The sequence below is a fragment of the Pseudonaja textilis genome, chromosome 3, assembly GCF_049901715.1.
Source record: "Pseudonaja textilis isolate UNSWEBS1 chromosome 3, rPseTex1.2, whole genome shotgun sequence".
Classification (NCBI taxonomy): domain Eukaryota; kingdom Metazoa; phylum Chordata; class Lepidosauria; order Squamata; family Elapidae; genus Pseudonaja; species Pseudonaja textilis.
Window position 1 is genome coordinate 3,165,262 of NC_141992.1, and position 71,548 is coordinate 3,236,809.

A 71,548-nucleotide genomic window follows, 5' to 3' on the forward strand; every position below is an offset into this window, starting at 1 on the left:
AAGGGGGGAGTGAGGGGCTCTGGGCCGGAGGAGTTTTAAAGCCTGAGGGTTTTTATTAGTCTGGATTTAATCTCGTACGATTTTATATGTTTATAATTGGTGTTGTATTTCTGGTTTTACTATATTGTAAGCTGCCCGGTCTTAAACACTGAGATGGGGGCATAGGGAGGGAAGGAAGGAAGGAAGGAAGGAAGAAGAAGGAAGGAAGGAAGGAAGGAAGGAAGGAAGGAAGGAAGGAAGGAAGGAAGGAAGGAAGGTGGGAGGGAGGAAGGATAAGAAGAAGGAAGAAGCCAATGAAGGAAGAAGGAATGCAGGGGCGAAGGAAGGAAGGAAGGAAGGAAGGAGGGTGGGAGGGAGGGAGGGAGGAAGGAAGGAAGAAAGGTGGGAGGGAGGAAGGATAAGAAGAAGGAAGAAGCCAATGAAGGAAGAAGGAATGCAGGGCGAAGGAAGGAAGGAAGGAAGGAAGGAGGGTGGGAGGGAGGGAGGGAGGGAGGGAGGAAGGAAGGAAGAAAGGTGGGGGAGGGAGGGAGGGAGGAAGGAAGGAAGGAAGGAAGGAAGGAAGGAAGGAAGGAAGGAAGGGATGCAGAGAAGAGAGAAGGGAAGAGAAAAAAGAAAGGTAGGAAGAGGAATGGAGAACAAAGAGGAGGAGAAGGGAGGGTAGAGGGGAAGGAAGGAAGGAAAGCTTTAATTCAGAAGGAAGGAAAATACTAATTTGTAGGGAGGAAGGAAGGGAAGTTTTAATGTAGGAAGGAAAAAATACTGAGGGAGGGAGAAGAAGGAAGGAAGGAAGGAAGGAAGGAAGGAAGGAAGGAAGGAAGGAAGGAAGGAAAGTTTTAATGCAGAAAGGAGGGAAAATACTGATTTTGAGGGAGGGAGGGAGGGAAGGGAAGGAAGGAAGGAAGGAAGGAAGGAAGGAAGGAAGGAAGGAAGGAAAGTTTTAATGCAGAAAGGAGGGAAAATACTGATTTTGAGGGAGGGAGGGGAGGGAGGAGGAAGGAAGGAAGGAATGCTTAATGTAAGAAGGAAGGAAAAAATATTGATTTTGAGGGAGGGAGAGAAGGAAGGAAGGAAAGTTTTAATGCAGAAGGAAGGAAAAAATACCGATGTTGAGGGAGGGAAGGAAGGAATGCTTTAATGTAGAAGGAAGGAAAACCCGATTTTGAGGGAAGGAAGGAAAGTTTTAATGCAGAAGGAAGGAAAAAATATTGATTTTGAGGGAAGGAGAGAAGGAAGGAAGGAAAGTTTTAATGCAGAAAGGAGGAAAAATACTGATTTTGAGGGAGGGAGGGTGGGAAGGAAGGAAGGAATGCTTAATGTAGAAGGAAGGGGGAAATATTGATTTTGAGGGAGGGAGAGAACGAAGGAAGGAAAGTTTTAATGCAGAAAGGAGGAAGAATACTGATTTTGAGGGAGGGAAGGAAAGAGAGAGAGAGAGAGAGAGACAGACACCAGGGGCTATGAAATCAGACCCCGGGGTGGGATCTTGGAAGGCTTCGGGAGGAAAGGCAGAAAATCCTGAGTGGGGGTGGGGGGCTTGGTCTGCCGCCCCACCCTCAGAAGGACAGAACCGGGCCCCCAAGGGCCCCACTCTTGCCTTGAACGAGAGCTGAAAGGAATCCCAACCGGCCCATTTTTAAGGTGGCGACCTGGACAGGTGTGAATCTAGCGGCAGGTTTGCTGTTTAGGTGAAAACCCTTTATTTATTTATTTTAATACTTTTGGCTGCCTGGGGCCCTTCAGCAGAACGGCTGACCGCTCCTTCCCCCCCAATGTCCAGCATGATTTTTTTTGAGGGGGGGGTTCTGGTTTTTTTTTGGTTTTTTTTAAATTAAAAAGAAAGTCCTTTTCCGTCCCTGCCAGACAGGAAACATGGCGTCCCTGCACAAATATATCCCCTTTATTAGGCGCTCCTGTCATCCAATCACCGGAGCTCTCTCTCTCTCTCTCTCTCTCTCTCTCTCTCTGGGTGACAGTCGAGATAAATTAAAAAACATAAAATACAAGCCGCAAAAACGATAAGGGGGGAAAAAGAAAAAAGAGAAAAGCAACAGCAGCAGCCCTGAAAAGCGAGCGAAATCCCCAAGAAAATTGAGCCTTTTGGTGAGGGGGGGCTGGCGGGAAGCCCAGCCGGATTCTCGGGCTGCTTTGAACCGACGGCAGGGATGTCGCTAGGCGAGGCTCTCCGGGGAGGCCCTGTCAGGATATGGAGCGTTGCTCCAGAAACGCCTCTTTCCTCCGGGACCTCCTGTCAGCTCGCGGCGTCGCTTGGCGGTTCTGGCACCAGGCGGAGAAACCAGGCGCCTGGGAGTTCTAGTCCCGCCTTGGCCCTGAAAGCCGGTTGGCTGACTTTGGGCCAATCCCCAGGAGACGGGGAGTCCTAATGCTCCCTTAGATATGAAAGCTGGTTGGGTGACTCTGGGCCAATCACCAGGCGATCAGTGAGTTCTAGTACCGCCTTAGGCATGAAAGTCGGCTGGCTGACTTTCAGCCAATCACCAGGAGACGGTGAGTTCTAGTCCCACCTCAGGCAGGAAAGCCAATTGGGGGACTTTGGGCCAATCACCAGGAGACGGGGAGGTCTAATCCCGCCTTTGGCCTGAAAGCCAATTGGGTGACTCTGGGACAATCACCAGGAGATGGTGAGTTCTAGTCCCACCTCAGGCAGGAAAGCCAATTGGGGGACTTTGGGCCAATCACCAGGAGACGGGGAGGTCTAATCCCGCCTTTGGCCTGAAAGCCAATTGGGTGACTCTGGGACAATCATCAGAAGATGTTGAGTTTTGAGTTCTACCTTAGCCATAAAAGCTGGCTGGGTGAATTTGAACCAATCACCAGGAGACGGTGACTTCTAGTCCCGCCTTAAGCATGACTCTGGGCCAATAATCAGGAGGCGGTGAGTTCTAGTCCCGCCTTAGCCATGCAAGCCAGCTGGATGACTTTGGGCCAATCATCAGGAGACTGGGAGTTCTAGTCCCGCCTTAGGCATGAAAGCCGGCCGGGTGACTTTGGGCCAATCCCCAGGAGACGGGGAGTTCTAGTCCCGCCTTAGGCATGAAAGCCAGCTGGGTGACTTTGGGCCAATCCCCAGGAGACGGGAGTTCTAGTCCCGCCTTTCTCAGCCTCGACAACCCAGGCTGGCTGGGGAATTCTGGGAGTTGAAGTCCGCGCTTCTGAAAGCTCCTGCGATTGGGAAGCTCGGAGGAAGCCGGAATGGAGGGCGGACCTCCCGCGTGGTCTGAATGATGCGTTTGAAGGTTCCCCAGTGAGATGCTTCGGTGTCCGTTCCTACACCGTTGGCTCGTGTGCGTGTGTGTGTGCGCGCGCGTGCCCCTGGGGTTGATCTAGAAGACCTCCAAGGTCCCTTCCCATAACCAACCCTGCTTATTCTCTCTCCCGTGTTTTAAGCGTCCGGCCTCACCTTCCTCTTCCTCTTCTTCCTCTTCCTCCTCGCAGGAGCGTTTTGTGGATCTCTACGGGAACGACGCGGCCGCCAAGAGCCGGAAGGGCCAGGAGCGCTTCAACAAGTGGCTGTGGACGGGGGCCACCGTGGCCGGCGTGGTCCTCCTGGGCTCCCTGCTGAGCCGCAAATAGCTAGAGACTGACCAGCTGACCGAACGACCGACCGAACGACCGACAGCACCCATCTCGGCCGCCCGGCCCCAGCACTCTTCGGCCTCGCGATCATTCCAGGGTGGGGGGAGGAGGAGTGGGGGGAACCTCTGGGTTGCAAGCCCCCGCCCCCACTCTGACCCCCAGGCAACTCACCCCCCTCCCTCCCTCCTCCCTCCCTCCAAGCAACTCACAGACCTCTTCCTGGTGCCTCCTGCCACCGCCATGCCTCCCCCACCCACCCACCCCCAGCCTTGCCCCCAGCCCCCCCCAAAAAAGGACCCACAGTCCCTGGCTGTCCCATGAGCAGACCCTTGGCTGGGGGGGGAACGGGGGGGGGGCTCCGATCCTACACACACACGCACACACACAAACATACGGATCCTCCGTTTCCATTGCAAACAAGAGTCACTTCTGCAAACGGTGCAAAATTAATGTCGTTAATAATCTCCTTGCCTGGGTTCCCCTGGGGAGAAAAATGGGGGGTTGCTTCGGGAGGGAGGGCTGCTCCACACACCCTTCCACACACACACACACACACACACACACACACCCTGGCGAGTTTGAGGAAACTTCCACCGTTCAAAAAGTGGACCTTGGATTTTCCCGCCCCGTCTCTCCTTTCTCACCTAGAACGCCCCGACGACTACATAGCCTATGCTCCTGAGACCGCAGCAGAGGGGTGTGTGTGGGGGGGGGAGGGTCTCCTTCCCACCTGTGGGTGCGTGCAGAGCTTTTGCTGGTGGTGGTGGGGCGGTAGAGGAAAAGAGAAGGGGTGCGAGGCACACACGGGTGCCAGAAGGCTGTGCGCCAATAGCCGGTCAATGGAGGGCGAAGGAAGGCTAGGCTGCCACCCCCCCCCTCTCAGCCTTGGCGTGGCCTGGGGGTTACCCAGGGGGGTGCCCCCTCCCCATTTCGGGGCATGTGTGTGTGTGTGTGTGTGTGTGTGGCTGTTGAGGAAAGGGTGCCGGCTTCTCCTTGCCCGGCAAACTTCGGCAAGGCTGCTCAGCCGATTCGGAGTTCTGCCCTCCTGGGCCCAAGATGGCCGCCGGGCACCCTCTCTTCTCAGAACGGGACCCCCCCTCTCTTAAAAGGAGACAATCCCACCCCCCCAAAAAATAGCCTCTTTGCCCTGGGAAGGAATCCTAGATTCTCCAGTGCTGGGGGGGGGGTCTTCCCCTCCCCATCTGGCTGGGGGAAGAGGAGGGTATGAGTGGGTCGGAGAGGGGGTGAGATGCAGTAGCCTCGGGGGCTACGGGAGCTTCCTGGCCGTTTGCCCAAAGATATTCCAGGAGGAGGGGCATCCGGCGGGGGGCTTTTTGGGCTTGGGGGTGCGGAGGAGAAGGGGAGGGGCGCCCCTGTGCCTGGGGCATGGAGGAGGCGAAAGCAACAGGGGGAAAACAGGAGGGGGTCAGGGTAGTTTGCTGGGGTTGGGTAAGGGGGCTGCGCTTTTGGGGGAGGTTTTGCCTGCAAGGGTTAGGGTGGGGGGGGACAGTGGGGGAGGGGCCTGAGGATTGGGGGAGGGGCTAGCAGGTGTCGTGGGAGGGGCAGGTGGAGCTACGGGGTGGGGGGCCGAGCTAGCTTGAGAGGCGTGACGTGGGGTCTGCCTCTCCCTTGGGCTCTGCAGCAGCCATGGGCCTTTTGGGGAGGGGGGGTCTTTCTTGGCGCCCCTATTTGGGTCTTTTGGGGAGGGGGGCGCGGCTCCGTTCCCACCAGGTAGCCCCCTTTCGGAGAGCCCAGCCTTCCTCCACAAGGGGCTCCATCCCACTCGCCCCCTTCCCGGGCGAGATTCAAATGACAGCCCCCCTCCTCCTCTCCCTCCCCAATAAAAAGCCCCCAGGGTGCCCTTGCAGGTGGCCTCCTTTCCCTTCCTCCCTCTCTCTCCCCCCAAGATATACAACGAGATCAGCTGTATATATTGAATACTAGTTTTTAATTCAGTTGTGAATACAATAATACTATTTTTGTTAACTGTATGTCTGTATTTATGTGTTTTGGCTGTGCTTGGCCCCTCCCCGCGGCCCCGTTTAAACCCACCCACCCACCCTTTACCCCTTCCGGTGGGGTGGGGGGTCCCAGCCTGGAAAGAGCTCAGCTTCTGCCCCCTCACCCCCACCCCTTCCCACCCCCCCCCAGCCTGCCGGTCCCTGGTGTCCAAGGCCTCCGACGACGATTCCCCGTATTAGAGAAGAGAAGCAAAATAAAAATTAAAAATATGAAGGTGGATTTGATGACCGATAATAATAAAAAAAAAAAAAAAAACTGTGGTGTTGGAGCTGAGCTTCCTGGTCTGGTTCTTTGGGTTTCCATTTCCTTCCTTTCTCCGGTGGGCTTCACGGGTTTAGAGAATGAACAGAGCGGGAAGGGACCTTTGGAGGTCGTCTAGTCCAACCCCCCTTGCCCAAGCGGGAGACCCTACACCGTTTCTGACAGGTGGGCCGTCGAGTCTCTTCTGGAAAGCCTCCAGGGATGAATCCCCCACAACTTCTGACTAACAGAATAGTAATAGAGTTGGAAGGGACCTTGGAGGTCATCTAGTCCAACCCCTTGCCCAAGCAGGAGACCCTACACCGTTTCTGAAAGATGGGCAGTCCAGTCTCTTCTGGAAAGCCTCCAGGGATGAAGCCCCCACAATTTCTGAATAACAGAATAGTAATAGAGTTGGAAGGGACCTTGGAGGTCATCTAGTCCAACCCCCTTGCCCAAGCAGGAGACCCTACCCCGTTTCTGACAGATGGGCGTCGAGTCTCTTCTTGAAAGCCTCCAGGGATGAAGCCCCCGCAATTTCTGAATAACAGAATAGTAATAGAGTTGGAAGGGACCTTGGAAGTCATCTAGTCCAACCCTCCCATCCAAACAGGAGACCCTACATCAGGGATGGGATTCAACCGGTGCTACTACTGGTTCGGTGACTGCGTTTTGCTGCACGCAGGTATAAAAAAAACATTAAACTCTGCCGCCCGGACAGCTGAAAAGCGCAGCGTTTGAAAAGCCTCTTTTTTTTCCTGCTTTTTCGACCTCAGCTGTGTCGCGCAAAGCGGCGGAGGTTGAAAAAGCAGGAAATAAAGGACAGGTAAGAGCCCAGGCGGGCGGGTGGGCCAAACTGCAGCAAACACAGAAGGTCTCTTGTCTCCTCTGGATTTTCTGCTATTGAAAATCTGGGCAGACACACTTGGTTGCTCACAATCTTCTCTGCAGCCGTTCCAGAATGATTGCAGGAATTAGATACGTCTAGTTTGATGAAAAGGAAGACTAGTGATAGAATAGAATAGAATAAGAAAGAACATAACAGAATAAGGAACAGAGTAGAATAGAACAGAACAGAAAATATAGAAATAGAATAAGAAAGGACAACAGAATAAGGAATAGAGTGGAATGGAATAGAATAGAATAAAATGGAATAGAATAGAACAGAACATAGAAATAGAATAAGAACAGAACAGAATAAGGAATAGAGTGTAGTGGAATAAAATGGAATAGAATAGAACAGAACATAGAAATAGAATAAGAACAGAACAGAATAAGGATTAGAGGAGTGGAGTGGAGTGGAATGGAATAGAATAAAACAATAGAATAAAATGGAATAGAATAGAACAGAACATAGAAATAGAATAAGAACAGAACAGAATAAGGATTAGAGGAGTGGAGTGGAGTGGAATGGAATAGAATAAAACAATAGAATAAAATGGAATAGAATAGAATAGAACAGAACATAGAAATAGAATAAGAACAGAACAGAATAAGGATTAGAGGAGGAGTGGAATGGAATAGAATAAAACAATAGAATAAAATGGAATAGAATAGAACAGAACATAGAAATAGAATAAGAACAGAACAGAATAAGGATTAGAGGAGTGGAGTGGAGTGGAATGGAATAGAATAAAACAATAGAATAAAATGGAATAGAATAGAACAGAACATAGAAATAGAATAAGAACAGAACAGAATAAGGATTAGAGTGGAGTGGAGTGGAATGGAATAGAATAAAACAATAGAATAAAATGGAATAGAATAGAATAGAACAGAACATAGAAATAGAATAAGAACAGAACAGAATAAGGATTAGAGGAGGAGTGGAATGGAATAGAATAAAACAATAGAATAAAATGGAATAGAATAGAACAGAACATAGAAATAGAATAAGAACAGAACAGAATAAGGATTAGAGTGGAGTGGAATGGAATGGAATAGAATAAAACAATTGAATAAAATGGAATAGAGTAAAACAGAACATAGAAATAGAATAAGAACAGAACAGAATAAGGATTAGAGTGGAGTGGAATGGAATAGAATTGGGATAGGATAGGATAGAATACAGGATAGAATAGAATAGAAATTCTTTATTGGCCAAGTGTGATTGGACACACAAGGAATTTGGTACATATGCTCTCAGTGTACATAATAAAAAAATAAACATACATTCATCAAGAATCATAAGATGCCACACTTAGTGATAGTCATAGGATACTAATAAGCAATCAAATCATACTAGGAAACAAGTAAAAACAATATAACTTGCAAAGATACAGGCAACGCGGTTATAGTCATAAGTGGGAAGAGATAGGGAATAGGAAGGACAAGAATAATAATAATAATAATAATATTCCAGTATCTAAGGGGCTGCCCCAAAGAAGAGGGGGGTCAACTTACTCTCCAAAGAACCTGAAGGCAGGAACAATGGATGGAAACAATGTGTGGAAACTAATCAAGGAGAGAAGCAACCTGGAATTAAGGAGAAATTTAATGACAGTGAGAACCATTAACCAGTGGAACTGCTCGCCACCAGAAGTTATGAATGCTCCATCGCTGGAGGTTTTTAAGAAGAGTCTAGACAGTCACTTATACTGAACAGGGTCTCCTGCTTGAGCAGGGGTTGGACTGGAAGACCTCTAAGGTCCCTTCCAACTCTTGTTACGTACTCCTTTATATCTAGATTCAGATCTGAATTCTGTCTTCATTCCGGGCAGAAGAGGCTCAACCTCGTACGTAGATCTTTGGTGGATGAAGGCCAAGCCACAACAAGGATTGGATCCAGGCTGAGCAAGAGGAGCCCAAAGGAAAGATCTGGAAGGTTGGGAAGAAGATCGTGTGCCGATTGTGGGAATTTTGCAAGTACAGGCGGCCCTCGGCTTCCGATAGCCCATTGAGTGACCGTTCAAAGTTACGACGGCCCTGAAGAAATGTGGCTTAGGACCCCTTTTTCACAGTTACGATCTTCGCAGCGCGCACACACACACCCCATGGTCACACCATCAAAATTCAGACACAGAATCACAAAATAACAAGAGTTGGAAGGGGCCCCCAGAGGTCTTCTAGTCCAGCCCGCTGCTCAAGCAGGAAGCCCTATATACCATTCTGGACAAAGGGGTTGTCCAGGCTCTTCTTAAAGACCTCCAGTTGTCCAGGCTCTTCTTAAAGACCTCCAGTGTTGGAGCAGCCACAACTTCTGGTGGCAAGCAGTTCCACTGGTTCATTGTTCTCACCGTTAGGAAGTTTCTTCTAAATCCCGGGTTGCTTCTCCTCCTTGATGAGTTTCCACCCATTGTTTCTCGTCCTACCTTCTGGGGCTTTGGAGAATAGCTTGACTCCCCTCTTCTTTGGGGCAACCCCTGAGATTTTGGGATATTGGTTATAAACCAGAATACAGAACATCAAGAATTGGACCTGGGAAGATCCAGGCAAGATCTCATTTGAAAAGCTGCAGCCGAATGGGAAAAGGTCTGGAATAGGAACATTAAGATCACGAAATCAGCAGCTTATAAAGAAAACTTATATAAAATGTTTTATAGATGGCACCTGCCCCCTTCGAGATTGGCGAAGATGCACCCCAACACGAGCCCCAAGTGTTGGAAATGTCAAAACATAGAAGGTACCTTCTTCCACATGTGGTGGTCATGCAAGGAAACCCAGAAGTATTGGCAAAAAATTAGGCACTGGCTAAAGGAAATAACCATGGAACAAATTGAGTACAAACCAGAGTCCTTCCTTCTAGGAATTTTTGATAAACGAATATCCAAAAAATCGAAGTATATTACAATCCATATCTTAACCGCGGCCAGACTGGCATTTGCCCAGTGCTGGAAACTACCTTCTATCCCCACTGATCTTATGGTTATTCAGAAAATTTTACAATGCGCAGAAATGGACAAAATAACCCAAGCATTAAAAAATAAAGAATCTTCAATCTATTCTAGCAATTGGAATCTTTTGTACATTTGGTTTAATCAAAGATAGATCACCGCTAAGAAAACTAAGGCCGAGGCCTCTGAGGCAGAGATAAAGAGAAGCACTGCCAACGATAGTTTTGAAGAAGTAAAGACCTTACAGATCCATTGACGGGAATATGACACGGATTTGCACCAACGAATCCAACCAGGGGTCCCTGCGGATCTAAAGTGATTATTTTGAATGCTGCAGCCTTGGTTGGAGATCCTTGATGGTGTGTGTGTGTGTGTGTGTAAACGACGCCTGTTTGCGTTAAAAACATTGCAAACCGGGATCCCAGCGGATGCAAAGGCCTGCTTCAACTAATCGCTTCGTGCCAGTTCGCCGTCCCCCTGGACCAGGGAGTCCACAAGTCGTAAAGTGGCCCGGGTTGGAGACCCCACCCCCAGATGATTTCAGAAGAGGAGACTTTTAATGGGCACCTGAAGCTACAAAACTGGAAAAGGACCATTATCAGCGGAGGGAGGTCTCGTGTTTCTTGTCCAGGCCCTCACCGGCGGCCTCTGGGCAGGCCTCTCAAGTGGCCGCGGTTGGAGAGAGATGGCATCACTCTGTAGGAGGCAGCAGTCGCTTTAACAGAGTAACAACAGAGCTGGAAGGGGGCCCTGGAGATCTTCTAGTCCAACCCCCTGCTCAAGCTAGAGACCCTAGACCATTTCAGACAAGGGCCTGTCCAGTCCCTTCTTTTAAAAAAAACCCTCCAGTGATGGAATCACCCCAGCATCTGGTGGCAAGTTGTTCCACTGGTTAATTGTCCTCCCTGTTAGGAAGTCACTGGAGGCATTCAAGAAGAGACTGGACTGCTCTCTTGTCAGAAATGGTCTCCTGCATGGGCAGGGGGTTGGACTAGATGACCTACAAGGTCCCTTCCAACTCAGATTATCTGTTCACGCTGCAATGATTCTACGTGCCACACCTTCAAAATGTAGTTAAAGATCATGAATACCAGAAGGAAAACCAAATCATTAAAGCCAAATATAAGGTACACAGGGTCCTCGACTTACAACAGTTCATTTAGTGACCATTCAAAGTAACAACGGCCCTGAAAAAAGCAACTTACGACCGTTTTTCACCCTTACGCCGTGGCAACATCCCCACAATCACGTGATCAAAATTTGGACGCTTGGCGACCAACTCCTATTTATGACAGGCCTGCGGGGGGTGTGCTGTCACGTGGTCCTCATTTTGTGACCTTCTGACAAGCCAAAGACAATGAGGAAACCCCATTCGCTTAACAGTGGTGTTACTCGCTTAACAACTGCAGTGATTCATTGAACAACGATGGCACGAAAAGTCATCAAATGGGAAGAAACTCACTTAAGAAATGTTTCGCTTAGCAAGATACATTTTGGGGCTGAACTATGGTTGTAAGCGGAGCACCACCTGTGGTTCCAATGTGGCTAGAAATCTCTCTGTGTGTGTGTGTGTGTGTGTGTGTGTATACACACACTTAGGTTAACACTGGCTTTTAAAATCCCAACCAAAATGTCCCCCTGTCCTTTCCTTCTATATATTTAATCATTCATTAGGAAATTTAAGAAGGTCAGCAAAAAACAGCAAACGCAGGTGAATAAGAATTAAATACGCTAAAAATGGTTAGCACAGTCAGATACATTGTGTGTAGTTGCATGAAGTAAGAACAGAGTCGTGATACAACAGTAGTGACTATGTATTTGTTGTAAGGGTTACAGCACAAGACATTTGTACCCAGAAGACACACTGTTTAAACGAAAGATGGAATGTTTGTATAAACTAAAATATAATTTAAAAAAGAAAAAAAAGCAAAAGAAATGTTGCATGTGGCCTCGTCAAACGCAGCCGACCCGCTTTCCCTCCCTGACGGTGACGTGAAAACAAATTATGATTAATGTTCCCCTGTTTGTTTCGGTCTCCGCTCCACCATATTTCAATCCCTGTTTATTAAAAAGGAAAGTTAGAGGCTGCGGAATCGGGGAGGTTTCTAACCTTGCGTGGTTTAAGCCCGGTTTGGGGAATCGGGCAGGAAATCAAGAAAATGTCATTTTCTCCCCCGTGTTTTTTTTTCTTTTTTCTTTTTTTGGGTCCTCTTCTCCCCTTTTAATTTTCAGCTCGGAGCTAAGCATGTGAAGGGGCTAAACAGGAAGGAGCAGCGATTTGGGGGTGAGTGGGGCAAGAGTCTGTTCTCTGGCATCCAAACATTCAAAGGCAGGTGGTCCTCAATTTGCAGCCATTTGTTTAGTAACTGTTCAAAATTACAATGGAAGTTATCACACTTTTTCACGCTTAACAACCATTGCAGGATCTCCAGGGTCTCTATCTATGTGTGTCTATCTATCTACCTACCTACCTACCTACCTATCTATCTATCTATCTATCTACCTTACCTATCTACCTACATATCTATCTATCTATCTATCTATCTACCTATCTATCTATCTACCTACCTATCTATCTATCTATCTATCTATCTACCTATCTATCTATCTACCTACTCTATCTATCTATCTATCTATCTACCTATCTATCTATCTATCTATCTATCTATCTATCTATCTACCTACTTACCTATCTATCTATCATCTATCTATCATCTATCTCTCTATCTCTCTATCTATCTATCTATCTATCATCTATCTATCATCTATCTATCTATCTATCTATCTATCTATCTATCTATCTACTCTATCTATCTATCTATCTATCTATCTATCTTTATCTCTCTTCTATATCTATTTTCTATCTATCTATTCTGTGTCTGTCTATTATCTATCTATCTCTATCTATTATATCTATCTATCTTTTTATGTCTTCTATCTATGTCTATTTTCTACCTATCTATCTTGTCTGTGTTTCTCTATTATCTATCATCTTTCTTTCTTTTTTCTGTCTTCTATAACTATTTTCTGTCTATCTATTTATTTATGTTCTATTTATTTTATTTGGTTTGTCAAATGCTTACAAGATAATAGGTATAAGTAAAAACATAGTTATGAATACAAGGATACAATAAGAAAAATAAAAGAAACAATAGGACAGGGACAGTAAGCACGTTGGTGCGCTTATGCACGCCCCCTACAGAACTCTTAGGAAAGGGGTGAGGTCTGTTCTGTATAGAAATCTACATACTTGAAATCCGGCAACCCGGATTGGCTAAAACGCACTGCCACCGGATTGGCTGAGTGCGCGGCACTGATTGGTCGCTCGGGATCGCCCGCGATTGGCTGAGCCGATCGCGGGCGATTCAAAACGACCCGATTGGCCGCAGCACTCAGCAGAAGGTCTTTTTAAGCCGCACTTCTTCCCCATTTTCCCCACTTGTGTTTTGACCCCAATAAACGAGCTGAACCAAGTCACTGACTCGCGTCATTTGTTCGTATGAGATATACGACACTGGCGACGAAGGTGGGATACTAGCAAATCCCACACCGCACGTGGCCCACGGAACCGCAACCGGCAACATGGCCAGCGGCAACGTGCCACCCGCCCCTTTCAACGCCGCTACTGAAGAATGGGAATCTTACATCGACCGATTCCTCATGTTTTTAGAGAGCAACAATCTCAAGGACGCGAACGGACAGAGGAAGCGGGCCGCTTTTCTCACGCACTGCGGCCCGCTGGTTTTCAAAATGGCAAAAGCCCTTGCCAAGCCGCTCGATGTGAAGGTCATGGACTGGGACGATCTCGAACCCCTGCTGAGGAGCCACTACGCACCCGCCGTGCCCACCCTCATTCGTCGGCACGAATTCTATCGCCGCGACCAGAAGCAGGGTGAGAGCGTCAGTAAGTTTGTGGCAGAGCTCAGGGACCTCGGAGGGCTATGCGGGTTTACCGATCTAGACGAGGCCCTGAGGGACCGCGTCGTCCTCGGCCTCCGGGATCCCGTCCTGCAAAGCCGGATCATGGCAAAGGGCGACATCTCCCTCGCTGATGCCCTCGCAGACGCCACAGCGGCAGAAGCGACCCGGAGATCCGCAGCCCAACTGAAGCAAACCGGCACCGCAGAACGGACCACCGCAGCCGCGACCGACGACAACTACCGAACAGCCACCTCCACGCACCACGGCGACCTCGAGTCCTCCTCAGGCTCAGAAGACGACGAGGAAGATGTCCATCGCATGCAGACGGGCGCGACCGGCGCGACCCACGGAACCGAAGATCAAAGTTCCAGTGTACCGGCTGCGGGGTGAGCATCCAAGGTCAGAATGCCGTTTTTAGACGCGATCTGCCGCCATTGCGACAAACGGGACACATCGCAAAGGTCTGCCGCCTAAAGAGGAACCACAGCCTCGCCACCGAGACACAACCCCCGAAGACGCGACACCACCAGGCGCAACAACACGCCACCAAGAAACGCGATCGGGACAGCGAGAGTCGCTGGAGCCGGGAAGCGAGGAACCGCCGTTTACACGAAGGCCGTCAGCGTGAGGAAACCCACCAAACGGTCATCGTCGGCCATTCCTCCAACTGGGACAGCCGGAAGGTCCACGTGGAGGTCGAGATCGAGGACCGCCCTGCAAAATGGAAGTCGACTCTGGGTCGTACCTGTCCATGGTCGCATGGCGGGAAATTAAGCGACTAGTACCTTCCATGAAGCGGCACGAGCTGGAGAGCCAAACACTCGTCCTCAAAGATTACCAGGGGAATCGCATCCCCGTGGTGGGGACCGGGCACTTCAAGGTCACCTTTAAAGGGCGCACCGAGATACTTCCGCTAACAGTCGCGAGAACGAGACCGCCCCAGCCTATTGGGACTACAATGGTTTGCGCCGCTGGGACTAGAAGTGACCGGCACCAACCACATCGCCGAAGCAGACTGGGAGGAACAACTCGTGCGCGACTTCCAGGAGGTCTTCGACGGGAACCTAGGCAAGTACGGGGCCCCCAATATCGTTCAGCCTAGACCCCACCATTGCACCCATCCGCCTCAAACCCAGGCGAGTACCGTTCGCCCCCGACCCAAAATCGATGAGCAATTAAACAAGCTCATCGAACAGGGAGTCCTCGAGGCCACAGACCATGCCCGATGGGGAGACCCCCATAGTCACCCCGATAAAGCCAGACGGGTCGGTGAGAATCTGTGGGGACTATAAGGCCACCCTAAACCGCGCTACAACAAAGCGCCTACCCCGTCCCAGTAGTACAACACCTCTTGCACTCACTGGGAGGAGGCAGGGTCTTTGCCAAACTCGACCTGGCACAAGCCTATCAGCAACTGCCGGTAGACGAGGAAACCGCCGAAGCGCAGACAATAGTCACACACCGGGGGGCCTTCCGCTGCAAGAGGCTGCAATTCGGAGTCAGCGTAGCCCCGGGGGTATTTCAAAGCCTGATGGAAAGACTCCTCCGGGGCATAAAAGGGGTGGTGCCGTACTTTGACGATGTATTGGTAGCCGGGGCTGATCGGAAACAATTAGAGGACCGCCTACGGGAAGTACTGAGGAGATTCCAAAACGCGGGGCTCAAGGTTAAGAGAGAGAAGTGCCAACTGCACACAACAAGGGTCGAGTTCCTGGGGTATTTACTAGATCAGCATGGAATCCACCCCACCGAGGGCAAAATAAAAGCCATTAAAGAAGCCCCGAAGCCCCGAAACAAAACGGAATTACAAGCGTTCCTGGGGTTAATAAATTTCTACAATGTTTTCCTGCCCCAAAAGGCGACATGGCGGAGCCATTGCATAGGCTGCTCGACAAGGCAGCCACCTGGACGTGGGGAGACGAGAAGAGGACGCCTTCAACAAAACCAAGGACCTTCTCACATCAGACGCTGTCCTCATCCAGTACAGCGAGACACTCCCCATCACGGTAACGTGCGACGCATCCCCTTCGGAGTAGGAGCCATCCTCAGCCACACCCTCGCCGAAGGAAAAGAAGCGCCCATCGCTTTTTCTCGAGGACCCTCTCAAAACCCGAACGAAACTACAGCCAATTGGATAAGGAGGCTCTGGCCATCGTCGCGGCCGTAAAGAAATTCCACGAATACCTTTACGGCAGGACCTTCACCATAATCACGGACCACAAACCACTGCTGGGAATACTGGCAGGAGACCGGGCCACACCAATCATCCTCTCCCCAAGGATGACAAGGTGGTCCGAATTTCTTGCCGCCTACAATTACCGGCTAATCCACCGCCCGGCAAAACAATTCCGCACGCAGACGCCCTCAGCCGCACACCGTTGCCAACCCTGGATGACGACCCAGCACCAACCACGTCTACCCTGAGCATCGAGACCTTACCCAACCTACCCTGACCGCGTCAGACATTGCCCTAGCAACCAATAAAGACAGACGTCTGGCGCAGGTCCTGAGATGGGTGGGGAAAGGCTGGCCGGAAAAAGAGGAAGACAGCGAGTTCAAAGCTTACCGGAGCCGACAAACAGAACTGTCAACACAAAAGGTTGTTTATTGTGGGGGGACAGGGTCGTAATCCCGGAAAAATTACAAAAAAGTCCTAAGCATGCTGCACGAAGGGCACCCGGCATCGTTAGGACAAAAGCCCTGGCCAGAAGCCACGTCTGGTGGCCAGGGATGGACAAAGAGATCGAAGCCTGGGTAGCCTCCTGCAAGCAGTGCCAGGAATCAAGACCAAACCCCCGCCGCCCCGAGCCGAGAGTGGGAAACCCCAGGGGTCCATGGTCCCGAATCCACGTAGATTTCAGGGACCAACCAAAGGACACACCTTCCTGATAACCGTAGACGCTTACTCAAACTGGCTGGAGGTAAGCAACATGAAGACGACCACCACAGACTCCGTCATCAGAGAACTCAGCAAACTCTTCGCAACCCACGGCCTCCCAGATGTCATCGTATCGGACAACGGCCCCAGTTCACCGCACTACGTTCGAGAAATTCCTAGCAGAACGAGGAATCCGACACGCATTAACAGCGCCGGCGCACCGGGCGGCGAAGCAGTGAGGCGGAGAAAATGGTCCAATTCACAAAAAGACCATCCAAAAGATCGAAACCGGCGACATACAGGACAAGATAAATCGAATGCTCCTAATTCAACACATAACCCCGAGTACCACAACGAACAAGAGCCCAGCGGAGCTACTAATGGGAAGAAAACTGCGATCCCGCTCGACCGCCTGCACCCCACATACAACCCGGAAAGACCCCTGATTCTACCAGCAAACACAGAACATTCTCACCGGGAGACAAGGTCTACGAAAAACCTCACCGGAGACCCCCTCTGGGTACCGGCAACGATCACCAAGCAACAGGGCCACTCTCGTACCGCCTCCAAACAGCTGACGGACGAGCGTGGAAGCGCCACATCGACCAACTGAGATCAAGAACCACCGCGGGAAACACAACCGACACGCAGACACCAGGTACAGAAGGGAACCGGCAAGACACCAACCAAGAGGGGAGGGAAAACCCCAAAGAACAGACCCACCCGAAAAGGAACCAGCAGTACTCACCATCTGATGAACCGGAGAGCGACCCACTCGAAGCCTCGCCTGGAAGGAGCAGCCGAGCCAGCTCAACAGACCCTGGAAGCCCGAGCGGGAGCAGCCAAGCCAGCTCAACCAGCCCGGAAAAGCCGAGCGGGAACAGCGACGCCAGCAGCTCGACCGACCCGGGGAGACCAGGAGGGAGCCGCGGCGAGAAGCCTGACTCACCCTTCCAGGCGGTTCCATCAACGAGGCGGAGAGCGACAGGAGTCCCACCCGAACCGGCCGACAACCAGATGACAACTGACCAACGCAAGTCAAGTAGGAAAATACGGAGCCCCGCCTACTTACGGGACTACGTCACGTAGGACCAAACCAAGAGGGGAGGGGTGTTCTGTATAGAAATCTACATACTTGAAATCCGGCAACCCGGATTGGCTAAAACGCACTGCCACCGGATTGGCTGAGTGCGCGGCACTGATTGGTCGCCGGGATCGCCCGCGATTGGCTGAGCCGATCATGCGGGCGATTCAAAACGACCCGATTGGCGCAGCACTCAGCAGAAGGTCTTTAAGCCGCACTTCTTCCCCATTTTCCCCACTTGTGTTTTGACCCCAATAAACGAGCTGAACCAAGTCACTGACTCGCGTCATTTGTTCGTATGAGATATACGACAAGGTCAATAGTAGAAAGTTTAAGGTTGAAGTTTTTGGGGTTTGGGGAAGAAACCACAGAGTCAGGTAGAGTATTCCAGACATTGACCCCTCTGTTGCTGAAGTCATATTTCCTGCAGTCAAGTTTGGTGCGAATAACCTTGAGTTTGTATCTATTGTTTGTTCCAGTGTTGTTATGGTTGAAGCTGAAGTATTGATTGACAGGTAGAACATTGCAATGTATGATTTTATATACTACACTTAGATCGGACCGGAGGCGGTGTAATTCTAGCTTTTCTAGGTCTAGAATTTCAAGTCTGGTGCCATAAGGTCTTCTGCAACGCACAGAGGAGCGGAGAACTCTTCTTGTGAAATATTTCTGGACTTTCTCAACTGTGCTAATATCAGATACGTAATGTGGGTTCCAGACTGATGAGCTGCATTCAAGTATTGGTCTAGCAAATGTTTTGTATGCTCTAGTTAGTAGTGAGATATTACCAAAGAAGAAGCTACATAGGATTAGGTTAACAACTCTTAATGCCTTTTTGGTTGTGTAGTTACAGTGGGCTCTAGCACTTAGATCATTAGAGATGAGTACTCTAAGGTTTGGATCATCAGCAAGGTCTTGACTATTCAGCACAAGGTCTTATCTATTCTGTGTCTATCTATTATCTATCTCTATTATATCTTTCTTTCTTTCTATTTGTCTTCTATCTATATCTGTCTTCTGTCTATATCTATTTTCTACCTATCTTGTCTGTGTCTGTCTATTATCTATCTATCTTTCTATCTGTCTTCTATTTATATCTGTGTTCTGTCTATATCTATTTTCTATGTAGCTATCAGTCTGTATCTTCTATCTATCTATCTATCTATCTATCTATCTATCTATCTATCTATCTATCTATCTATCTATCTATCTATCTATCTATCTATCTATCTATCTATCTATCTATCTACCTAACTATCTCTCTATCATCTATCTGTCTATCTATCCATCCATTCATCTATCTATCTATCTATCTATCTATCTATCTATCATCTATCTATCTATCTATCTATCTATCTATCTATCTATCTATCTATCATCTATCCATCTATCATCTATCTATCTATCTATCTATCTATCTAGTATCACCTATCATCTATCTACACAGTATCAATCATCTATCATCATCTCTGCATCTGTGTTATCTATCTATCTATCTGTTTCTGTCTATCTATCTATCAATCTATCTATCATCTATCTCTCTCTCTCTCTCTCCCTCCCTCTCTCTCTTATATTGTCCATCTCACTGTTTGGCTGCAATTCTAGGCGGCTTACAATATAATAAATAAATATATATATATTTTCCGCACCCATTATTCCTTTCCAGTAACTCTTTTCCTATTTTCAGGACTTCCCAAGATCAGCCAGGAGATTCCAACCCGATGAATGTAGAAACCATTCCGGATTTTCTCCCCCCACAGCAACTACCGGGTGGGTGGAAGGGTCGAAATAAGGATCCCTGCCTCCAGCAGAGAATTAGAGGCCGTCAAGAAGATCCTCTTTTTTTTTTTAATTTGGGGCTGTTATAAAGCAGGAAAGGGGCTGAAATGCAAAAGGCAGCCCCCCACCGCCCACCCCGGTGGGGGGGGTGGTCTCCGGTCCACGTCGAATCATCGTTCTTGGTTATGACTTAATGGCGAGGAGAAGAAGAAGAAGAAGATTAGCGGGCTGTCCCTGCCTTCGCCCGGGGAACCTCACAGCCTGTGATTATCGGGATGGCGCATTTTTGCATTTCTGCTCTGCCTCCGGGAAGGTTTTATGGGCTGGGTGGGAGGGGGGGCTTGTTTGGCTAATTATATTGTGTCAATAATAGAGAGCTCCTGTCTTCCTTATTACAGTCATTTGCTCTCCCCCCCCCGCCGCCCCCTCCCCCAGCATGGGGGAGCCTTTTCTCCTCCGCTGTCCCCCCCCAATTCTGCTCCTGATGCGGTTTTTCTCTTCCCGGCTCCCCAATTTTAATATTAATTTGGGAAGGAGGATGCTGAAATCTGCACCGGTCCTCGAGGGGCTCTTCCCGGCCGCCTGCGCCCTCTGGTGGCCAAACGGGGAATAGAGGCTCACTGGGGACGCGGGTTCTGCCTAAAAAGCTTCACACACACACACACACGCACGCAAAAAGATATGCACTCGGATAGACACACACACAGAAACACATACACAATCACAGACACATACACATACACACAAACGTATACACACACAAAACACACACACACAAAGACAGACACACAAACACATATGTAAAAACATATATAGTCAGATAGACACACATATACACAATCAGACAGACAGACACACACACACGCAAAAAAGATATGCACTCGGATAGACACACACAGAGAAACACATATACAATCACAGACACACACACACACACAAACATATACACACATACAAACACAAAGACACACACAGACACAAAACACACACACACAAAGACAAACACACACACACAAACACATAGGTAAAAACATATATACTCAGATAGACACACATATACACAATCACAGATAGACAGGCAGACACACACACGCAAAACATATGTACTCAGACACACACAGAGAAACACAGACACAATCACAGACACATACACACACACATATACACACATATACACACATACAAACACAAAGACACACACAGACACAAAACACACACACACACATAGGTAAAAGACAGATGAACATATATACACACACACACAACACATAGGTAAAAACACATATACTCACAGAGAGACACACATATACACACATCACAGACACAATACACACACAGAACACACACACACAAACACATAGGTAAAACATATACTCAGAGAGACACACATATACACAATCACAGACACACACATATACACAGAAACACATAGATACACACAGACACATACAGACACAACCCTCCCCACACAAACCCAGATACACACATAAACACACAGATACACACACAAAACACACACATATACACACAGAGAGACATGCACACACAAACACACAAACACACAGAGGCACACACACACACAAACCCAGACACATATACACACCTAGACACAAACCCAGACACACACACAGACACGCATACACACAAACATACACAAACCCAGGCACAGACACTTTTACACACCCAGAAACACAAACACACACCCAGACACGCACTTTTTGCTGAAACGTTTTTTTTATCCTCCTGGGATGCGGGTTGAAACAGGCCGTTTTCCCCTTACAACCAAAGCCGTGACCAGAATTTCCAACGCTAAGGGAAACGGTCGTTAAGCGAGGGGCGCCTGATTTGGTGACCTCGCTGGGCTCTGAAAGGAATCCTGGCCGTCGTTAAGTGAACCAGGCGGGCGTTGAGCACCCTCTGACTTTCCTTCTTGACTTTGCTTGCTGGGAAGGTCAAAATCACGTGACACCCCCCGACTTCCCCACCCTGGAATATTTGCAAACCGTCACAAGTCCCGGCCAGTTGCCCAGCCTTTGAATGTCGATCACGGGATCCCTGAGGATCCTGGGACGGCCCTATTTACAGTGCCGTGTGTGTGTGTGTGTGTGTGTGTGTGTGTGTGTGTGTGTAACCGAAATCTGAGAAAAATGCAGACCAGATCTCCTGCCAATGCCGGGGCTGGCAGGGGGCAGGGTGTCTCCAAGGGGCCACCGTCTGCCCAGCAACGTCCCCTCCAAATCCCTTCGCAACACCTGATTGGGTTTTATCTTTTATTTCCATCATTTATTACATCGATGTGCTGCCCCTCTCGACCGTCAGGCGACTCCGGGCTGGCCTGGATTGCCATGAGTGTTCTCTGCGGGCAAGAAAGCGGCAGACTGGGAGTTCTAGTCCTACCTTAGGCACCCTAGCTGGATGAGTGACTTTGGGCCAATCCCTAGGCGTCGGCGAGTTCTAGTCCCGCCTTAGGCATTAAAGCTGAGTGGGTGACTCTGGGCCAATCCCTAGGAGTCAGAGAGTTCTAGTCCTAGCACAGCCAGGAAAGCCAGCTGGGTGACTTTGGGCCAATCACCAGGAGATGGTAAATTCTAGTCCCACCTTAGGCATGAAAGCTGGCTAGGTGACTTTGGGCCAATCACCAGGAGATGGCGAGTTCTAGTCCCACCTTAAACATGAAAGCCAGCTGACTGACTCTGGGTCAATCACTAGGAGACAGTGAGTTCTAGTCCTACCATAGCCATGAAAACCATCTGGGTGACTTTGGGCCAATCACTAGGAGACTGGGAGTTCTAGTCCCACCTTAGCCATGAAAGTTGAGTGGGTGACTCTGGACCAATCACTAGGAGACAGTGAGTTCTAGTCCTAGCTACAGCCAGGAAAGCCAGCTGGGTGACTTTGGGCCAATCCTTAGGAGATAATAAATTCTAGTCCCACCTTAAACATGAAAGCCAGCTGACTGACTCTGGGTCAATCACTAGGAGACAGTGAGTTCTAGTCCTATCATAGCCATGAAAACCAGCTGGGTGACTTTGGGCCAATCACTAGGAGACAGTGAGTTCTAGTCCTACCATAGCCATGAAAGCCAGCTGACTGATTCTGGGTCAATCACCAGGAGACTGGGAGTTCTAGTCCCTCCTTAAGACATGAAAGCCATCTGGGTGACTTTGAACCAATCACCAGGAGACTGGGAGTTCTAGTCCTGCCTTAACCACGAAAGCTGGCTGGGTGACTTTGGGCCGGACACTTTCTCTGAGCCCTAGGAAGGAGGTAACGGCAAGCCAAGAAAACCTTGCCAAACCCCCCGTATAAAGGACTTTGAACAGAAGAAGAGGAGGGGGCAAAAAATAATTGAGGGAGGGGCGGGGTCTCATGTCCCAAGCGGCCTCCCAGATTTCAGGGTCTCTTGTTTGGACCCCCGCCCGTCCTGTTTCTTCATCCTTCCTTCTCCTTTGACCCCCTGTGCGCTCATCCTGGGGGGGGGGCGGATACGGAGGGGGTGGCGGCTACGGGACAGATTTTGGGAGGGAAACGCGCAGGTCTGTTTTGATCAGCATGTATCCCTGAAGAAGAAAAGAAACAAAAAACAAGAAAAGAGGTCAAATTTTGGGGGGAAAATCCCCCCTCTCTTTTTTTTCCTGAAAAACTGGGGAATTTGACCTCTGCAAAATGGCTTCTCCGATTGGGCCAGGAAGCCACGCCCACTTTTTTTAAAGGTGGCTTGGTAGGCGGGGCTTCCATGGCTCCGTTGCGGGCAGCCATTTTGACTTTTTTGACCCCCTTGGCAGCCTGGTTTCCGTTTCTGGAAAATGAATGAATTTACCCCATAAAAGTTCCTTCTTAGCAAAATTTATTTCTGGTCTCGGGCAAAACCCAGGTCCATCGGCTCCCGGTAGTCCTCGACTTACGACCATTTCTTTGGGGACTGTTCAACGAAACGTTTAAAAAAGGGACTGTTTTTTTTTCACCCTGGCGACTCACGCGACCCAAAATTCGGGCTTTCGGCCACCGATTCGTGTTTACAACGGTCGCCACCGGTGGGTCCCGCAATCCCCCGTTTTTGTGACCTTCGGGATGAGCGAAGTCCACAGGGAAATGGGGGGTTCGCTTAACGATGGTGTGACTCGCTGAACGACTGCAGTGATTCGCTTAATGACAGTGGTCAGGGAGGTCGTAAATGGGGCAAAGGTCGTAAGACGAGGACTGCCTCTATTTCTCAACATCTGGGACAGTAAGGAGGAGGCTAGGAGAGGAGAAAATGTGGTCGTTAAGTCGAGGACTAAAGTACAGTGGAGGAAAGGAAAACCTGTACAACGCACTTACTTAGTGGCCGCCGTATTCAGTTAACAACTGCAGGAGTTGCTTAATGACCACCACAAAAAATAAAAAAAATAAAATAATTGGGACACGGTCACAGGGTCACCCCTTAAACAACTGGCACAACTTATGACGGGAATTCTAGGATCCATTACGGTCATAAGTCGAGGAACCGCATGTAATAGGAATATTATTGCAATATCATGGGATTAAAACAGATAATCCTTGAATTGCAACCAGAACGGAGCCCCCAAAATTTCCACCTGTCGTGAGTTTTTTTTTTGGCCCGGTGTTATGACCTTCCTTGTCACCATTGTTAAGCGAATCGCTTCAGGTGTTGGGCTGGAAACACAGTCGTTAAACGAAGCTGGTTTCCCCGTGGTCTTTGCTCATCCGAAGTACTGTGAACCGGGTAGTGGGACCGTCATAAATACGAGTCAGTTACCAAGCCTCTGAATTTTGGTGCAATGGCCGTAAGTGTGAAAAAAATGCCCTTCGATTCCCTTGCCCCAGCCCACCCCCAGTGCCGTTGTAACGTCGAACGGTCCTTAAACGAACTGTTGTAACTCGAGGACCTCCTGCGTCGGATATTCGGACTTCCCGATATCAGAAATGGGGGTAAAAGCGGGTAGCCGGCGGAGAAGAGGCCCAAGGTGCCCATCTGCCCCTTGCCCAGGTACCCACCTGGTGCATGGAGACCTCGGGACCCATAAGGCTGGTACCGTAGAAGCCGGGAAGCATCTTCCCCGCTCGGAGTTTCACTGATGGGAAGAGGAGGAAGGGGGCTAAGAAAATGGCCTCCAGGAAGCCCCGGTGCCCCCATACCCAGCCATGGCGGCGGGGGCAGTTATGCCCCCGCCCCGGGAAAGGGGGGGGAGATGGGATATCTGGACTCACCGTTCAGCGCGGATAATGCCACATTCCCGGCGATCTTCAGAAGGGTCTCCAGAGGGGAGAGCTGTAGGGGAAAGGAAGGCAGAAAGAGCTCCGGGTTATGAAATTCTGGGCGATTTCAATCCGGAAAAGAGCCCGAAGGGACCCTGGAGGTCATCTAGTCCAGCCCCCTGTCCGATCGATCCATCCATCCATCAGAATGGAGCTGGAAGGGACCCTGGAGGTCATCTAGTCCAACCCCCTGCTCGATCAATCAATCAACCACAATAGAGCCGGAAGGGACCTTGGAGGTCATCTAGTCCAACCCCTGTTTGATCAATCGATCAATCAATCAGAATGGAGCTGGAAGGGACCTTGGAGGTCATCTAGTCCAGCCCCCTGTTCGATCGATCAATCAATCAATCAGAATGGAGCTGGAAGGGACCTTGGAGGTCATCTAGTCCAACCCCCTGCTCAATCTATCAATCAATCAGAATAGAGAGCCCGAAGGGACCCTGGAGGTCTTCTAGTCCAACCCCCTGTTCGATTGATCGATCGATCAATCAGAATGGAGCTGGAAGGGACTTTGGAAGTCATCTAGTCCAGCCCCTGCTCGATCAATCAATCAATCAGAATAGAGCCCGAAGGGACCCTGGAGGTCTTCTAGTCCAACCCCTGTTCGATTGATCGATCGATCAATCAGAATGGAGCTGGAAGGGAGCTTGGAAGTCATCTAGTCCAAACCCCTGCTCGATCAATCAATCAATCAGAATAGAGCCCGAAGGGACCCTGGAGGTCTTCTAGTCCAAGCCCCTGTTCGATTGATCGATCGATCAATCAGAATGGAGCTGGAAGGGACTTTGGAAGTCATCTAGTCCAGCCCCCTGCTCGATCAATCAATCAATCAGAATAGAACTGGAAGGGACCCTGAAGGTCTTCAAGACCAACCCTTGCTCAATCAATCAACCAATCAGAATAGAGCTGGAAGGTATCTTAGTGGTCATCTAGTCCAACCCCCTGTTCGATCAATCAATCAATCAATCAGAATAGAACTGGAAGGGACCCCGAAGGTCTTCTAGACCAACCCTTGCTCAATCAATCAACCAATCAATCAGAATAGAGCTGCAAGGGACCTTAGAGGTCTTCTAGTCCAACCCCCAGCTCTAATTACGAATTTTGGGGTCAATTGTGGTCGTAAGGTGAGGATTCGAATTAGTCCTTGACTTACAACCTCAATTAAGCCCAACATCTGTTGTTAAGCGGAACATTTGCGAAGTGACTGTTGCCCCTTTTTTACGATCTTTCTCGCCACTGCTGTTAAGTGAATCCCTGTAGTTGTTAAGTGAGTCCTGTGGTCGTTCAATGAATCTGTCCTTCCCTGTTGACTTTGCTCATCAAAAGGTCGCAAAAGGGGGATCCCATGACCTCCAGGGGACACGGCCACCGTCATAACTCCGAATCAGTTGCTGAGGTCTGAATTTTGGTCACGGGACCAAAATGGACGTAAGGGTGAAAAACGGTCATAAGTCCCTTTTTTTTTCCCCTGGTGCCTTTGTAACCCTAAACAAATTGTTGTCCCTCATGAACCGCCTTTCCCTGCAACGGGCTTCACCGGCGTGGCCAAAATGGTTGTTAAAAAGGAACCATGCCTCGGTTAACGACCGCCTGGCTGGGCAGTGGTCATTCGGATCCCAGGGACGGCCGTAACATCGAGGACTGCCAGCACACACACACACACACACACACACACACACACACACACACAAACAACTGGCGTGAAGTCTTCTGCTCTCTTGGCTCACTCACCTTGATCTCGCCAATGCTGGACCACGCCTGGGACAAGCGCAAACTGTGTGGGGCACACAAGAGGACAGTTAGCCTTGCCTGGGTGGGGGTTGTGTTGCGGTCTCCCCAAGACAGACACCCACCCACCCACCCACCCCGGGCAACCCACGGCCCCTGCCCCACATTGAAGGGAAGGAAGCTGGGATTCCCACGGAGGCGAAAACATTAGGAAGAACCGTGGCAGGAATGGGGGATTTCTGGTTTAATGAAAAGAAGGACTTGGGGGGGACAGGATAGCAGGCTTCCAATATTTGGGGGGGCTGCCCCAAAGAAGAGGGAGGGGTCAAGCTATTCTCCAAAGCCCCTGAAGGCCGGACAAGAAGCAACAGGTGGAAACTAACCCTGGAGAGAAGCAACCTGGAGCTAATCAGAGTTGGAAAGGGACCTTGTAGGTCATCTAGTCCAACCCCCGCCCAAGCGGGAGACCCTACACCATATTTGAAAGAGGGCAGCCCAGCCTCTTCTTGAAAGCCTCCAGGGATGAAGCTCCCACAACTTCTGAATAACAGAATAATAACAGAGTTGGAAAGGGACCTTGGAGGTCATCTAGTCCAACCCCCACCCAAGCGGGAGACCCTATACCATTTCTGACAGGTGGCAGTCCAGTCTCCCCTTGAAAGCCTCCAGGGATGACAATCCCACAACTTCTGAAGAATAACCAAGTTGTAAGGGACCGTGGAGGTCATCTAGTCCAACCCTCCACCCACCCAAGCAGGAGACCCTACACCATATGTGAAAGAGGGCAGTCCAGTCTCTTCTGGAAAGCCTCCAGGGATGAAGCTCCCACAACTTCTGAATAAGAGAATAATAACAGAGTTGGAAAGGGACCTTGGAGGTCATCTAGTCCAACCCTGCACCCAAGCGGGAGACCTTATACCATTTCTGACAGATGGCAGTCCAGTCTCCCCTTGAAAACCTCCAGGGATGACAATCCCACAACTTCTGAATAATAACCAAGTTGCAAGGGACCGTGGAGGTCATCTAGTCCAACCCTCCACCCACCCAAGCAGGAGACCTTACACCATTTCTGAAAGAGGGCAGTCCAGTCTCTTCTTGAAAGCCTCCAGGGATGAAGCTCCCACAACTTCTGAATAACAGAATAATAACAGAGTTGGAAAGGGACCTTGGAGGTCATCTAGTCCAACCCCGCCCAAGCAGGAGACCCTACACCAAATGTAAAAGAGGGCAGTCCAGTCTCCCCTTGAAAGCCTCCAGGGTGACACTCCCAACTTCTGAAGAATAAGCAAGTTGTAAGGGACCGTGGAGATCATCTAGTCCAACCCTCCACCCACCCAAGCAGGAGACCCTACACCATATGTGAAAGAGGGCAGTCCAGCCTCTTCTTGAAAGCCTCCAGGGATGAAGCTCCCACAACTTCTGAATAACAGAATAATAACAGAGTTGGAAAGGGGCCTTGGAGGTCATCTAGTCCATCATCTAGTCCAACCCCCACCCGCCCAAACCGGAGACTCTGCACCACTTTCTGACAGATGGCAGTCCAGTCTCTTCTTGAAAGTCTCACACAACTTCCGAGGGCAACTTCCGTTCCATTGAGAACAGTGAAAAGAATGAACCGGCGGAACTGCTTGCCACCAGAAGTTGTAGGTGCTACAATACTGGAGGTTTGCAAGAAGAAATTAGACCACCATGGGTCTGGAATGGTATAGGGTTAGGGGGTTGGAGTAGAAGACCTCCAAAGGTCCCTTCCAACTCTATTATTCTATGCTCTGGGGTCTATGAGAGGACTAACCTTACAGATTAGAGATGAACAGAGTTGGAAGGGACCTTGTAGGTCATCTAGTCCAACCCCTTCCCAAGTAGGAGACCCTACACCGTTACATCCTACAATCTAGGACCCAGGATGTCTCAAAGGTGCTTCTTTTTTTTCCCAAGAGGCAACTGGACTTTCTTGGTTTCTCTTTGAAGGCGTTTCGCTTCTTGTGCAAGAAGCTTCTTCAGCTCTAACTAATCCACCCTCCAGTCAGAGCTGAAGAAGCTTCTGGGATGAGAAGTGAAACGTTTTCAAAGAAAACCCAGAAAGTCCAGTAGCCTCTTGAAAAAAAAAAACAGAAAAAAAAAATAAGGCACCTTTGGGATGACTGAGAATCTCCATCAACATCTAAGACCAAGGAGAAATTTCCTGGTCGGGAGGACAATTAACCAGCGGAACTACTTGCCACCAGAAGCTGCTTGTTTGGAATTGATATAGGGGGGTTGGTCTAGACGATCTCCAAGGTCCCTTCCAGCTCTATTCTGATTGACGGATTGAGAAGTTGTTGGGCATCTTAATTTTTATTTTTTTTAAAAATACATTTTTATTTTTTTGTTTCTCCAAACATTATTGTGTGAACAGTGTAGTTCCAGGTTATTTTACATTTGAACAACCAACATGACAATAGTTTCATATTGGTACGATTAGCTTTCTTATCTAGTTTGATATGAACACATCTTATCAACTTTTTTACCCCCAGTATTCCCAGCTATTATTTTATGTCCATCTCTATATTCTTAACAGCGCTTCTTTGGTTATAACTATTATATTGATGGTCCTATTTTGCAATGTTTAACAAATGTATAATGTAATTCAGCCAATCATTCATAGATTCATGTTAATTTATATTGCCCATTATTTATCCCCCTTTTTTTCCTTTTTAATTATGCCACCTTTATGTTGGCCAACTTAACTTTTATAACGTGCTCGTGGGATGCTGCAACAGTTTTTTAAATGTGTGAGGACTGTTTGTAAAGTTCCTGCCTTTGTAACGTATCTGCTAAATGGATGGTCCTAATTGGACTGCCATCTGTCAGAAATGGTGTAGGGTCTCCTGCTTGGGCGGTGGGTTGGACTAGATGACCTGCAAGGTCCCTTCCTACTCTGATTATCTGTAATCTATATCAATCATCCCTTGAGACTTTCAATAAGAGATTTGACTGCCATCTGTCAGAAATGGTGTAGGGTCTCCTGCTTGGGCGGCGGGTTGACTAGATGACCTACAAGGTCCCTTCTTACTCTGATTATCTGTAATCTACATCAATCATCCCTTGAGACTTTTAAGAAGAGATTGGACTGCCCTCTGTCAGAAATGGTGTAGGGTCTCCTGCTTGGGCGGCGGGTTGGACTAGATGACCTAAGGTCCTTCTTACTCTGATTATCTGTAATCTACATCAATCATCCCTTGAGACTTTTAAGAAGAGATTGGACTGCCCTCTGTCAGAAATGGTGTAGGGTCTCCTGCTTGGGCGGTGGGTTGGACTAGATGACCTACAAGGTCCCTTCCTACTCCGATTATCTGTAATCTATATCAATCATCCCTGGAGACTTTTAAGAAGAGATTGGACTGCCCTCTGTCAGAAATGGTGTAGGGTCTCCCGCTTGGGCGGCGGGTTGGACTAGATGACCTACAAGGTCCCTTCCAACTCTGATTAAGGGCGTCCTGCAAACGGAAGAAATGCTTGGGGAAGACGGAAAGGGGAAGGGGTGCGAGGAGAGAGGGGGGGGACTCACCCTTTGAGGGCCACCGAGCCCCCGACCTTGGCGAAGGAGTTGCCCGAGGGGACGCCTTCCAGAAAGATCTGTCCCGTGAAGTTGCAGTCCTAGGAGTCGGAAGGAAACGTAGGTTCAGGTGTAGAAGAGCCCCGAGTAGCCTCCAAGGAGGAGGGGGAGAAGCCAGCATTGGCCTGGGGGTCTTTGACTCCCAAGAAGGGGGACTGAGGAAGCCCCTTCCAGGAAACCCTCCGAAGTGCACGGGATCGAGTAAGACCGAGTCTTATTGACATGCGTGTTCGATGCGTGTTCCCTGGACCCTCTGTGTTGGGAACCTCCTTCCTCCTCTTTCTCCTTCCTCCTTTCTCCTCCTCCGCCCCTCTCCTCCTTCCTCTTCCACCTCTTCTGTTCCTCTCCCACTTCTCTTCCTTTACTCTTCCTTCCTCTTCTTCCTTCTCTTCCTCCTCCCTCCTCTATCCTGTCCCACCTCTTCTTCTTTCTCTTCTTTTCCTCCTCCACCTTCCTCTTCCTCCTCCTGCTACTTCCTCTTCCACCTCTTCCTCTTCTCTTCCTCTCTTCCTTCTTCCCCTTCTTCCTTTTTTTCTTCCTCCTTGACCTCTCTCTCTCTCCTATTTCCTCTTCCACCTCTTCTCTTCCTCCTCCTAACCCTCCCTCCTATTTCCTGCATTCCCCTTTCCCTCTTCCTCCACCTCTTCCTTTCACTCTTCCTCCTCCTCCTTTGTCCTATTTCCCCCATTCCCCTCTTCTCTTCCTCTCCTCTTCCTCCTCCTCTTCTCTTCCTCCTCCTAGCCTTCCTGCCTATTTCCTCCATTCCCCTCTTCCTCCACCTCTTCCTTTCACTCTTCCTCCTCCTCCTTTGTCCTATTTCCCCCATTCCCCTCTTCTCTTCCTCTCCTCTTCCTCCTCCTCTTCTCTTCCTCCTCCTAGCCTTCCTGCCTATTTCCTCCATTCCCCTCTCCCTCTTCCTCCACCTCTTCCTTTCACTCTTCCTCCTCCTCCTTTGTCCTATTTCCATTCCCCTCTTCTCTTCCTCTCCTCTTCCTCCTCCTCTTCTCTTCCTCCTCCTAGCCTTCCTGCCTATTTCCTCCATTCCCCTCTCCCTCCTCCACCTCTTCCTTTTCCTCTTCCTCTTCCTTTTCCTCTTCCTCTTCCTTTTTCCTATTCCCCTCTTCTCTTTCTCTTCTTCTCCTCTTCCTGCCTATTTCCTCCATTCCCCTCTTCCTCTTCCTCCACCTTTTCCTCTTCCTCCTCCTTTCTCCTATTCCCCTCGTCCTCTCCTTTTCCTCCACCTCTTCCTTTTCCTCTTCCTCTTCCTTTTTCCTATTCCCCTCTTCTCTTTCTCTTCTTCTCCTCTTCCTCCCTCCCCCCCCCGCTTTCTTCTAATCTCACAGGCCGTTCACCCCGGGGCCGACTTCTCCTTCCGTTCCTCCCTCTGCCCAGCCGGCCTCCTTCCCCGGCCCCGATGCTTACGACGTGGAGGGTGAAGACGGGCACCCGGCTGCTGTTGGGCATCACCACGAAGGCCTCGGCCCGGCCCAGGACGACGGCATCCAGGCCCCCCGGGTGGAAGTGCAGCTTCGGCTCCTTCTGGGCTGCCAGGTGCAGCTCCATGGGCATCCCTGGAAACTGCCTCTTCAGCTGGAGACGAGGAGGAGGAGGAGGAGGAGGAAGAAGAGCGGAGGTTCAGGGCCGGAGATCCAGCCGAGATCCCACGATCTCCCCCCGCCTCCCCGCCAGCAATCGAGCCCTGCCGGATTCTCACCTCCGGTATGAGGGCTCCGATGTGCTGCGTATTCAAGCGAAAGGGGACCCTTTTGGGTATCTGAAAGGGGAATGGGTTTGTTCAGAGCAGAGAAACACTGAGTTGCAAGGGCCCTTGAGGTCATCTAGTCCAACCCCCTGCTCAAACATGAGACCCTCTACCATTACGGAGAAAGGAGTCTCCTCCTTCTTCCTCCTCCTTTCTCAATCCCTCCTCCTCCTCCTCCTCCTCCTTCTTTGCCTTCCCTTCCTCTTCCCCTCCCTCCTCCCTCCTCCCACTCCTCCTCCTTCTTCCCTTCCTTCCTTCTCTTCTTTTTTTCTCCCCTTCCTCTTTCTCCTTCCCCTTCTCTTCTTCCTTCCTCCCACTCCTCCTCCTTCTTCCCCTTCCTTCTCTTTCTTCTTTTCTCCTCTTCCTCCTCTTCCTCCTTCCCTTTTCTTCCTCCCTCCTCTTCCTCCTCCTTCCTCCCACCCTGCTCCTCTCCCACTCCTACTCTTCCTCCTTCTCCTCTCCTTCTCTTCCTCCTTCCTCTTCTCTTCTTCCTTCCTCCCCCTCCTCCTCCTCCTTCCCTTCCTTCTCTTCTTCTTTTCTCCTCTTCCTCTTCCTCCTCTTCCTCCTTCCCACTTTCTTCCTCCTTCTCCTCTTCTTCCTCCTTCCTCCCACCCTTGCTCCTCTCCCCACTCCTACTCTTCCTCCTTCCCCTCTCCTTCTCTTCCTCATTCTCCTCTTTCTCCTTCCTCTTCTCTTCTTCCTTCCTCCCACTTCTCCTCCTTCTTCCCCTTCCTTCTCTTCTTTTTTTTTCTCCCCTCCTCTTTCTCCTTCCCCTTCTCTTCTTCCTTCCTCCCACTCCTCCTTCTTCCCCTTCCTTCTCTTCTTCTTTTCTCCTCTTCCTCCTCTTCCTCCTTCCCCTTTTCTTCCTCCCTCCTCTTCCTCCTCCTTCCTCCCACCCCTGCTCCTCTCCCACTCCTACTCTTCCTCCTTCTCCTCTCCTTCTCTTCCTCCTTCCTCTTCTCTTCTTCCTTCCTCCCACTCCTCCTCCTCCTTCCCCTTCCTTCTCTTCTTCTTTCTCCTCTTCCTCTTCCTCCTCTTCCTCCTTCCCACTTTCTTCCTCCTTCTCCTCTTTCTTCCTCCTTCCTCCCACCCTTGCTCCTCTCCCCACTCCTACTCTTCCTCCTTCCCCCTCTCCTTCTCTTCCTCATTCTCCTCTTTCTCCTTCCTCTTCTCTTCTTCCTTCCTCCCACTCCTCCTCCTTCTTCCCCTTCCTTCTCTTCTTTTTTTTCTCCCCTTCCTCTTTCTCCTTCCCCTTCCTCTTCTTCCTTCCTCCCACTCCTCCTCCTTCTTCCCCTTCCTTCTTCTTCTTCTTTCTCCTCTTCCTCTTCCTCCTCTCCCTTTTCTTCCTCCTCTCTTCTTCCTCCTCCTTCCTCCCACCCCTGCTCCTCTCCCCACTCCTACTCTTCCTCCTTCCCCACTCCTACTCTTCCTCCTTCTCCTCTTCCTCTTCCTCCTTCCTCTTCTCTTCTTCCTTCCTCCCTCCTCCTCCTTCTTCCCCTTCCTTCTCTTCTTTTTCTCCTCTTCCTCTTCCTCCTCTTCCTCCTTCCCCTTTCTTCCTCCTTCTCCTCTTCCTCTTCCTTCCTCCCCCCTCCTGCTCCTCTCCCCACTCCTACTCTTCCTCCTTCTCCTCTTCCTCTTCCTCCTTCCTCTTCTCTTCTTCCTTCCTCCCACTCCTCCTCCTTCTTCCCCTTCCTTCTCTTCTTCTTTTCTCCTCTTCCTCTTCCTCCTCTTCCTCCTTCCCCCTTTCTTCCTCCTTCTCCTCTTCCTCCTCCTTCCTCCCAGCCCTGCTCCTCTCCCCACTCCTTCTCTTCCTCCTTCTCCTCTTCCTCTTCCTCTTTCCTCTTCTCTTCTTCCTTCCTCCCACTCCTCCTCCTTCTTCCCCTTCCTTCTCTTCTTCTTTTCTCCTCTTCTTCTTTCTCCTCTTCCTCCTTCCCCTTTCTTCCTCCTTCTCCTCTTCCTCCTCCTTCCTCCCAGCCCTGCTCCTCTCCCCACTCCTTCTCTTCCTCTTCTTCTCCTCTTCCTCTTTCCTCTTTTCTTCTTCCTTCCTCCCACTCCTCCTCCTCCTCTCCCCAGTCCTCGTCCTCCACCTTCTTCCCCTTCCCAGTCTCCTTCAAGCTGGGCTAACCCCTGCAGGACTCTTACCGTCTTGTCGGTGTATTTCACCCGTAACATATTTCCAGAGAAATACGCAAAGGCTGCTGAGTTGACCAAAAAATCGGAGATTCCTATGACAACCATGGAGCTCGACCGCTTGGGGAGGACGAGGGGGGTGGGCACGAGGGGGCTTCTTTGGTGCCCTTCCAACAAGAAGAACTCCCCCTGAAAGACAAGAGCGGAAACGTGCAAGGGATTCCTTTCCCTTCCAACCGGTGGAAAACTACGTTCCACGTGTGACTTTCTCCCTAGGGGCCAAAAGGGCCTAATTGTTGACGTCTGAAGTGGTAAAAGAGGAGGGGGAGGGGGAGGAGGAGGAGGAGGAGAAGAAAAAGGAGAAGGAGAAGAAAGAAGAGGAGAGTAAGAAAAAGGAGGAGGGGGGAGGAGGAGGAAGAGGAGGAGGAGGAGAAGAAAAAGGAGAAGCAGAAGAGAGAAGAGGAGGTGGGGAAGAAGAGGAGAGTAAGAAAAAGAAGGAGGAGGAGGAGAGGAGGAGGAGGAAGAGGAGGAGGGGGGAGGAGGAGAGGAGGAGGAGGAAGAGGAGGAGGGGGGAGGAGGAAGAGGAGAAGAAGAAGAGGAGGAGGAGGAGGAGGAGGAGGAGGAGGAGGAGGAAGAGGAGGAGGAAGGAGGAGGAAGAGGAGGAGGAGGAGGAGGAGGAAAGAAGAGGAGGAGGAGGAGGAGGAGGAGGAGAAGGAGGAGATTGGAGAGCCTTTTGTCTGAAACCCCCACTCAAGTAGGAGACCCCATATAATTTCAGACAAAAGGTAGTCCAGTCTCTTCCTGAAAACTTCTAGTAATGGAGCGCCAACAACTTCTAGTGGCAGGCTGTTCCACTGGTTAATTGTCCTCACTGTTAGGAAACCTCTCCTGAATTTCTGGTTACTTCTCTCTTTGATCGGTTTCCATCTGTTGATTTTTGTCCTGCCTTCAAAGGTGCTTTGGAGAATAGCTTGACCCCCTTCCTCCTCTCTGGGGCAGCCCCTCCCTCAAATATTGGAAGATGCTCTCCTGTCTCTCCTGGTCCTTCTTTTCATTAAAATCAGATTAAAGTCAGATTAACAGAGTTGGAAGGGACCTTGTAGGTCATCTAGTCCAACCCCCCACACCCTCAAATATTGGAAGATGCTCTCCTGTCTCCCCTGGTCCTTCTCTTCTTCCCTAGACTAGCCAGGCCCAGTTCCTGCAACTGTTCATCGTATGTTTTAGCCTCCAGGCCTTTATTCACCCTAGTTGCTCTTCTCTGCACTCATTGCAGATTAAAAAATAATTGCGGGATCAACCAATCACAGATCGACGGAGATTGGGGATTACCTTGAAGTCCAGATTACATCGATCCTCTGCAATCTCTGGTTTGCTCACCAAGGAATAGTTGAACCCTGCAATGGGATCTATCTGGGCCCAGACTAGAGAAGAACAAAAGGGAACAACATTCAAGATCGGATAGAGCCCCGGAAGCTGAGTTTGAGCTGGATGGTGGTAGGCCTACTCACCCTCTGCATTTCTCAAATTGTGTGAAAAACGGTCAATGGATTTCTTGACCTCGACGCACACCTGGAAGAGAAGGAAAACCTGTTCACGAAGGAGAAGAAGAGGCGGCCAGCACAGAAAAAACACTTTTGCAATTCTCTAGTGTCAGTCCTGCCCCAACTTGGCCCTTGAAACAGGAGAGACCCTCAATTCCATTTTCAAGGGGATGACAATCTAGCAAAGCCAGAAACTGAGATTCACACGCCAAATTTTACCCGCGTAACTTTCCTCCCCTGAGTCCCTTCTCATTGCTGGCTTCCCTTTGTCCAATCATATTCCAATAAAATGTTTTGGGAACGGTCTCTTCAACTGTGTGCCGTTGCACACTGTGCCCAGCTATCTGATGTTGTGTTGCGAGAAGGTACGGTGAGCAGTTAACGGGTGAGGTTCAAAAATCCCAGCAACCGGTTCTCTGCCTTGGTTGCTTGGGTGGGCATAACCATGGTGGGTGTGGCCTACCGGAAGTTCAGGTTCAGCCATTTTCCCCCTTCCCCAGAGTCCGGAGGCTTCCCTCAGGCTTCCGGGAAGGAGAAAACAACTTCCCTCGGGCTCCGAAGGCCCTCCGGAAACTGGAAACAGGCCCATTTCCAGACTTCCAGAACTTCCAATTCAGGCCATTTTCCCGCTTCCCCAATCCGGAGGCTTCCTCAGGCCTCTGGGAGGGTGAAAACAACCTCCCTCAGGCTCCGGAGGCCCTCCAGAAACTGGAAACAGGCCCGTTTCTGGACTTCCAGAACTTCCAGTTCAGCCCATTTTCCCCCTTCCGCAGTCCGGAGGCTTCCTCAGGCCTCTGGGAGGGTGAAAACAACCTCCCTCAGGCTCCGGAGGCCCTCCAGAAACTGGAAACAGGCCCATTTCTGGACTTCCAGAACTTCCAGTTCAGACCATTTTTTCCCCTTCCCCAGTCCGGAGGCTTCCCTCAGGACTCTGGGAAGGTGAAAACAACCTCCCTCAGACTCAGGAGGCTCTCCAGAAGCTGAAACAGGCCCGTTTCCGGACTTCCAGAACTTCCAGTTCAGGCCATTTTTCCCCTTCCCCAGTCCGGAGGCTTCCCTCAGGCCTCTGGGAGTGAGAAAACAACTTCCCTGGGCTCAGGAGGCCCTCCAGAAGCTGAAACAAGCCTGTTTCCGGACTTCCAAAACTTCCAGTTCAGCCCATTTTTTCCCCTTCCCCAGTCCGGAGGCTTCCCTCAGGCCTCTGGGAAGGTGAAAACAACCTCCCTCAGACTCAGGAGGCTCTCTCGGAAGCCGGAAACAAGCCTGTTTCCGGACTTCCAAAACTTCCAGTTCAGCCCATTTTTCCCCTTCCCCAGTCCGGAGGCTTCCTCAGGCCTCTGGGAAGGTGAAAACAACCTCCCTCAGACTCAGGAGGCTCTCCGGAAGCCGGAAACAAGCCTGTTTCCGGACTTCCAAAACTTCCAGTTCAGCCCATTTTTCCCCTTCCCCAGTCCGGAGGCTTCCCTCAGGCCTCTGGGAAGGTGAAAACAACCTCCCTCAGACTCAGGAGGCTCTCCGGAAGCCGGAAACAAGCCTGTTTCCGGACTTCCAAAACTTCCAGTTCAGCCCATTTTTTGCTTTCCCCAGAATCCCGAGGCTTCCCTCGGGCTTCTGGGAGGGAGAAAATGGCCGCCCCTGGGCTCCAGAGGCCCTCCGGAAGCCAGAAACAGACCCATTTCCAGACTTCTGGCCCGTTTGGCCCGTTTTTCGCCCACCCAGAGCCTCCGTGCGCACCCGGCACTTACCCAGCATCCAAAATGGGCCACATGGAGACTCCGGTCGGTTCAACTATCAGTTCGGTGAACCAGATGTAAATTGAATAACCGGTTCGATAGAACTGGGCCAAACCGGCTGAATCCCGACCCGACCCACTCCCCTTTCTCATCCAGGTCCCTTCCCCCAAAGTTTATGGCAGCGAGGAAATGCGCCAGCGTGAAATGGCCGCTCTGACATCTGGTCTCTGACGTCCTCCGGACAGGTCCAAGTTGACGCCTAAATTCCCAACCCCTCAATTATCACCCGATACTCTATGCAGGACGTCTTCGACTTACAACCACAATGGAGCCGCCCCCATTTCGTTTCCTCGTCAATTTCTAAGTTGTTAAGGGAATTCTGCCCCCTTTTTACTCTCTTTCCTGTCATGGCTGTTGACACACGGCTGTTAAGTGAATCGGGCTTCCTCGTTGCTTGTCAGAAAGTTGCAAAAGGGGATCATGTGACACCCACCCCACCCCCGGGGACCCTGCAAACCGTCGCAGATCCGAGTCAATGGCTGAATGCACCGAGTTCTGATCATGGGACCGCGGGGATGTTGCAACGGTTGTTAAGTGTGAAATATGGTCACGAGTCCCTTTTTTTCAGGTCCATTGTAACTTCAAATGGTCAGTAAATGAATGGTTGTAGGATAAGGACTTCTCCTCCTCCACCTCTTCTTTTTCTTCTCCTCCTCCTCCACCTCCTCCTCTCCTCTTCCTCCTGCTCCACCTCCGCCTCTCCTCCTCCTCCTCTTCTTTTTCTTCTTCTCCTCCACTTCTCCTCCTCCTCTACTTCTTCTCCACCTCTTCTTCTTCTCCTCCTCCTCCACCTCTTCCTCTACCTCCTCCTTTTCTTCTCCTCTTCTCTTCCTCCTCCACCTCCTCTTCTTCTTCTCCCCCTCTTCTTCTTCTCCTCTTCCTCCTCCTCCTTCTTCTCCTTCTCCACCTCCTCCTCTTCTTCCTCTTCTTCTCCTCCTCCCCTTCTTCTCCTCCTCCCCTTCTTCTCCTCCTCCACCTCCCTCCTCCTCCACCTCCGCCTCTCCTCCTCCTCCTCTTCTTTTTCTTCTCCTCCCTCCACTTCTTCTTCACCTCTTCTTCTTCTCCTCGTCCTCCTCTTCTCCTCCTCTTCCACCTCTTCCTCTACCTCCTCCTATTCTTCTTCTCCTCTTCTCTTCCTCCTCCACCTCCTCCTCTTCTTCTCCCCCTCTTCTCCTCCTCCTCCTCTTCCTCCTCCTCCTCCTCCTCCTCCCTTCTCCTTTTTTGACTGTTGTGACTTTGAGCCATTACTAAACAAAGGGCTGTAAGTCAGGAAAGGCCTGGAGGTCATCACCTCACCTGGTCATCATTTTCGGTATCGTCACCCTCTTTTTTCATCCCAGCCTACACTAAAGGGAGGACAATGTGACCTTGAACTCCTTGGAATGAAAAAAAAAACAGTGTGCAAACCGGACAGGATGAGCAGGTAAAGGTGAGGATGGCGGATGGACCATTTTTAGGCTGGCTACCTATCTATCCAGCCCCTCACCTGTTCGCCGCCTTCTGTCACCTTCAGACAGGTGAGCCCTTTGATTGAAATCCCTTCCACCTGCACCCGCCCACCTTCTGCGTCAGGACGCAGGAGGCGGCTGGGAAAATATCGAACGACACCTGTGCATTCCACCTGGCTGGGGAAAAAAGCAGCCGAGCTCTCCCTCCTAACCCGCCCGCACCTACTTCAAAATTCAGAGAAAGGACCTTGGGAAAAATAATCTCGGTGCTAACAAGCCGAAAAGATAAAATTGGGCTCTCTAATGAAAGACGGTCTATTTGTTGAAGCCACGGGAAACGTCTCCTCTTGCCCTTCTCATAGATCCCGTCTCCAAAGGCTCCATGAGAACCAAGCGCCGGCCAAGAATCCGACACCGATCATTTCACAGGTGTAGATTTCACACACGCCGGAAGACCTGAGCTGGGCTCTGTGTGGTTTCCGTTCGCTTCCCGATAAGTGTGCTGACAGAGGAGCAAACTCATCGCTGACAGGTAGTCCTTGACTCGTGACCGTTCATTAGGGACCCTTCCAAGTTACGTCACTGACAAAAGTCACTCAGAGGAATAGCAATAGTGGACTTATGGGCCGCTTCACGGGGTTTTCCAGCCCTTTAACGGTCTGGGTCCTCTTTTTACCGACCTCAGGAAGGACGGAAGGACGAGTCAACCTTGAGCCGGTCAGGATCGAACTCCAGACTGTGGGCAGTCACAGCCTTCAGTACTGATTTCTAATCACTGTGCCACCAGATATAGAATAGGTGACGATAGGCAGGTAGGTAGGTAGGTAGGTAGGTAGATGATAGATGGATAATGATGGAGGGAGGGAGATGATTAGACAGATGACAGACAGAATAGATAGATAGATAGATAGAATAGATAGATAGATGATAGATAGATAGATAGATAGATAGATAGATAGATAGATAGATAGATAGATAGACAGATAGAGATAGATGGATAGATAGATAGATAGATAGATAGATAGATAGATAGATAGATAGATAGATAGATAGATAGATAGATAGATAGATAGATAGATGATAGATAGGTAGATAGATAGATAGATAGATAGATAGATAGATAGATAGATAGATAGATAGATAGACAGATATAGATAGATGGATAGATAGATAGATAGATAGATAGATAGATAGATAGATAGATGATAGATAGGTAGATAGATAGATGATAGATAGATAGATAGATAGATGATAGATAGATAGATAGATAGATAGATAGATAGATTGATGAGATGGATGATAGATAGATAGATAGATAGACAGGTAGATGATAGATAGGTAGATAGATAGATAGATAGATAGATAGATAGATAGATAGATAGATAGATAGATAGATAGATAGATAGATAGATAGATAGATAGATAGATAGATAGATATAGATAGATAGATTAGAGAGAGAGAGAAAGAGAAATATGGAGGGAGGGAGATGATAGATAGAATAGATTAGATAGATGGATGGATAGATAGATAGATAGATAGATTGACAGACAGACAGACAGACAGACAGATAGAATAGATAGATATAGATAGATAGATAGATAGATAGATAGATAGATAGATAGATAGATGATAGATAGAGATGGATGGATGGATGGACGGACGGACGGATGGACGGACAGGCAGGCAGGCAGGCAGACGACAGACAGACAGACAGATCGATAGATAGATACACAGATAGAAACATACATACATACATAGATGATAGAGACAACAAATATAGAAAGAAATACAGTAGATAGGACAGCCAGCCAGCCAGAAGGCTGGTAAGGAAACGACGTTTGGTGGAGCAATGAAGATGGCTTTTGACCCCGGTCAACGGAAGGGCCTGGTCTTGAGAGGAAGGGACACCCAATCTTACCTCTTGGTTGAAGTCGGAGATCAGGGTCCTCTTGATCCTTTGGGAGATCCAATTGTAGACACCGCTGCAAGAAAGAAAGCATCTCAGTATGAAATTAAAAAGAGATTCAACCTGGAAATAAGGAGGAATTTACAGACAGTGAGAAACCATCAACCCATGGAACAGAAATTTGCCTTCAGAAGTTGTGGGAGCTTCATCCCTGGAGGCTTCCAAGAAGGGGCTGGACTGCCCTCGGTCAGAAATTGGTGTAGGGTCTCCTGCTTGGGCGGGAGGGTTTGGACTAGATGACCTCCAAGGTCCCTTCCAACTCTATTATGATTCTGGTATTCAGAAGTTGTGGGAGCTTCACCCCTGGAGGCTTTCCAGAAGAGGCTGGCCTGCCCTCTTTCAGAAATTGGTGTAGGGTCTCCTGCTTGGGCGGGAGAGGGTTGGACTAGATGACCTCCAAGGTCCCTTTCCCACTCTGTTCATCTGTTAAATGGGCTCAGCCACACAGCCCGGTCACTGCCACGGCTTTTGATGAGGGGGTTTCAGCGGGGGGCGGTCTTACAAAAGGAAAGCGGAACGGGGGCTAGGATAGATGGCCTCACAGGGGAGGCTTGATCAGAGGGGACTCCTGCCCGTTGCCTAAGAAGAGGAGGAGGTGGAAGAAGGGGCCATCCTGGTGGGGAGGTTTTGAAGGAGAGATTGGACAACCGTTTGACTGAAATGGTAGAGGGTCTCCTGCCTGAGCAAGGGGTTAGACTAGAAGACCTCTAAGGTCCCTTCCAACTCTGTATTCTATTCTATTTCTGTTTCTATTACTACTTCTATTCCTATTATTTCTATTTCTATTCTATTTTTAATTAGTCTATTTTATTCCATTCTATTCATTATTCTATTCTGTTCTACTTTATTCTATTATATTCTGTTCTGTTTTATTCTGTTCTATTCTATTCTATTCCATTCCATATTTTCTTTCTATTCTATTTTATTCTACTCTACTCTACTCTACTCTACTCTACTCTACTCTACTCTACTCTACTCTACTCTACTCTGTTCTGTTCTGTTCTGTTCTGTTCTGTTCTGTTCTGTTCAGTTCTGTTCTGTTCTGTTCTGTTCTATATTCTATCAGTTAGGACTATTTTTCACACTTACGACCATTGCAGCACGACGTGGCCACTGACTCATATTTACGCCAGTCGCAGGGTCCTGGGGGTCACGTGATCTCCTTTTTGCGACCTTCTGGCCAATGGTAGAGCCCGATTCACTTAACGACCGTGCAAACTAACTTCACAACTGCGGGGATTCGCTTAACAATGGCGGCAGGGAAGGTGGTAAAATGGGGCCAACCTCACTGAAGGAGGACCAACCCACTTAGCGACGGAAGTTCTGGCCACAACGCGAGGGCTAACTTGTGCTCTCCTGGGAATGGAGTCGTTCCCGAGGGCTTGCTTTGGACGGTGGAGGTGGTAACGACGGAAAATGAGGATGGTGGGGTTGGTGGCCTACCTGTTGGGCCCAGAGAACATCAAGTCGAGGTCCAGAACGTCGGCCGAGCAGCTGAGGGACCGAACCTCAGGCCATCCGCCCTCATCCACGTCCAGCCCAAGGAGGACCGAGAGGGAGCGCACAGCAATGTCCGTCTGGAGGGTGCCGTTATCCTGTCTATGGGGAGAGGGGGAGAGAATTGGGGGATGACCCACCTTGGTTGAAATCTTCAGGGCTAGAAGGGAGAGGGGGAGGGGAGGAGGGGGAGGGGAGGAGGAGGAGGAGGGGAGGAGGAGGAAGAGGAGGAGGAGGAAGAGGAGGGGGAAGAGGAGGAAGAGGAGAAAAAGAGGAAGAGGAGAAAGAGGAAGAGGAGAAAGAGGAGGGGGAAGAGGAGAAGGAGGAAGATGAGAAAAAGAGGAAGAGGAGAAAGAGGAAGAGGAGGAAGAGGGGAAGAGGAGAAGGAGGAAGACGAGAAAAAGAGGAAGAGGAGAAAGAGGAAGAGGGGGAAGAGGAGAAGGAGGAAGACGAGAAAAAGAGGGAGAAAGAGGAAGAGGAGGGGGAAGAGGAGGAGGAAGAAGATGAGAAAGAGGAAGAGGAGAAAGAGGAAGAGGAGGAAGAGGAGGGGAAGAGGAGGAGGAGGAAGAGGAGAAAGAGGAAGAGGAGGAAGAGGAGGAGGAGGAAGAGGAGGGGAGGAAGAGGACCGGGTTCCTCGCTTTCTCTCTGTGCTTGGTGGTTTTCTTGCAGACGTTTCATGATCCAACTAAGTAACCTCATCTGTGCTAGAAGGGAGTGGGGTTTGTGGAGAGGAGGAGGAGGAGGAGGAGGAGGAAGAGGAGGAGGAGGAAGAAGAGGGGGAAGAGGAGGAAGAGGAGAAAAGAGGAAGAGGAGAAAGAGGAAGAGGAGAAAGAGAGGGGAAGAGGAGAAGGAGGAAGATGAGAAAAAGAGGAAGAGGAGAAAGAGGAAGAGGAGGAAGAGGGGAAGAGGAGAAGGAGGAAGACGAGAAAAAGAGGAAGAGGAGAAAGAGGAAGAGGGGGAAGAGGAGAAGGAGGAAGACGAGAAAAAGAGGGAGAAAGAGGAAGAGGAGGGGAAGAGGAGGAGGAAGAAGATGAGAAAGAGGAAGAGGAGAAAGAGGAAGAGGAGGAAGAGGAGGGGAAGAGGAGGAGGAGGAAGAGGAGAAAGAGGAAGAGGAGGAAGAGGAGGAGGAGGAAGAGGAGGGGGAGGAAGAGGACCGGGTTCCTCGCTTCTCTCTCTGTGCTTGGTGGTTTTCTTGCAGACGTTTCATGATCCAACTAAGTAACCTCATCTGTGCTAGAAGGGAGTGGGGTTTGTGGAGAGGAGGAGGAGGAGGAGGAGGAGGTGATGGTGCAGGAAGAGGAGAGGAGGAGCGCTGGGTCCTCTCTGAACTGGGTGGTTTTTCTTGCAAACCTTTCACGACCCAACTAGGTAACCTCATCCGTGCTAGAAGGGGATGTGATCCTAACGCGATCATGATACATCTGTGGGGAAACCAACCAACCTCACGGAGCACCCAGCACACCCCCGTTCAACCAAACCTTCGCTTCTACTGGTATCAGTAAAGTCCCCATGAATAGAAACGTAAACATCGGAAGGACCGACCGGTTTCTTCATCTTTTCCACAAGGAAGCGCTGACGTCGCCCTCATTCCAGACATGATATAAAGAAGGAACAGGTCTAATGTCTGAGCGAAGGCGGCTCCGAAAGACCCCCAAATGAATGCCTCCTAACCTTGATTGAGGGACAATCAACAATGGGATGCAACCGGATCATTTTCGGACCTAGGTTCCCTCCATCGGCACCAAAGAGGTGCAACTTGGAAGTCCCGATTTTTGAGGGATCCATCCCTTAGGATTTCTACCCAACCTACATTGGAAGCAGCTGTGGACAGCTTGGCTTCTCTTGAAGGACCTTGACATTCATGGACGCTCTTCTCAAGAGGGGGTTAGGATAGCAGCCTTCCAATATTGGGGGGGGGGGGGCTGCCCCAAAGAAGCCGGTGGGCAACCTATTCTCCTAAGAACCGGAAGGCCGGACAGGAAGCACCGAACGAAAACGGACAGAAGCAACCTAGAACTGAGGAGAAATTGCGTGACGACGGTGAGAACAAATTAACCAGTGGGACTGCTTGCCACCAGACGTTGTGGGTGCTCCATCAACTGGAGGGTCCCGAGAAGAAATTGGACAACCCTTTGTTTGGTGCGGTGTAGGGCCTCCTGCTTGAGCGAGGGGTCAGACTAGAAGACCTCCGAGGTCCCTTTACCCACTTTATTCTTCCGTAATGGGTTCAAGCCAACCCCAAATCTATCACTTGCCTAAATGGGCTCCCTTCCTCAGGCCCTCTTGCAAACCTTTCACGACCCAACATTTCCCGCAAAAAAAAAGTACTTACCCAAATAAATGTTTGACCGCCCAGTTGCTAGTGAACACAACCTGAGCATTTCGGATGGCCAGTCTGACCCCTTTGTCTTTTGAAAACGAAGCCTCTGAGCCCTTCACCTCAACCTGTTTGATTTGGATGCTGCGAAGGAGAACGGGAGAGAGATCTCAGCAGGTAAGGAAGCTATCTTTCTTAAATATATTTCCCAGGGCTCCAATTTATTGCGGGGAAAACAGTAAAAAGTCATTACGGAAGAATTCCTCTTCCTCGAATGATCTCAATCATTCCTTGCTGGGGTAGAAAGTACTGAGCAACTGAATAGAGCTAGGCTGGCAGAGTGCTTGAATGGCCGGATGCCCTTCCCGTCACCAATGCGGAGTTTTGCTCAGCGGATATATATATATATATATTTCTCCGTGTGCCCCGGACGGAGAAATATCTGCCTCTAACCAGGGATCGAACTCACAGCCTCTTGATTGTGAGGCGAGGGCTCCATCTCTAAGCCACACTGCACCCCCGAGAAAATTTCAGAAAGTGCCAGGTGTGAAAGGCAAGCTCTATTTATAAAGAAAACAGGCTGCTTTTTTTTTTCAGCGTGAAACATGCAAGAATCTTATTTCCCAGGCCCTAAACTGGGGTCGCCAACCTTTTGGGACCTCAGGGACCACCAAAGTCCTCATTTTAAATCCCGCGGACCAGAGACCTGGGAAACCCCCAAAAAAAAAAAGTCTGCAGGAAAATCCCCACCCTGTTTTCCTACCGATCGATCATTCTTTATTGGGGATCGCAGGATACCGTCTCCAGCTCTGTTCTCAGGGAGAGAGAGAGGGAGGGAGAGAGAGACTTTTGGCTTCATGCAAGGAAAGCAGCAGAAGCCGCAGAAGTCTTTCTTTCTCTCCCCCAAACTCCGCCAGAAATGATTTTTTGTGAGCCTCTTGGAGCAGGAGGCCTTGCAGAGTCCCAAAGACTCATTTCTGGCGGAGTTTGGGGGAGAGAAAGAAAGACTTTGGCTGCTTTCCTTGCGTGCAGCCAAAAGCAGAAGAAAGAAGCGGAAAGAAGCAGCCCGGGGCCCAGGCCAGGCCCGTGGGATGAGTGGGGCAATTTCCCCCCCTCCCCTCACTACCTCGTGTTGTGTGCAATGCAAGCGACGCAAGCCTTGTGTTCCTGCACAGCCTGGATTAATCGCTTTGGGGAGGGGGAGGAATTTCTCTATGGACCACCAAAATTTTCTCACAGACCACCAGTGGTCCTCGGCCCACTGGTTGGCGACCACTGCCCTAAAGGCTCAAATTTAATACAGCAAAATTGCACAAGTAGTCCTTGACTTACAACAGTTCATTTAGTGACCGAAGTTCTAACAACATTGAAAAAAGTGACCGATGACCGTTTTTCACACTTACAACCAGGGCAACCTTGGTCAAAATGTGGATTTGGCTGACGACCACAATGGAGCCCAGAATTTATGCTGCTAAGTGGGGGGTTTTTTTGCTCCCATTTTATGACTTTCCTTGCCGCCGTTGGGAAGTGAATCACTGCAGCTGTTAAATTGGTTAATTTGGTTGTTAAATGAATCTGGGCTTCCCCTCTTGACTTGGCCGGTCAGAAGGTTGCAAAATATGATCATGTGGTCCTGGGACACTGCGACCGTCGTAAATATGAACCATTTTTTCGAGCCTCGGATTGCAAATATTGCAATGGCCGTAAGTGTGGAAAAAGGTCCTACATCGCTTTTTTTCAGGGCCGTCGTAACTTTGAATGATCCCTAAGTGAACTGTTATAAGCCGGGGGCTACCTGGATTTATGACGGTCGCTGCAGCCCAGTCAATAAGGGAAGCCGGATTCACTTAACGACCGTGTGACCAACTCAAACAATTGCGGCGATTCGCTTAGCAACAGGAGGGTATGCGAGAAAAGTCATCACCTGGGGCCAAGCTCTTTTCACAAATGCCTCACTTAACAAACTTTGGGGTTCCCTGGTGGTGGTCGTTAAGTCAAGGACTACCTGTGTTTGGCAAACGTTAGGGGGGCCCCCCGCACGCTTACTTTGAAAATGACCAAGAGATTTCGTCCAAATGCGGCACGTTGTAAGTGCTGCATTGATCTGGCATCGCCTGCTTCCTCAGTTGAGCCAGGAGTATCTCCATTCCCACCGTCTTGGCTGCAAAAGGGTTAAACAAGGGTTAAGATCGAGGGGTTAAGATCGTGGGCGAACAAGGGTTAAGAATTCTTGCCCAGTTTGTTTTGAACCCAGCACCAGAGAACAGACAATCAGAGTTGGAACCAGAGATGATCTTGTAGGTCATCTAGTCCACCCCGCCCAACACCATTTCTGACAAATGGCAGTCCAATCTCTTCTTGAAAGCCTCCAGTGATGAAGCTCCCACAACTTCTGAGGGCACCTTCTGTTCCATGGGTTGATTGTTCTCACTGTCAGAAAGTTTCTCCTTATTTCCAGGTTGAATCTCTCCTGGTTCAGTTTCCATCCATTATTCCTTGTCTGACCTTCAGGTGCTTTAGAAAATACCTTGACGCCTTCCTCCTCTCTGGGGCAGCCCCTCAAATACTGAAAGGCTACTCTCCTGTCTCCCCTGGTCCTTCTCTTCCCTAGACTAGCCAGGCCCAGTTCCTGCAACCGTTCGTCGTAAGTTTCAGCCTCCAGTCTCCTCATCCTCCTGGTTGCTCTTCTCTGCCCTCTTTCTAGAGTCTCAACCTCTTTTTTGTAGTGTGGTGACCAAAACTGGACGCAGTACTCTAGGTGTGGCCTTACTAAGGCTTTACAGAGGGGTATTAGTACCTCCCTTGATCTCGATTGTATCCCTCTGTTAATGCAACTTAGGGTTGCATTGGCTTTTTTGGCTGCTGCCAAATATGGCTCATATTTAGCTGGTTGCTAATTTCTAGGTTGAATCTCTCCTTGGTCAGTTTCCATCCATTCTTCCTTGTCTGGCCTTCAGGGGCTCAAAGCATGCTGGCTGGGGAATTCTGGGAGTTGAAGCGCCTACATCTTAAAATGGCTGATGTTAAAAATAAACACCATCCTTCTGAATTCCCACCGGAGGATGAGGATTCTACCAAAGATCGTAGGGAGAATCAGAAGGCAACGGCCATCATGCCAATCACAAAAAGCCACGATTGGCTGACGCTGCCCTCATTCCTAGGATGTCGTCGTTGCCTGTTTTGCAAATTGGTCAAAGTTCCGGCGACCCTTTTTGACTCCACTTTGGTCGAACGCTTCGTGCTTAAGTCTCGCCCCGCGAGGACCTCCCAAGGGAAGACTCACCATAGGCCAGGCCTCTCTGGGTGATTTGGAGTTTCAGGGCTCCTGGGGGCTTCGGTTCTTTTTCAAGAAAGAGATGACTCTCGAAGATCGGCAGGGAAAGAACCCACATCATCGTGGTTAGGTAAAGGTTAGCCATGAGAAATCTAGAAGGGAAGAGAATAAAAACCTGGAAGTGGGAGGTTTAGGGAGTTGTGGCCAAAAGAGTCACTAACGGTGAAAGGAGCTGCATTATTATTATTATTATTATTATTATTATTATTATTGTTGTTGTTGTTGTTGTTGTTGTTGTTGTTGTTGTGGTTGTGGTTGTGGTTGTGGTTGTGGTTGTGGTTGTGGTTGTAGTTGTTATTATTCATTGCCCAGTCAGTCAGATGTTCAGACTGGATTTGGCATTTTTGTCTACCTCTCAAGTCCTTCCCAAAGACCTGGGATAGGCAAAACTGGATGTTTGATGGCGTTACAGAGATCGCCGCAGGATGGAAGCGGTTCCAAGTCAAGCTGCCTTCTGCAATTGACCGGTGGCAAATCTGTCAATGCCACTGATAGGCGCCTATGACTATTGGTACTACCCTTGTTTGCCTCTGCCATAGTCTATCTGTAGGTCTTTGTATTTTCCTATCTTCTCCAGTTCTTTCTATTCTATTCTGCTGTCTACAGGCACTGCCACATTATTATTATTATTAGTAGTAGTAGTAGTAGTAGTAGTAGTAGTAGTAGTAGTATTAGTATTATTATTAGTAGTAGTATTGCTAGTATTGCTATTATTGCTATTACTACTATTATTTTATTTATTAAACATGAAACTTGGTCAACTGAACATTTAAAAATATATCACAAATATCACTGACGGGCACTGAGGGTTGATACAGGTTGCTTCCACCTTTATTATGATTGTTGTTGCTGTTGTTATGTTATGTTTTCTTTATTATAATATATTATAACATAACATAACAATTAATAATTAATGCTATTGGTATCATTATGATTATTATGCTGTTGTTTTGCACGTACACCAAGAGCTTTTGCACCGGAGACAAATTCCTTGTGCGTCTTATCACACTCGACCAAATAAAGTATTGAATGGATTCCTTGTGCCTCTAATCACACTTGGCAAAATAAAGAATTGAATTATTCCTCTAATCACACGGATAAATGCAGTATTGAATTTATCCCTCTTCCATCTAATCCAACTTGGATAAATGCAGTACTGAATTTATTCCTAGGTGCATCTATTTACACTTGGCCAAATAAAGAATTCGATTTATTCCTCATGCATCTAATTACACTTGGATAAATTCAGTATTGAATTTATTCACCATGCCTCAAATCACACTTAGCCAAATAAAACATTTATTCCTTATACATCTAATCACACTTAGCCAAATAAAACATTTATTCCTCATGCATCTAATCACACTTGGATAAATTCAGTATTGAATTTATTCACTGTGTCTCAAATCACACTTAGCCAGATAAAACATTTATTCCTTATACATCTTATCACACTTAGCCAAATAAAACATTTATTCCTTATACATCTAATCACTCTTGGCCAAATAAAGTACTGAATTTATTCCTCCGGCATCTAATCACACTTGGCCAAATAAACAATTGAATTTATTCCCCGTGCATCTAATCACACTTGGACAAATAAAGTACTAAATTTATTCCTCGTGCCTCTGATCACACTTGGATAAATTCAATATTGAATTTATTCCTCATGCATCTAATCACACTTGGATAAATGCAGTATTGAATTTATTCCTCTTGCATCTAATCCATCTTGAATAAATGCAGTACTGAATTTATTCCTAGGTGGATCTATTTTACACTTGGCCAAATAAAGAATTCGATTTATTCCTCATGCATCTAATCACACATGGATAAATTCAGTATTGAATGTATTCACCGTGCCTCAAATCACACTTAGCCAAATAAAACATTTATTCCTTATACATCCAATCACCCTTGGCCAAATAAAGTATTGGATGTATTCCTTGTGCATCTAATCACACTTGACCAAATAAAGAATTGAATTTATTCCTCGTGCATCTAATCACACTTGGACAAATAAAGTACTAAATTTATTCTTCATGCATCTAATCACACTTGGCCAAACAAAGTACTGAATTTATTCCTTGTGTGTCTAATCACACTTGGCTAAATAAAAAATCAAATTATTCCTCCTGCCTCTTGGATAAATCCAATATTGAATTTGTTCCACTCTTGGCCAAATAAAGAACTGAATTAATTCTCGTGCATCTAATCTCACTTGGCCAAATAAAGAATTGAATTATTCCTCATGCCTCTAATCACACTTGGATAAATCCAATATTGAATTTGTTCCTCGTACATCTAATCATCCTTGGTCAAATAAAGTACTGAATTTCAGCGTTGCACGCCCATGCAAAGTGTTGAATTCAATTCAAATCAAATCAAATGACTTACTACGGAGGGCTTGGATTCCAGCAGGACAGTTCTTCTGACTTGGCTGCCAATGCCACCGGTGGTTATCGCCTAATGATCTCTCGGTGCCCCTCAAGATCTTTATATCTCCTCCAAGCCAACCTCGGGGAACTTCCTCCTCTTGAGGATGACTTGCCAGTAAGATGTCAATCCAGGCTCACGAGGGAAAACCCACATTTCCCCATCTCTGTCCATACAAAGAGGATAAAGAAGGAAGTGAACAGCCTTAATTCAACCTCCAGCACCTTTGAATCTGGTCATAAGGAGAAGAAAAAAATTCGCCACGGTTTCATCCGGGAAACTCCAAGTTTATGATCCACGCTGACGGGCCCCCGATACAGTTCATTTAGTGACCGTTCAAAGTTACGATGGCCCTGCTAAAAGTAGCTTATGACCATTTTTCACACTACCGTTGCGGTATCCCCCGCGGTCATGGGATCAACGTTCAAATGCTCGGCAACTGGCATGTACTTATGACTGTTGCAGGGGTCGAAGGTAGTGATCCCCTTTTGTGACCTTCTGACAAGCAAAGTCAACAGAGAAGATGGAATCACTTAACGACCACCTCAGTTACTTAGCAACTGCACTGATTCAACAACTGTTCAGCACGAAAGGTTGTAACGTGGGGCGAAATTCACTTAACTGCTGTCTCGCTTAGCAACAAAAAATTTGAATTCCGTCGTGGTCATAAGTCCCAGGGCTGTCTGCACAGGAATAAATGCAGCAAATATATTGTGGAGTTATGGTTAGCCAGGATCAAATCAAATCTGCCCCCCCCTCCAAAAAAAGAAGAGAATTAAGGAGCGAAAAAGGGAGAAAAATACTTCCGAGCACCAGGAAGGAAGAAAATAATAATTACAAAATCCACAAAGGTGTGAACTGGTGACGGGAAAGAAATAAAAGGAATATATTGACTCAAAGGTTGACCAGCTATAAGAAAACAGAAATCAGAGACAGTAACAAGAAACAGCTAAAATGTTTTAAAATATGTCTAGCAAAATGTTGGAAATGTAACCAAAAATGGGCACATTTTACCCAGGGGTGGGATTCTACCAGTTCGCACCTATTCGGTAGAACCGGTTGTTAACATTCTAAGCAGTTTGGACAACCGGTTCTTAGAAAAAATTGCAGGGCTAATCCTGTAAGGAAGGCAGTAAGGAAACATTCTGGTGTTGCTTACAGAAACTGCCTCTCCGTTAACCCTTATTACATTCTTGGCAGGACTAGACTTCCTGTTTCAGGAACTTCTCTGGAGTTTTTTTTCCCCTCCTTTGCTGGTACTTTGCTTGTGTGGAAGGACCATTCAAAGTTACAATGGCACTGAAAAAAGTGACTTATGACCATTTTTCACACTTATGACTGTTGCAGCATCCCCACAGTCACGAGAGGCCAGGCGAGGAGATGCGTGCCTCGATGTGAGTGATGTTGAGTTGGCCACGCCCAGCCAGTCACATGACCTCCAAGCCACACCCACCAACTAAGCCACGCCCACAGAACTGGTTGTTAACAAATTTGAATCCCACCCCTGATTTTACCATTTGTGGTGGACTTCTGTCAAAGCAAAAAAAAATAAAAATGTGGGGACAAAATCAGTGGTGGGATTCAAATAATTAAACAACCAGTTAAATTATTTAGTGATTTCTTCTAACAACCAGTTCACCAAACTGCTCAGAAAGTTAACAACTGGTTCTCCCAAACTGGTGCAAACTGGCTGAATCCCACCACTGGCAAAAAAAAATACGTAAGTGGTTAGAAAAGATGATATAAGGAAACAGGTAGGTTTTTAACCTGAATTGTTTTTATTAGGTGCAACATCAGAAACACTTGATGAGAAAAGCATGTGTTTAATATTACACGTCTCAACAGCAGCGAGGAATATTAGAAAAATGAAGATATACCACAAGATGAGGAAATAGTCCAGGAGATAACCAGACTGTACAGAAATGGATAGATTGAGACTGAAAGTTGAACAGAAAGAGGATAGAGAATATTTCCAAACGTGGCATTTATTTTATCAATGGTTGGTGGGGGAAAGGGGTGGAGATTAAGAATGTGCATTTGCACATTAAATAATAAGCACATTAAATACCCAGACAACAGGATGTTTATTAAGCACCAGGAAATGTATTTAATAGAAAAATCAATAAAATAAAATAAAAATATTAAAAGAAAGAAAAGAAACAGCAAGGAAAGATTTGCAAGGATAGCGAGAGCCGAGCAACATGGGTTTTATTGTACTTTGTTTTACTTTCTTCTCAGAACCGCTCGCTTACAGCGAAATTTCAGTCTCAAATTGTGGTCCGTAAATCAAGAACTGCCTGTCTTTTTTTACACTGAGTGATAACCTTATCATGTAATCCAGTAGGAATTTTTGTGGCGGCGAGAATACTTAAAACTTGTGGGTCTGAAACGCTGTAGGGTCTCCTGTTTAAGCAGGGGGTGGTGGACTAGAAGACCTCTTGAGGTCCCTTCCAACTCTCTTTATTCTGTAATTCTGTCGGGGTCTCTTGCCTGAGCAGGGGGGTCTGGACTAGAAGACCTCTTAACGTCCCTTTCGGCTCTGTTCTGAATTTGCATTTGAATTTAATGGAATGCAGAAGTTTTTGTGCCTTAGCAACTGAATTGCTGCAACTTTCTAACCGCAAAATAAGAACTTTCTCAGGCCGAAGTAACAAAAGGGTTATTCATCACTATGTACTATGTACATAGCTATTTTAGTGTACTATGTACAACTAGCTGTTTTAATAAAAGGCAATTGTGTCTTTTTTGCAAGGACTCTATGGGACTCAGAAGGTCTTTTCCCAGGGTATTTTTTTATTTTTTTCCCCTCTCTATTTTTAATACATTTCAGTGGTTCTGCTTAAGTATTATTGGACGCTGAGTTTTTATGCTGTCACTGAATAAGATGATTTTTTTGCTACCCAGTCAAAATGTTCTTTTGCTAGATACCTTCTTTCATTCTTGGTGGACATGCCCCAGAATGAAAAAATACTGGAAAGGGATTCAAACATGGTTAGAAGAGTTAACTAAAAACAAAATTGATTTTGTCCTGGAATTATTCCTTTTAGGAATAATAAAAAAAAACTGTAACAGAAAGACAAAATATCTTATATTACATATATTAGCAGCAGTAAGAATTTCATATGCTCAGCACTGGAAGAAAAACTCCACACCACCTGAAGGCTTAATAACCCAAAAATTTTTTAGAGTGTGTGAAAATGGATAAATTAACTATAGAATTAAAAGAGAAAGCAGATACAGAATACAATGCAATATGGGAAACATGGTTTATTTGGATCGATAATAGATATAAGAATAAAAGAATAGAAGGTGCAAATAATGTATATAATAGATAAAAGTGTTGTGTATTGTAAGTTATGATAGGACACATAAATGTATATATAATGTCACAGCACTGTTTAATAACTATTGGTATTATGTATAAATGGAAAAAAACTCAATAAAGCATTAAATAAAACAATGTCCTTTTTCTACTGGGATAAGAAGAACTCGCGTTGCTGAGACAGTTCTTTAGTGAAGTTTGTTTGCTCCATTTTACAACCGCATTAAACCACTGTTGTTAAGTGAACCATGCTGTCGTTAAAGGAGCAACATGGTTGTTAAGTGAATCTGGACTTCCCTGTTGACTTTGCTGGTTGGAAAGTCACAAAAAGGGATCACGTGACCCTGCCCCCGTCATCAATACGAGTCAGTTGCGCCAAGCGCCTGAATTTTGATCACGTGACTGTGGGGGATCTTGCAACAGTCGTAAGTGTGAAGGCAGAAGGACCTCTGTCCCTTTTCTCGGTGCTGTTGTAACTTCGGTCACTCAACAAATGGTTATAAGTTGAGGACAATGCTGCAACTGTCCTAAGTGCAAAAAAAATGGTTGTAAGCCACTTTTTTTTGGTGCCGTTGTATCTTTGAACGGCCGCTAAACAAATGGATGTAAATCACGGATTACCTGTCATTGCGGTTTGGCTGGAAACCTGCTGCTGGAGGTGATAATTCAACAACTCCTTGGCAACCTTTCCTTTTTCTTTTTTTTTCTTTCAATAATTTATTGATATATTCTCTCTTCACATGCAACGGGTGCTTACATAATAATACTTTTTCAGTGCCGAGTTTCTACTTCTGTTATTGCTTTCTGATAAAGCAAGTCTCAAGTTCTAAAATGTTCCTCTTTTTCTTTTATCTTTAATGTTAACCTATCAATTTCTGCACAGTCTAATTTTTTTTTTATTATATCTTGTCCTGCAGGTGTTTCTTAATTTTCCCCAGGATTGTGCAAATTCAATTCTTGCTGCTCTCCGTACATGTAAAATTAAAATATACCCTTCCCTCTATCATATTGTTTTTTCTGTTATTAGGCCTAACAAAAATAGTTCTGGCTTATAATCGATATGCTGCCTTAAGGTTTTTTTTCTAACCACGTGGGATGACCCAAAGGGGTGTGGCACAGAAGCAACGAAGTCACAAAAGTGGGTAAAGTCCATTTAATGCCTCCAACTTGGCCCCCAATGTCCAGTTATCATCGGAAGAAAAAAACTCTCCCAAGAACAGTTTTTAAAGGGAAGAAATTCACTCCAAACCCCAAAGTACATCTAAATTATAAATAAAAACCAACACAAACCACAGCTGTAGCAATTAATGAGACAGGGCAGGATAAGGGATTGCAGAACTCAAAAGATAACGAAACATACACAGTTGGGAGGATGCCAGAACCCAGATAAGACTTAACAAACAAAAATAATGCACGCTTTGTTTCCAGCAAGGTGCTGTGCACAAACACCCTTTATATCTTGTGTTCCCAGCTGCAGCTAATGAAGGGAATCAGGGCCCTTTTCTCCCCCGTAATCCACATTGCTCCCTTCTCCGTTCCTCCCTGCGTGCCCTAGGATGAAGAGGGGATGGGCCTGGGTCTTCCTCTGAATGTCCAGCGGACTGTGCCCTTCCCCAGTTTCCTCCCCAGCCACTGGAGCCACACTCCCACTCCTATAAGCCACTTGACCTCCCCCTTGGAATCAGATTCCAACAGGGGCATGACACTACATACGCACTTTCGTCCAAAAACCATTTTCTTTTTCTCTTTTTCTTTTTCAGCACAGTCGTTTTGAGATCTACAGTGGGAAGTCGGGCTGTCCAGACAGTATCTAGTTAATTGGGAATTGAGATAGTTAAGTGAGAATTGGGAGCTGTCCCCTTAAGGGAATGCCTCACGGGAAATATAGTTAATGCATCGTGGGAAATGTAGTTCATGTCATGTGATCACATCTGTAATCCTGAGGTTCCTTCACTCTTGCTCGGACCCCAGCATTGTGCTGGCGTCTTACCTTTTTACTCCATCATTATGGGATGAAAGATCACTATACTTTCCCACTATGAAGTCAGCTATGTAAAGATTTGGACACTAAATGAATCTCGACGTAACCGAGATTTATACCTGATGATTCAATACCCGTGATTCAATAAAGAAACTTTGTATGCAAACTTTGCAGAGTTTGCCTGACCGTCTATATATTCTGTTCTGTATGGACATTTGCATTCTTGGAAACCTGCACCCCTGATTGGCTAAACGCACAGCAGCTGGATTGGTCGAGTGCACGGCACTGATTGGCCGTTACGAAGCAACCGCGATTGGCCGAGCCGATCGCGGGCGATTCGAACGGCTGTCATTGGCCGCAGCGCCTGGCACCAGTTCAATATAAGCCGCCACATACCCAGCCGGCGGTAGATTCAAACCTGAAATAAAAAGAGCTTAAAACTAGTCACTGCCTCGTGTCTCTTTGTGATCGATCGGCCGATACAACATATTCAGCCAGCAATTTAAAGACAGACGTCCTTCAAAGATCAGACTGCTGTGATTTGAGGGGAATGGGGATGTCTTGTTAAAAAAAAAAAAAGGAAGAATTTGTCCCGAACACAAAAGATGATATCTTAAGTTTGGCTATTAACAAAGGCTAGAAACATGCCCAGGGGGTTTCTCTCCTGTAAAATGAGGAAGCTCAACCAATCTCAGAGAAGGCCATGAGCCTAAAAGGACAGCAATTAAACCTTAAGCAACTAAGAGGATTAAAGGCCTGGAGATTAAAACCTATGCAGGTTTTGGGTTTGACCAGTCTAGAGAAATGAAGGACTGGCAGGACGGGACAGGATAGCAGGATTCCAATATCTGAGGGGCTGCCCCAAAGAAGAGGGGGTCCACCTATCCTCCAAAGCACCTGAAGGCAGGACAAGAAGCAATGGAGGGAAACGAACCAACGAGAGAAGCAACCTAGAACTAAGGAGAAATTTAGCGAGTGAGGACAATTAACCAGTAGAACTGCTTGCCACCAGAAGTTGTGGCTGCTCCATCACTGGAAGTTTTTAAGAAGAGATTGGACAACCGCTTGTCTGAACTGGTATAGGATTCCCTGCCTCAGCAGGAATCGAAGACCTCTAAGACGTGTCGCCAACCTTTTGGACCTCAGGGACCACCAAACTCATAATTTTAAATCCCAGGGAACCACTAACTGGTTCTGTGGGCGTGGCCTAATTTGTGGGTGTGGCTTGGTGGGCATGTGACTGGGTGGGCCTGGCTTGTATGTAAATATTATAAATATTTATATAAATATTGATTTTTTTTAATTAAAAAAGAGCATCTTTTACCCCAAATCAGGCCAAGCAGGCAGGCAGGTTGAGTTGCTCACAGAATCACAGATTCATTCAGAGATCTATCTATCTGCCATCGGCTAGCTCAGTCTGTCACATAAAATCTGCCATCGGCTAGCTCAGTCTGTCCTGAGTTGGCACCGAATAATAGAACCTTCAGTCCTAAGGGAGGTTCGGCTTTGCTTAAAAGCAGAGCCGAAGATCTAAAGACTAGTTAGAAAGCAAGAAATCCAACCATTTCCTGCTTCCTAGCTAATGTAAATCTCCCGGCATAGCAGAACGGCTGATGGTCGGAAAAATAGCAACTTAGCAGGCAAGTTTGCCGGGTAAGGAGTGAGTGGCCGGGGAGCATTCCCGCGGGCCATGTGGGCGGTGCAGCCTTGTGTTTCTGCGCAGCCTGGATTAATTGCTTGAGGGGGTGTGTGCTCTGGGGATGAGATTTCTCTGAGGCCCACCAAAATGTTCTCACAGCCCACCAGTGGACCGCAGCCACCAGTTGGTGACCGCTGTTGTAGATGACTGTAGCAGGTTTGGGTTCTGCTATTTACTAAAAGAGTAAAACGGAGGTGCTACAGAAATTTAAGCAATGGGTAAGCTTTGTAGAAAGAAGGTATATAAACAACAGGTATGTCAGCTGCAATCTGACAGAGGTTCAGAATACATGTCAACAAGTTTTCAACAGTGGGTGGTACCATTAGGAATAAAACACAGATGCACAAATCCTTACACAGAGAGACAGAACGGTAGAGGATTTTGGTCTAAGCAGGTCATATTGGGGTGAACCCATACTGACTGCTAACTATTCAGTTAATAGGTTGTGGAGTTCCTCCATTAATGATACTCCATATGGGAGAAAACCACCTCTAGCACATTGAAGGGTGTTCAGAAGCAATACAGATGTGCATTTTCCAGAAGCAATTAGAAGAAAGGGGCAACCAAAGGCTAGCAAGCTCAGGTTTGTGGGCTATGAGCCAGGCTCAAAAAGTTATCGCTTTAGCGACGGGAGCAAAAGAATAGTGTTTTCAAGGTCTGCAAACCTTGCGTTGCAAAATTGGAACGGAATTGATGCAAATTTGTGGAAGGATTCACTTAGCGACGGTGATTCACTTCGTGATGGCGACTCACTTAGTGATGGCGTCAGTCTTCGGGGAGGAGAAGCTGAACAAGATATGAAGCAAGAGAGGGTCGATGCGAAGAAGCAGTCAGTGCCATGCAGGTCAGAGCGACGGAACAAGGGGATTCCACCTGACAGGTATTCTAAAAGTGAAATTAAAGTGTGCAATGTATGGCGCGAGCCAAGGAACCGCAGAGAAATATTGGCGTTACCTAAAATCGAACAAGGAAAGTGGAAAGAAGCCACGGAGAAAGGAATCAAATCCGTGGGAGAACACGAAGTGTTCGCATCTATGTCTTTGCCACAGGGTAGCAAAGCTGTAGGATGCAAGTCGGTGCACAAGGAAAAGGCTACTACTACCCAATAACGAAGTACAATATAAATCGAGGTTAGGTTTTCACAGATGAAAAATGTGCACTATGATGAGGTATCCGTGCCAACTGTAAAGAGTGAGAGCATCAGGCTGGCACTAGCGTTGGCAGCAGCATATGGCCGTAAAGCTTGGCATTTTGACATAACCATTTCCCAGTGCAGAATTAGAGGAAGAAATTTACATGAAAGTAAAAAAGGCCTAACACAGTGTATAAATCGAACAAGGACGTTTATGGTTTGAAGCAGTCAGCCAGGATTTGAAATATCTGTTTAGATACTCTTGGGTTCAAGAGTTGCAAGGCTGATAGTTGCATATCCACTGGAAAGTTAAAAGGTGGGGATCGATGCGTTGGACAGGTATAAAAATGAATTCTCGGGTATTTGGAGGGAACTGTGAACGTGGGTCTTCAAATACAGGTATCTGAAGAATATTAAAGGTAACTGAATTTATTCCGGTTACGAAGGGAGGAGTGTCAGTATAGTCATGAACTGGAATAGAGCTTGATAACTAAAGCTGCCAATGAGGATAGTTTGGAAACTGAAACTAGAATTAGCCTAGGCTGGAAACTGAAATTAAAAGTAGCTTAGGCATGGTTCTACCTTAAGCTCTGAGTCTGTCTACTGAAGATGAAACTAACTTGCTTGCTTGCTGAAGGCTGGAGCTCTGCTCTGAACGTGCAAACGTGCTTCTGTTTGAGTTTGCTCCGTGTTGGGAAAAATCTACAACTGGTCTGTAAAATCTACTTATGTTTATAAAGATGTTAAAGCCACCTGTGTTTATTTTTCTGGCGCTGAATTATCACTGCGAAACGCTCAATATCAGGGTTTTTTTGATTCAATTGCATAGAATGCGAAGGGTGTGCGTTTGTGTTTATTTCCATAGTCCTAGTGTACACTGAAGATGGTATTTAATTTCATTGTACGGGGTGCCATGACAATGAAGTAAACGAAACGAAACCCTCCTCCCTTCTAACACTGATGATGTTCCCTAGTTGGGTCATGAAACGTCTGCAACGAAACAACCAAGCTCAGAGATCACCAAGGACCCCACAGTCCTCCCCCTCCTTCCCCTCTTCCATTTCTGCTCTTCTTCCTCCTCCTCCCTACAATTCCCCCCTCCTTTCTAGCAATGATGACATTCCCTAGCTGGGTGGTGAAACGTCTACAAGGAAACAACCCAATTCAGAGAGCACCAAGGACCCCAAAGCCCTCCTCTTCCTCTTCCTCGGTACAGGACAATAAAAACAAGGACAAACAGGCTGAAAAACAGCTTCTATCCCAGGGCAGTAACTCTATTGAATTCTATTGCATAATGCAATATTCATGCAATATCAGGGAGTTTGCAATTCAATTGCCTAGAATGCAAAGGGTGCGTGTTTGTGTTTATTTTCATAGTCATAATGTACACTGAAGATGGCCTTTTAATTTCGTTGTACGAGGTGTCATGACAATGAAGTAAACTAAGACGAAGAGACGAAGAAAGGGGATCAACTCACTTAACAAATGAGTCGGTTTATGGAGATAAACTCACTTTAAAAATGGGGGTTAAACCCCGCTAGCCCCATTTGGGGGCTAAACTCACTTAATGGAGGCCTTGCTTAGCGAAGGAAATTCTGGGCTCCGTTGTGGTTGTAAGTCAAAGACTATCACTGTCTCTCTCTTCTCCCCCCCCCCTCTTCCCCCATATCCTGCAGCGGCTTCTGAAGAAAACAGACCAGTTCCCACAAGGTTGAACTCTACCTGCCCTCACCTTTGATGACGGTTGCTTGGAAGGAGATGAAAGGAACCGGAGGAAGAGGAGGAGGAGGAGGCTCACAGCTCTATTGAAGTTGTTCTCCAAGGTGGAAAAGTGTGGGATGACCACAGCCCTTCCATTCCTGCTTGACAGCTGGCCAAGGTGAGGGAGGGACGTTGGCTAAATGAATCACCTTTGTTGCTTGATACAACCAGGCTGTCTAGGTTAGGCAGAGGGCCCTTATCTCACCTGTTCACCTGTTCTCCGCTGAGGATGAGGCAGGGACCATGGGAAGGATCTGGAAGGCCCCAGAGGAGGTGTCCTCCGTGGGATGGAGAGAGGAGCAGGCCGCTGTCCCAACAATCTTGTCGTGTGAAGAACATAGGAAGAAGGGTTGCAGGAATTGAGTACGTCTAGTTTAAGGAAAAGAAGGACTAGGGGTGATATGAGAAGAGCAACCAGGATGATGAGGGGACTGGAGACTAAAACATACGATGAATGGTTGCAGGAACTGGGCCTGGCTAGTCTAGGGAAGAGAAGGACCAGGGGAGACAGGAGAGCATCTTCCAATATTTGAGGGGCTGCCCCAAAGAGGAGGAAGGGGGTCAAGCTATTTTCCAAAGCACCTGAAGGCCAGACAAGGAATATTGGATGGAAACTCCACCAAGGAGAGATTCAACCTAGAAATAAGGAGAAATTTTCCGACAGGGAGAACAATCAACCCGTGGAACGGAAGTTGCTTTTGGAAATTGTAGGAGCTTCAACATTGGAAGCTTTCAAGTAGAAGAGTTGGAGAGCCTTTGTCAGAAATGGTGTAGAGTCTCCTGCTTGGGTGGGGGTTGGACTAGATGACCTACAAGGTCCCTTCCAACTCTATTGGAATTTGTAATCTGTAAAAGAAGAGGGCAGTCGAGCTATTCTCTAAAACACCCGAAGGCAGGACAAGAAGCCATAGATGGAAACTAATCCAGGAGAGATTCAGGCTAGAATTCAGGAGAAATTTCCTAACCGCGAGGAGAGTTAACCAGTGGAACTGCCTGCCACCAGAAGTTGTGGGAGCTCATCACCAGAGGCCTTTAAAGAAGAGATTGGACAGGCACTGCTCTGAAATGGTATAGAGTGGGGGTCTCCGACCTTGGCAACTTGTGGGCTTTGATTTCCAGACTTCCTCAGCCAGCTTTGGGAGTTGAAGTCCACAGGTCTTGAAGGTGCCAAGGTTGGCAACCCCTGGCGTAGAGTCTGCTGCTTGAGCAGAGGGTGGGATTAAAAGACCCCAACTCTTATTCTGTTGAAAAGGACAGCATTGGCTCAAGAAGACCTGCAAGTGATCCAGGAGATGTTTTTAAGGGTGTTTGGGTAATAAGGACACCTCAAAGTGGTTAGTAGCTCCCCTTGCCAGGGTAGTGCCCACACAGACAGGCAGAAGGTGGCAAGGGGAGGAAGTGGGGTTTCAGCAACCTCCCCCAGTTTCTAACACTCATAACGTTACCTAGTTGGGTCATGAAACGTCTGCAAGGAAACCACCAAGCCCCACATTCCTCCTCCTCCTCTTCCTCCAACCCCAATCCCTTCGAGCACGGATGATGTTTCCTAGTTGGGTCATGAAACGTCTGCAAGGAAACCACCCAGCTCAGAGACCCCCAAGGACTTCATATCCCACTCTTGATCCCACTTTTTAAAATGCTTTTGGGCTGTTTTTGGAAGTTGGCGACTCTAAAAGATTCGCAAGAGAAACATACCAGCCAAGTGCAGCTTTGACGCAACAACCCTCACGTTAACAACCGTCACTAAGCACCCCCAAATTCGGACCCTGGCATTCCCTGTCAATTCTCTGTCTCTCGAGGCAGAGAGAAAGGCGGAACTAGCTTAACCATCTCTCTCTCTGTTTCAAAAAAACCAAAATAATAATAATAATAAAATCAGATCCGGTCGCGTGAGTTTCTCAATTTATGACTGTTACGACTGACCAAGGAAATTCCAGGCTGCGTGACAGTCGTAAAAGTTTGAAGAGGGCTTGAACAAGCACGCTGGGGACATGACGGTTTCTCAGATGACGCCCATTGTATGACTCTGGTCCTTTGCATGATGGTGCCAGGACACAGATGGCCTCATCGCAGCTTCCCCGGGATAGTCCAGGACCGTGTAGCCTGACTCAGAACGGCCAACGAAGAAATAATGACGCAATTGCAGCCGTGTTGCTTCGCTGTCGGGCCAAATAAAACCATCTTGAAAGGCTCCACCCCTGGATTTCTAGGTTCCGCTTCCCACCCCTGTCTTTTCCCTCTAATTAAATCACAATTAATTAATCAAAATAGCAACAGCCACAGCCCTTGGACTTCTATATTGCTTCACGGTGCTTTTTACAGTCCTCTCTGTGTGGTTTACAAAACCCCAGCCTCTCGCCCCCACCCAATCTGGTCCTCATTTTAACCCCATCTTGGAAGGATGGAATGCTGAGTCAACCTTTAGAACAGATAACAGATACTCAAAGTTGGAAGGGACCCCTGGAGGTCATCTAATCCAACCCCTGCCCGAGCAGAAGACCTTCCACCGTTTCTGACAGGCGGGAGTCCAGTCTCTTCTTGAAAGCCTCCAGGGATGAAGCTCCCACAACTTCCGAGGGCAACTTCTGTTCCATCGGTGGATTGTTCTCCCTGTCAGAAAATTCCTCCTTATTTCCAGGTTGAATCTCTCTCCTGGATCAGTTTCCATCCATTGTTCCTTGTCCGGCCTTTGGGGGCTTTGGAAAATAGCTTGACCCCCTTCCTCTCTGTGGAATCTTCCTCAAATCTTGGAAGATGCTATCATGTCTTCCAATATTTGAGGGGCTGCCACAGAGAGGAGAAGAAGGAAGGAAGGAAGGAAGGAAGGAAGGAAGGAAGGAAGGAAGGAAGGAAGGAAGGAAGGAAGGAAGGAGGGAGGGAGGGAGGGAGGGGGGAGGGAGGGAGGAAGGCAGGAAGGTAGCAATAGCACTTAGACTTATATATCATTTCACAGGGCTTTTTCAGCCCTCTCTGAGCAGTTTACAGAGTCAGCCTCTTGCCCCCAGCAATCTGGCTCCTCATTTTACCGACCTCGGAAGGATGGAAGGCTGAGTCGACCTTTAGAAAGATGGAAGGAAGGAAGGCAGGAAAGTAATGTGAAAGGCAGGAAGGTAGCAATAGCACTTGAGATTTATATACCACTTCACGGTGCTTTTCAGCCCTCTCTAAGCGGTTTACACAGTATTATTTGCCCCCAATAATCTGGGTTCTCGTTTTACCAACCTTGAAAGGATGGAAGGCTGAGTCAACCTTTAGAAGGAAGGAAGGAAGGAAGGAAGGAAGGAAGGAAGGAAGGAAGGAAGGAAGAAAGGAAGGAAGGAAAGTAATGTGAAAGGCAGGAAGGTAGCAATAGCACTTAAGATTTATATACCACTTCATGGTGCTTTTCAGCCCTCTCAAAGCGGTTTACACAGTCAGCATTATTTGCCCCCCAATAATCTGGGTTCTCATTTTACTGACCTTGGAAGGAAGGAAAGCTGAGTCAACCTTTAGAAAGACAGAAGGAAGGAAGGAAGGAAGGAAGGAAGGAAGGAAGGAAGGAAGGAAGGAAGGAAGGAAGGAAGGAAGGAAGGAAGGAAGGAAGGAAGGAAGGAAGGGAGGAGAGATGGGTGGAGAAAGAAAGAAAGAAAGAAAGAAAGAAAGAAAGAAAGAAAGAAAGAAAGAAAGAAAGAAAGAAAGAAGGAAGGAAGGAAGGAAGGAAGGAAGGAAGGAAGGAAGGAAGGAAGGAAGGAAGGAAGGAAGGAAGGAAGGAAGGAAAGAAAGAATAGCACTTAGACTTATATACTGCTTTATAGTGCTTTACAGTCCTCTCTCAGCAGATTATACAGTCAACCTATTGCCTCCAACAATCTGGGTCCTCATTTCACCCACCTCGGAAAGACGGAAGGCTGAGTCAACCTGGAGCCTGGTGGGATTCGAACTGCCAAATTGCAGGCAGGCGGCAGGCAGCAGAAGTATCCTGCTGGACTGCACTCTAAAATGGTATAGGGTTTCCCGCCTGAGCAGGGGGTTGGACTAGAAGACCTCCAAGGTCCCTTCTGACTCTGTTATTCTGTTAACCACCGGTGCATTTTTGTGCCTTTTGGGGGTTGAAAGATTAAATAAACGATCATTCACCCAACTTCGACTGTAGAACAGCGTCGGAACCAGACCTCCCCATTCTTCGCAACCCTGAAGGCAAATGAATTTTTTTTAAAAAAATAATAATAATAACCCAGGGCTTAAAAAGATGATGAGTTATGGGTTCTTCTGAACCAATTCCGACGCTGGAAGAGGATTACCTGGGAAAGCAACTTCATAAAATCCTCTCTCATCGTTCACCTCACCTGGAACAATTGCAAATAATTACCCAGCGAGATGATTTGGGTGGCCTTGAAGGAAGGGTGAGAAAAATAAACGAAACCAATCCATTACCTGTCTGAGCTTCGGCTGGCGCTTGGTGGTACCTCTAGCTGGGAAGACTTATCCAACTTCTCCAAAAGGGAGGGAACCTCACCTGGACACACCTCTCCCAATTTTGGGGAGGAAGGATGGGTTTCCTGAAGCTGGCTGGATCATCAAACCTCCACAGATGTTATTCTTGACAACTATTTCCTCCTCCACCCCCATCAAGCTGGCTTAGGAGGAAGGAGATCTTCACCTGGATAGAGAAGGTGTGGGAACTATCTCAGGGGACATCGGTACAAGTGGTTTATGGGTGGGAGAATAAGTACAGTGCAATCTCCTGGATGATGTCAAGAGATGGACCTTGAAAAAAACCCCAAGGACACATACAGAGTGGGTGAAACCAGGCTCAATAGCAGGAACTGGGAGAAGGATCTTGGAGTTTTAGTGGACAACCAGCTAAATAGGAGCCGGCCTTGTGCAGCAGCAGCCAAAAAAGCCAATGCAATCCTAAGCTGCATTAACAGAGGGATACAATCAAGATCAAGGGCGGTACTAATACCACTCTATAAAGCCTTAGTAAGACCACACCTAGAGTACTGCATCCAGTTTTGGTCACCAGACTATAAAAAAGATGCTGAGACTCTAGAAAGAGGGCAGAGAAGAGCAACCAGGATGATGAGGGGACTGGAGACTAAAACATACAATGAACGGTTGCAGGAACTGGGCCTGGCTAGTCTAAGGAAGAGAAGGACCAGGGGAGACAGGAGAGCAGTCTTTCAATATTTGAGGGGCTGCTACAGAGAGGAAGAGGTCTCAAGCTATTCCCCAAAGCAGTTTTGAAGGCCAGACAAGGAACAATGGATGGAAACTGAACAAGGAGAGAGATTCAATTTGGAAATAAGGAGAAACTTTCTGACAGGGAAAACCATCAAGCGATGGAACAGAAATTGCCTTTGGAAGTTGTGGGAGCTTCATCCCTGAAAGCTTTCAAGAAGAGATTGGACTGGCATCTATCAGAAATCGTACCAGGGTCTCCTGCTTGGGCAGGGGGTTGGACTAGATGACCTAGAAGATCCCTTCCAACTCTGATTATCTGTTATCCCTGCAAACCCCACACTGCCTTCTACCACCGGTGGTGCTATCAAGTTGCCACATGATAAAACATCTGCACGACAACACAACCAAGGTCAGAGGCCGTCCCCACAATGCATCCCCGACCGATAAATGTTCTCTTCTATCATAACTTCATTATTTGGGGTGTAAGGAGCACCCCTGAATTTCCCTGTTCTTTGCAAGCTCTGGGGATGACTTCAAGGCTGAAGTCAGCTCAATGGGAATGAGAGAAAAGAACTTGCCTCCAGAAATTGTGAAGGCTCCAACACTGGAAGATTTTTAAAAGATGTTGGATAACCATTTGCCTGAAGTGGTGTAGGATTTCCTGCCTAGGCAGGGGGTTGGACTAGATGACCTCGAAGATCCCTTCCAACTCTGTTATTCTATTCTATTCTATTCTATTCTATTCTATTCTATTCTATTCTAATTCTATATTCTAATTCCCCTATAACTATCATTAAGTGTTGTACCTGATGATTCTTGACTCTTGACGAAAGTATCTTTTCTTTTATGTACACTGAGAGCATTTGCACCAAAGACAAATTCCTTGTGTGTCCAGTCACACTTGGCGAATTGAATTGAATTCTATTCTATTCTATTCCATTCCATTCCATTCCATTTCATTCCATACTATTCCATTCCGTGTTTTCTCTTCTCTTCTCTTCTCTTCTCTTCTCTTCTCTTCTCTTCTCTTCTCTTCTCTTCTCCTCTCCTCTCCTCTCCTCTCCTCTCCTCTCCTCTCCTCTCTAATTCTATTCTATTCTATTCTCTGAATTCCTGGTCTTCTCTTTCTTCACCATAGATCCCCCTACACCACAGCTGGACAACCTTTAAACCCGTGATGGCGAACCTATGGCATGTGTGACAGAGGTGCCACACAGAGCCCTCTCTGTGGACACATGCGCCATCACCGGCTGCTCTTCTGGTTTCTGGGGTGCTGGAAAACAGCCAAAAAACCAGCCAAAAAACAGTCTCAGGCCATTTGGGGGCCTGAAAAGGACCCCAAAACAGGCTGAAAAGGGCCCAAAAAATGGCCTGAAAAGGCCCAAAAAACAGACTGAAAGGGGCCTGAAAAGGGCCCCAAAATGGCCTGAAAACACCCCCCAAAATGGCCTGAAAACACCCCAAAATGGCCCGAAAAGGGCTTGAAAATGGACTGAAAAGGGCCCCAAAACAGCCTGAAAAGGGCCCCCAAAACAACCAAAAATGCCCCCAAAAACAGGCATGCATGCAGCAGCCAGCTGGTTTTTGGGTTTCCGGCTCTCCACATCCATGCGCATACACGCACGTTCCAGTTTGGGCACTCGGTGCCGAAAAGGTTCGCTGTCATTGCTTTAAACCCACCTCCCCTGAGTTGCAGCAGATCAGGAGCCCCCTTTTCCCCAAAATACTCAGTTGGCCATCCAAAATACTCAACTAGAGAAGGTTTTAATCCAAGGAAGGCGTGGGAGGAGGTTTTCCACATCTAAGAAGTTCTTAGAAGATGTGCTCCTCCCGAAAAGGTCCCATTGGCTGTTTTTTTTAAATTGCTGTTTTTTTTTAATTGCTTTTTTTTTTTAAACACACACGCCCGTGTCATGCCCACTCTGGAACAAAGTGTTCGATCCCCACCACAGATACCACATTGCTTCCTTTCCTTGCGCTCTTCATCATCAGTGGCTGGCTGGGAACTCAGGAGTTTGCACAAAAGACATTCTGTCCTAGCAGGGACGCGCATGGGAGGCTGTGGTGAGACTCGGAGCTAATCGAAAAATCTCAGGCACACGTATCCTCACCACTTCCTCTCCTTCAGTGGCCTCTGCGTATCTGATGGGAGCTTCGCAATCTTCAGGAAGCGGGGCGGAGGCTGGCTTTGTCGCCCGAGCGCATGGAATGTCCAGGCAGCATTTAAGGAGACCCAAGAGAGGAATTGAGAAGGTTCCATAAGGTCTTCGATGCTCTCTGAGCTTGGTGGTTTTCTTGCAGACATTTCATAACCCAGCTAAGTAACGTGATCAGGGCTGGAAGGAAGGATTTGTACGGAGGAGAAGGAGGAGGACTGTGGGGACCTTGGTGCTCTCTGAGCCTGGTTGTTTCCTTGCAGGCGTTTCATGACCCAACTAGGGAACATCATCCGTGCTCGAAGGGAGAGGGGTTGGAGGAAGAGGAGGAGGAGGAATGTGGGGCCTGGTGGTTTTCTTGCAGACGTTTCATGACCCAGCTAGGGAACGTCATCCGTGTTAGAAGGGAGGGGGAGGAGGAGGAGGAGGGCTGGGGGGGGTCCTTGGTGCTCTCTGAGCCTGGTTGTTTTCTGGAAGATGTTTCATGACCCATCTAGGTAACATCAGTACTAGAAGGAAGTAGGGTTTGTGGAGAGGAAAAGGAGGGGGAAGAGGAGGAGGAAGTAGAGGGGAAGGAGGACTGTGGGGTCCTTGGTGCTCTTGGAGCTGGGTTGTTTTCTGGCAAGACGTTTCATGACCCAACTAGGGAACATCATCAGTGCTAGAAGGGATGGAGGTTTGTGGAGAGAAGGAGGAGGAGGTGGTGGTGGAAGCAGTCTGCTAGGTCCTTGGTTCTCTCTGAACCGGGTAGTTTTCTTGCAGATGTTACAAGACAGTACAACAGCACGGCACGGCATGGCATAGAATAAGTAGAATAGATAGAATAGAGTAGAATATGAATAGAATAGAATAGAGTAGAGTAGAGTAGAGTAGAATAGAATAGAATAGAATAGAATAGAATAGAATAGAATAGAATAGAATAGAATAGAATAGAATAGAATAGAATAGAATATATGGAATGGAATGGAATGAAAGAATAGAATAGAATAGAGAATAGAATAGAATAGAATAGAATAGAATAGAATAGAATAGAATAGAGTAGAATAGAATAGAATAGAATAGAATAGAATAGAATAGAATAGAATAGAATAGAATAGAAAATATGGAATGGGATGAAAGAATAGAATAGAGAATAGAGTAGAGTAGAATAGAATAGAATAGAATAGAATAGAATAGAATAGAATAGAATAGAATAGAATAGAATAGAAAATATGGAATGGAATAGAATGGAATGGAATGGAATGGAATAGAATAGAATAGAACAAAATAGAATAATCTTTATTGGCCAAGTGTGCTTGGACACACAAGGAATTTGCCTCTGGTGCAGAAGCTCTCAGCCTCCATCCATACAAACAAGGCGATAAATCCTGATGATAATCATAAAATACCATCGTCATAAATCACCCCACGATACAACACTCAGAGACCGTCACAGGATAGTCAACAATCCATCAACACACATCATCCTCGGATGCTAAATAAAAGCAAACCAACACCAATCACGAGAATACAAACAGCCAAGCTGCAGTCGGAAGAGAAGGCGCCGGGGAAACAGGTCGTGGGATAACAGAGAGAGGGGGATAACTCCCGTTCCCATCTTCCCCTGCCAACGAGCCTTTGAGACTTTTTGTGGCTGGGAGCAATTGGGGTTGTAGTCGCTCTGGGACCCACGAGCCGGGGGGGCAGTGGGGGGGTAACTGGTGCCTGCAAGTCAAAGCAAGTTTTTATTTTAAGGGCTTCTTTCCCCAGGGGGGGCCCTAAGCCCCCTCCCTCAATTCTTACACGCACCATTGGCTCTTGCTGCCCATGAAGATCCCGAGGATTGCAAATCTCCAGGGGCCGGAGCAGAATCCCTGCCTCATTATCACCTAACCTGTGTTCATTAAGCAACAACTGGGGGGGTGGGCTCTGCCAGCATCTCCCCCCCAGTCCCTTCTGAATTCGCAGCATGCCATGCGATTAGCCTGCATGGACGCTAGAGGGCGGAAGAGGCCGCCACAAGCCTTGCGGGAGATGCGGGGGGGTGGGGGGAATAGCTATGGAAGGCGGAAGGTGAAGGAAGCCCACCTGTGTGTCTTGGGAAAGGATAATAAGGGGGCAGGACAGAAGATTCAACCTGGGGTCGGTCCCCGGGGCTGGGCCGGGCCGGAGGTTTCGCCTCCAGAACTTTCAGGCTCGTGCGGGAGCCCACCCTCGGGGAACTTCTCTCTAGCAGTGCGTGTGTGCGCTTGTTTGGGTACGCGAAAGCCCTTGTGAGCCTCTGGCTCTTGTTCTGGGCATCTGTCTGTCTGTCTGTCTGTCCAGCGATCTAGCTATCTCATCTCTATATCTATCCGTTTGTCTCTATCACTTCTGTAAGTATGTATGCAATCTGTCTGTCCGTCCGTCCATCTATATCATCCGTATCTATCGATCTATCTGTCTATCTAAATTTACCATCTATTTGTCTCTATATCTATCATCTCTGTCTCTATATATCTATCTATTTTTCTTTCTCTGTATCTGTCTTTATCTAAATCTATCATCTGTTCATCTCTATATCTATCTATCTATCTATCTATCTATCTATCTATCTATCTATCATCTCTGTGTATATGTGTGTGTGTGTATAAAATCAATCAATCAATCTATCAATCTATCTATCTATCTATCTATCTATCATCTCTGTGTGTATGTGCGTGTATAAAATCTATCTATCTGTCTATCTATCTATCTATCTATCTATCTATCTATCTATCTATCTATCTATCTATCTATCTATCTATCTATCTATGTCACTATCTGTCTGTCTGTCCAGCAATCTAATCTCTATATCTTTGTCTCTATCATTTATGTATGTATATATGCAGTCTGTCTGCCTGTCTGTCTGTCCATCCATATCATCTATATCTATCAATCTATCTGTCTAAATTTACCATCTATTTGTCTTTATATCTATCGTCTCTATCATCTGTCTCTCTCTCTCTATTTCTTTCTCTATATCTATCTGTCTCTATCTAAATCTATCATCTATTTGTCTGTATATCTATCTATCTATCTATCTATCATCTATCTATCATCTATCATCTATCTACCTATATCTATCTATCTTTCTGTCTACCTACCTATCATCTATCTATCTATCTATCTATCTATCTATCTATCCATCCATCTATCTCTCTGTCTCTATCTAAATCTATCATCTCTGTCTCTCTATATATCTATCTCTATCTTTCAAATCTATCTATCTGCCTATATCTATCATCTATCTGATTTTTAATCCATCTTTATAAGTAACTCAAGGTGGCGAACAAACCTAATACTACTTCCTCTACTTTTTCCTCACGACAACCCTGCGAGGTAAACTGAGCTGAGAGTGGCCCAAAGTCACTCACCTGGCTAGTGACTAGAACTCTCCACCTCCTGGGGATCCAGATGGAAAAAGTCAAGAGGCAAAAGAAATGACAAATCGTATAAGGAGAAAAAAATCTAGTCAAGAACTGACATGGCAGTAAACAAATTCAATTGTATTTTCACGTAATCGCATTCTCAGGAGATATTTTCCTATTACTACAGAGATCAATCCTCATCGTAAAATTCACAGTTTTCTGGAGGAAGACGGAGGTTGCCCTGGTGAGAGGTGGCAGCAGGGCTCCTCCTTCTCCAAGTTGAGCCCTTCCAGGTGTTTCTTCTACTACCTGCCGGCATCCAGGTGTATTAGGAACCGCGATTCCCAGAATTCTTAGCTGCAGGTGTGGCATTCTGGGAGACAAAGTCCCAAAACACCTGCAGAATTCAGCTTGGTGAAGGCTTCTAGCTCAGACCCACGTTGCAGGCACAGATAGACACAAACATAGATTAACAGAATTGAAGGGTACCTTGTAGGTCATCTAGTCCAACCCGCCACCCAAGCAGGAGACCCTATATCATTTCTGACAGATGGAAGTCTACTCTCTTCTTGAAAGCCTCAAGTGATGAAGCTCCCACAACCTCCATCAACAACGAGATCCATAACAGATTAACAGAGTTGGAAGGTACACTGTAGGTCATCTAGTCCAACCCCCCTGCACAAGCAGGAGACCCTACACCATTTCTGACAGATGGGCAGTCCAGTCTCTTCTTGAAAATCTCCAGGGATGAAGCTCCCACAACTTCCAAAGGCAAATTCTGTTCTGTGGGTTGATTGTTCTC

At 47.6% G+C, this 71,548-nt stretch overlaps 1 protein-coding gene across 1 annotated transcript; it reads right to left on the reverse strand.

Moving 5' to 3' along the window:
* Positions 1–22,460: 22,460 nt before the first annotated feature.
* On the reverse strand, positions 22,461–50,272 carry LOC148125989 (bactericidal permeability-increasing protein-like). Its single transcript, XM_087928789.1, has 16 exons — positions 50,126–50,272; positions 47,678–47,820; positions 46,441–46,555; positions 44,410–44,538; positions 42,024–42,179; positions 40,533–40,596; positions 35,340–35,400; positions 35,161–35,252; positions 33,841–34,017; positions 31,651–31,710; positions 31,359–31,526; positions 29,889–29,977; positions 26,345–26,387; positions 24,563–24,623; positions 24,350–24,426; positions 22,461–22,911 (listed from the first exon to the last, which is right to left on the reverse strand). Exons 2-16 carry the CDS (start codon positions 47,811–47,813, stop codon positions 22,855–22,857), a joined length of 1,485 nt encoding a protein of 494 aa, XP_087784915.1. The 5' UTR covers positions 47,814–47,820; positions 50,126–50,272; the 3' UTR covers positions 22,461–22,854.
* Between the last annotated feature and the right edge of the window lie 21,276 nt (positions 50,273–71,548).

Excerpts from the sequence above, each read along its gene's own strand:
- LOC148125989 (XM_087928789.1), bottom strand. The coding sequence starts at position 47,813 with ATGGCTAACCTTTACCTAACCACGATGATGTGGGTTCTTTCCCTGCCG. Across the intron at positions 31,711-33,840 it reads TGAAATACACCGACAAGACG|ATACCCAAAAGGGTCCCCTT; the intron begins GTAAGAGTCCTG and ends TTCCCCTTTCAG. Across the intron at positions 31,527-31,650 it reads TCGGAGCCCTCATACCGGAG|CTGAAGAGGCAGTTTCCAGG; the intron begins GTGAGAATCCGG and ends CCTCGTCTCCAG.